The 70,634-nt window shown below is 49.7% G+C and overlaps 3 protein-coding genes, 1 long non-coding RNA gene and 1 pseudogene across 15 annotated transcripts; 1 reads left to right on the top strand and 4 right to left on the bottom strand.

Moving 5' to 3' along the window:
* Positions 1–5,595: 5,595 nt before the first annotated feature.
* Positions 5,596–10,555, bottom strand: LOC119512165 (annotated as a pseudogene).
* A 2,367-nt stretch (positions 10,556–12,922) lies between these two features.
* LOC119512906 (complement C1q tumor necrosis factor-related protein 5-like) lies at positions 12,923–30,502 on the bottom strand. 12 transcript variants are annotated; one of them, XR_005212466.1, is made up of 4 exons: positions 20,319–20,702; positions 19,843–19,939; positions 19,463–19,536; positions 12,923–13,624 (listed from the first exon to the last, which is right to left on the bottom strand). XR_005212466.1 is itself a non-coding variant. In XM_037807736.1 (2 exons), the coding sequence occupies exons 1-2, from the start codon at positions 25,151–25,153 to the stop codon at positions 19,498–19,500; spliced, it is 312 nt and encodes a 103-aa protein (XP_037663664.1). In that variant the 5' UTR covers positions 25,154–25,494; the 3' UTR covers positions 19,026–19,497. The 12 variants fall into 12 exon arrangements, 1 of the variants encoding a protein (XP_037663664.1); XR_005212461.1 differs by lacking the exon at positions 12,923–13,624 and adding an exon at positions 30,342–30,502 and having other exon boundaries at positions 19,026–19,536; positions 20,319–20,490; XR_005212462.1 differs by lacking the exon at positions 12,923–13,624 and adding an exon at positions 24,881–25,494 and having other exon boundaries at positions 19,026–19,536; positions 20,319–20,490.
* A 5,407-nt stretch (positions 30,503–35,909) lies between these two features.
* LOC119512164 (BRCA1-associated ATM activator 1-like) lies at positions 35,910–45,791 on the bottom strand. The gene is given in 15 exon segments (XM_037806651.1): positions 35,910–36,832; positions 37,168–37,226; positions 37,229–37,333; positions 37,465–37,563; positions 37,695–37,773; positions 38,002–38,075; positions 38,254–38,593; positions 38,696–38,766; positions 39,124–39,242; positions 39,543–39,699; positions 39,702–39,984; positions 40,359–40,505; positions 41,914–42,068; positions 44,963–45,108; positions 45,536–45,791. Coding segments are annotated over 14 exon segments (2,415 nt in total). The 5' UTR covers positions 45,018–45,108; positions 45,536–45,791; the 3' UTR covers positions 35,910–36,160.
* Positions 45,592–48,710, bottom strand: LOC119512900 (translation initiation factor IF-2-like). Its single transcript, XM_037807731.1, has 2 exons — positions 48,578–48,710; positions 45,592–46,237 (listed from the first exon to the last, which is right to left on the bottom strand). Exons 1-2 carry the CDS (start codon positions 48,580–48,582, stop codon positions 45,628–45,630), a joined length of 615 nt encoding a protein of 204 aa, XP_037663659.1. The 5' UTR covers positions 48,583–48,710; the 3' UTR covers positions 45,592–45,627.
* Positions 48,711–48,834: 124 nt separating this feature from the next.
* LOC119512912 lies at positions 48,835–60,545 on the top strand. Its single transcript, XR_005212476.1, has 2 exons — positions 48,835–49,007; positions 60,290–60,545. It is a non-coding gene; the product is annotated as an uncharacterized LOC119512912 (long non-coding RNA).
* Positions 60,546–70,634: the final 10,089 nt, after the last annotated feature.

The following is a 70,634-nucleotide window of genomic DNA, read 5'->3' as shown; positions in this document are numbered from 1 at the left end:
TTAAGGTTAGAGACAGAGATACAGATAATGGTACTGTTAGGGAAACAGTTTAGGTTAGTGCTAGGGTTAACCCCAACCCTAATCTTCATCTTATCCCCATCCATAAAACCTAACTCAATCCCTATCCCTAATCCTAACCCTAACCCTAACCCTAACCCTAAACCTATCCCTAACCCTCTCCTTTCCCTATCCCTAACCCTAACCCTATGCATATACCTATCATATCCCTAACCCTAACCCTATCCCTATCCATAAATGTATCTCAATCCCTATCCCCATGCCTAAACCTAACTCCAACCCTAAACCTATCCATATCCGTATAATATTCCTAACCTAAACCCTAACCCTAACAGTGTCCCTATCTCTATCCCCATTCTTAACCATAACCCTAAACCTAAGCTTCACCATATCTGTTAACATATCCCTGGTCCCTAACCCTAACCCCAACCATATCCCTATCCATAACCCTATCCCTATCTCTAACTCTGACCCTTACCATAAACCTATACCTAGCCTAACCACAACCCAATCCCTACCCTTCATCTGAAACCTCACACTAAAGCTCTCCCTATCCATAACCCTATGTCTATCCATAACCCTATGTCTATCTATATCCCTATCCCTAATCCCTAACTCTAACCCTACCATATCCCTATCATATCCCTAACCCTAACACTTACCCTAACCCTGTCCCTATCCACAAACCTATCTCAATCCCTACCCCTATCCCTGTCCCTAAACCTAACCCTATCCATATCCCTATCATACCCCTAACCCTAATCCTAACCCTTAAACAACCCTAGCCCTATCCCTAACCCTAAACCTAATGCTATCACACTTCATAAACCTATCTGTCCCTTTCCCTATCCCTAATCCTAAATCTAACCCTTACTCTAACCCTAAATCTATCCAGATTCCTATCATAACCCTGAAACTAATGCTATCCCTTTCCCAAACCCTTCCCAGATCCATAACCTATCTCTATCCATAAGCCTATACCTCATCCTAGCACTAACACTAACCCTAACCCTAAGCCTATCCCTACCCCGATCCCTATCCCTACCTCTGTCTAGAAACCTATCCCTAAACCTAATCCTATCCCTAAACCTAACCCTATTCAAATCCCTATCTCTATCGCTAACCCTAACCCTAACCTTAACCCAATCCATAATCCCATACATAACCAGAACCCAAACCCAAACCCTATCAATATCCCTGCCATTTCCCTAATCCTAACCCTAACCCTAACAATAAACCTGAAACAAATCCTGACCATAAACCTATTTCTAATCCTACCCCAAACCTGAACCCTAACGCTATCCTTACCCATGAATCTATTCCTATCCCTAACCCTAAACCGATGAGTATCCATGTCCCTCTCATGGCCCTAGACCTAACCCTAACCCTAGCCCTAGCCCTAGCCACAGCCCCACCCCTAGCCCTAGTCCCAGCCCTAGTCCTAGCACTAGCTCTAGACCTAGGACGACACATGAGAAGAGGCACTCAGAGGGTTCAGCCCGGGCAGCCTGTGGGTTGGGGGCAGAGATCTGGTGTGACACCCTGGAGTGGGGTGTGGGTGTTCCCTTTCCCAGGAGGCCCGTTATGGGCATATGAAGCTGGGCTGGGGAAAGGTCCATTTTCCCTAACCCTAAGCCTAAGCCTAACCCGATCCATATATCTATCACAGCCCTAAACCTAACCTTAAGCCTAAACCTATCAGTATCCATAACCATAACCATAATCCATAAAAGGGGAACCTGGGTATGATCTGGCCAAATCACCCGGGCTTGCTAGCCTGCGGGGGTTCACCTACATCCCTTTTTCATGGGCATAGCAACTATTAATGTTTTACAATTTTCTGCTCTTGCACCTCCATCCACACCTGAATAATAATGTATTTCCCACTGAATAACTTATTGGGAGCACAAAGCAACCCTGTTACAGACAGGGAGGATTGGAGGAGGCAGCTCATGTTTACAGAGCTGGTAAGTGCAGAGCTCATATTCTGACACCTCTCATTTGATGGACTTTCTCCCCTTCACCAATGCCCTCTTCTCTTAGGTATTTCCATTTTAACTTAGACATCAATTCCTAAAACAGAATTCTCAAGTCTGCCCTCACTAGGCCAAGATCCCCCATCATAGAGTTTCCTAACAGTGTCTATCCTTGAAGCAGCTATTCCACTCTATACACAATGTTGAAGACATGTGGAGAACATGTCCCCTAAATTTACATCACTGGCAGGTGGCACACAGTCAACACAGAATGCTGTTTAAGGAAATGAAGATGGCCTGGCTTTGGTCTGCAGAAAAGCCTTGCGAAAACAAAAGACAGAATTTATGGGAGTGAAAGCTGCAGAGAAATCTGTACACAGTCTTATCGAGCTTCCCTTGTATGTGATGGATTGCTTTTCTCTTGCTTTCAGAATTCTCTGTCTTTGACATTGGACAATCTGACCAGTAACTGTCTTGGAGTATGTCTATTGGGGTCTGTTCTGTTTGGGGTGAGCTGTACTTCTTGAATCTCTAATTTTCTGTCTTTCATAACAGTTGGGAAATTTTCAATGATTATTTCCTCTATTATTCTTTCTGCCCTCTCCCCCTCTCTTCTCCCTCTGGGACACCCATAACACAGATGTTTGTGCATTTGAACATCTCTAATTAGTGCTTCCTTCAGTTGATTGAATTGATTTAGCAATAGTTGCTTCAATTCCTGTATCTCAGTTGAACTATTAGTTTGTTCCTTTGGCTGCCCCATATTTTCATGATTCCTAGTATGGCTCATTATCTTAGGCTGTCTAGGCAACTGACTGTCTTGATTAGTTTATTCTGGAGCTTGTTTTCACTCTTTTACCTAGGATTTTCTTGTTGGTTGGCTTTTTTTTCTAACCTTTGGTGTTTAGTTCAGCTTATTCTAGACGTTTAATTTAGATTCTGTTTAGTTGATCAGTTCTACAACTCTTGTTCTTCTGTTTCTTGCCCTGCCTCTATGTAGCATTTTTGTGAGGTGATCTCCTCAGATATGGTCAGCCCCAGTCAGGGTTTCCTAATCCAGAGAGGGCCAGGTCTCGGGAGGAGGGTGTGGACTTTTCTTGAAAATGAGACCCTCCTGTGTGGCCTTTAGACTCTGTGCTTCTCCTATGCTGTCCAGCATGTGGCACCTGCCAGCCCGCAGTACCTCCACCAGCGTAAGGATGCGGGAGCCTTACAAGCCAGATCCCTTCCCCATCCCATAGGCTTTCCAGAAGGAAGCCTCTCCAAAATTGTCTTCTCACATGCTATGTCTAGGCCTAGGGCTATGTCTGGGGCTTGGTCTAGGGCTGTGGCTAGGGCAATGTAAGGAGTAGATATAGGTTAAGGATTGGGATAGGGCTAGGGTTAGGGTTAGGGAAAATGGACCTTTCCCTAGCCCAGCTTCATATGCCTCCTGGGAAAGGGAAAACCCACACCCCACTCCAGGGTGTCAAACCGGATCTCTGCCCCCAACCCACACGCTGCCCAGACTGAAGCCTCTAAGAGTGCGTCTTCTCGTGTGTCGTCCCAGGTCTAGAGCTAGTGCTAGGACTAGGGCTAGGACTAGGGCTAGGGGTGGGGCTACGGCTGAGGCTAGGGCTAGGGTCTGGGTAGGTCTAGGGCTACGAGAAGGACATGGATACTCATAGGGTTAGGGATAGGAACAGATTCATGGATAAGGGTTAGGATTAGGGATAGGCCTAGAACAAGAGATAGGGTTATGTATAGGGATGAGGTTTTGCTTAGGGTTAGGGTTAGGGTTAGACTTAGGGTTAGGGATAGAGATAGGGTTACCAATACTGTGCAGCTTAGGTTTAGGTTTAGGGTTATGGTTAGAGGTTAGGGTTAGGGTGTATTTTAGGTATATGATAGGTTACAGATAAGGTTAGGTTTAGGGTTACGGATAGGAATAAAGTTAGGATTGGGGTTTGGTTTAGGGTTAAGGTTAGAGACAGAGATACAGATAATGGTACTGTTAGGGAAACAGTTTAGGTTAGTGCTAGGGTTAACCCCAACCCTAATCTTCATCTTATCCCCATCCATAAAACCTAACTCAATCCCTATCCCTAATCCTAACCCTAACCCTATCCATATCCCTACAATATCCCTAACCCTGATCCTAACCCTCACGCTAACCCTAAACCTATCCCTAACCCTCTCCTTTCCCTTTCCCTATCCCTAACCCTACGCATATACCTATCATATCCCTAACCCTAACCCTATCCCTATCCATAAATGTATCTCAATCCCTATCCCCATGCCTAAACCTAACTCCAACCCTAAACCTATCCATATCCTTATAATATTCCTAACCTAAACCCTAACCCCAACAGTGTCCCTATCTCTATCCCCATTCTTAACCATAACCCTAAACCTAAGTTTCACCCTATCTGTTAACATATCCCTATCCCTAACCCTAACCCCAACCATATCCCTATCCATAACCCTATCCCTATCTCTAACTCTGACCCTTACCATAAACCTATACCTAGCCTAACCACAACCCAATCCCTACCCTTAATTGAAACCTCACACTAAAGCTCTCCCTATCCATAACCCTATGTCTATCCATAACCCTATGTCTATCTATATCCCTATCCCTAATCCCTAACCCTAACCCTACCATATCCCTATCATATCCCTAACCCTAACACTTACCCTAACCCTGTCCCTATCCACAAACCTATCTCAATCCCTACCCCCATCCCTGTCCCTGTCCCTAAACCTAACCCTATCCATATCCCTATCATACCCCTAACCCTAATCCTAACCCTTAAACAACCCTAGCCCTATCCCTAACCCTAAACCTAATGCTATCACACTTCATAAACCTATCTGTCCCTTTCCCTATCCCTAATCCTAAATCTAACCCTTACTCTAACCCTAAATCTATCCAGATCCCTATCATAACCCTGAAACTAATGCTATCCCTATCCCAAACCCTTCCCAGATCCATAACCTATCTCTATCCATAAGCCTATACCTCATCCTAGCACTAACACTAACCCTAACCCTAAGCCTATCCCTACCCCGATCCCTATCCCTAACTCTGTCTAGAAACCTATCCCTAAACCTAATCCTATCCCTAAACCTAACCCTATTCAAATCCCTATCTCTATCGCTAACCCTAACCCTAACCCTAACCTTAACCCAATCCATAATCCCATACATACCCAGAACCCAAACCCAAACCCTATCAATATCCCTGCCATTTCCCTAATCCTAACCCTAACCCTAACAATAAACCTGAAACAAATCCTGACCCTAAACCTATCTCTAACCCTACCCCAAACCTGAACCCTAACGCTATCCTTATCCATGAATCTATTCCTATCCCTAACCCTAAACCGATGAATATCCATGTCCCTCTCATAGCCCTAGACCTAACCCTAACCCTAGCCCTAGCCCTAGCCGTAGCCCCACCCCTAGCCCTAGTCCCAGCCCTAGTCCTAGCACTAGCTCTAGACCTTGGACGACACACGAGAAGAGGCACTCAGAGGGTTCAGCCCGGGCAGCCTGTGGGTTGGGGGCAGAGATCTGGTTTGACACCCTGGAGTGGGGTGTGGGTGTTCCCTTTCCCAGGAGGCCCGTTATGGGCATATGAAGCTGGGCTGGGGAAAGGTCCATTTTCCCTAACCCTAAGCCTAAGCCTAACCCGATCCATATATCTATCACAGCCCTAAACCTAACCTTAAGCCTAAACCTATCAGTATCCATAACCATAACCATAATCCATAAAAGGGGAACCTGGGTAAGATCTGGCCAAATCACCCGGGCTTGCTAGCCTGCGGGGGTTCACCTACATCCCTTTTTCATGGGCATAGCAACTACTAATGTTTTACAATTTTCTGCTCTTGCACCTCCATCCACACCTGAATAATAATGTATTTCCCACTGAATAACTTATTGGGAGCACAAAGCAACCCTGTTACAGACAGGGAGGATTGGAGGAGGCAGCTCATGTTTCCAGAGCTGGTAAGTGCAGAGCTTATATTCTGACACCTCTCATTTGATGGACTTTCTCCCCTTCACCAATGCCCTCTTCTCTTAGGTATTTCCATTTTAACTTAGACATCAATTCCTAAAACAGAATTCTCAAGTCTGCCCTCACTAGGCCAAGATCCCCCATCATAGAGTTTCCTAACAGTGTCTATCCTTGAAGCAGCTATTCCACTCTATACAGAATGTTGAAGACATGTGGAGAACATGTCCCCTAAATTTACATCACTGGCAGGTGGCACACAGTCAACACAGAATGCTGTTTAAGGAAATGAAGATGGCCTGGCCTTGGTCTGCAGAAAAACCTTGCCACTCCTCCTGACCACCTGGTCCAAGAGGCCTTCCAGAAAAGAAACAGAGTCCAAATGTAGCACCTGGAGATGCTGCAGACAGAAGAACTTGGAGGTGAACTGGCCAACATACTGCTCGTCCTTTGCTGGAGAAACATCAGAAGAAACGTGAATGTGGGAGAGGAGGAGCCTGTGCAGGCTGACCATCTGGCCCACGTGAGGAGCAAACCATCCCAGGGTCATCAACTCTAGCTGCACCATCTTCAAGATTTTCCTAATATTTTGGATTGGTATGCCAAAAATCTTGAGTTTCTTACATCACAGTTGTAGTAAATCTTTCCTCTGCTTGACCACCTTAATGAGGTAGATGAGGAATTAATCAGGGATGCCCTCCCTGAGGCAAAGGTCAAGAAGCACCTCCAGCAGAGCTGAGGGCTGCTTCTCCTTCCCCTCCTGGAACCCTCCAGTGTTTACCTCTTACTTGCCCCTGGCTCCATCAATGAGAATGCACAGGTTGCAGATCCAGACCGAACATTCCAGAAGTCCAGAAGTCCTGATGAGCACACTTCCCTAAATCCAGCACATATAGTTTCCATCTCCTGTGAGACAAACAGGGGATTGGCTAAGACACTTCAAGATCAACACAGAAGAAGACTAATAGGGTCAGGACATAGGCTAAGACAGCCAGACAGCAGCTCTTCCTCTTCCTGCTTCTCTCTGGGATTCTTCCACATCCCCACTTTGAAAACCTTTAAGTACCCCTGGGAGAAGGAGAGTGCATGTTCCTTCTGTGACTCCTGCATTTTAATTTGCTTTCATTTCCAGAAGCCCTTTCCCTAAGTGAGCCTGAGATGGCTCCAGGCCTCCCCAAACTTCCTCATGGTACCCTCAGAGTCTCTGGCCCAGCCTTTGGCCCTCCCTGATTCTCCCTGACCCCACCTGTTTTTGCTCTGACTCCCCTGGCCCTACTAGGTGACCTAGATCACTCTCATCTTGGGTGAACCTTCTGGGCATCAATCCCATCAAGCACAGTATGTCAGGTCTCCTGGTGAAGCCACCGTCGCTTCACTGTCCCCTCACTAGGGCCCCCAGTGGCAGGCAGATGAAGGGCCAGGCCTGTACCACGGCCTTCAGTACCTCACAGTGTCTCCCGGTGAAGGCTGCCCTGAACAGTCACAGGAAGAGCTCCGTAGGCAGCTCCTCCAGTGCTGTGATGGCCAAGGCCTTATCCCTCAGCAGGCTCTGACTGGCTGGTTCCAGAAGCCCGGGTGAGGCCTGGCTGCTCATCCTGATGAATCTGCTTTGAAAGGAATTCTAGGGAAACATCCATGGAACAAGGTGTCCTTCACAGGCCAAACACAAACAACCCATCTTCCCCTCCATTCACAGAGGAACCAACTCCGGGCTGAAGTTACGGCTCTGGCAATGGGGGCAGGGAGTGGTGTCCTCAGTTTAACCCGCTGACATTCTGCACTCCAAAAAGTAAAGTGTCTCACTAAGCACCAAGGAGACAGGAAGACTACCACTGGCCCCATCCCACTATCCCAGTCATAAGTGAGTCCAGATTAGTCTCCATCTGGACCCACCCTTTAGAGGAAAAGTTTCTGATAATCACTCAAGGGGCTAAAACAATGGGAATGGGATGGAAGGATCATTTGGATCAGCATAGCCTACACTCTGTATGTTCCAACAAATAACCAGGCTGGGAAGGATTAAGGGAGAGCCAGAAAATGGATGCCATTATTTTTCATTTAAAAAATCGGAAAGAGGAATCAGAAGTGGTGTAACAATTACATAGCACCTGATTATCAGAGATGATGACACTAGGTTTTAGATGTACATTTCAATGCCTATTTAATTAACATATATTAGGATCACCATTTTGGAATGGAGTTAAGGAGAATAAATATTTCACATCCAGAATAAAGGCATCACTCTTGAAAATATCCTGTGGAAAATTTCTTAAGCTTTTTAAAGGAGGCCAAACTAATAAAATCACAAAGTCATAAATGACAAGAAATATAATTTCTGGGCGCAAAACTGAATATTGAAAATGTCAGTAAATAAAATCCCAAACAGTAAGCTGTTATACATTTCATAATCTCTTCTTGGTTAATAAGTAAGTTTTTAAACATTCATAAGGTGACATAAGTCCAAACACAAATCAAAATATTTTGGGATGAAGTAAAAACAAAACTGCATTTATAAGCCAAAGCACAGCCTGAACTCTGTTCACCTGCAAAGAAGAGAAAGGAAAACCGGGCAATCGCGGCCTGCACCCCTGTGGAGACTCCGGCTGAGGGTGGCAAGATGGTGGTGTCCTCAGCCTGAGGTTCTGACTCACCAGCTCGAGGCACCTGGCAGAGCTGTCTGCTCTGACCTCACAGAGGACCACAGCGATGATGACAGCACACAGGACCCAGGTCCCTCCTCTGCTCCTGGAAGCTTTCACAGTCCTCTCTGTTCACACCTCCCTCTTCAGGCTCCTAGCTTCCAACTGAAAAGCAATATTGTTACATTCCTGAATCTCCAACCTGATTGCTGGGGTCTTTGGCTTATCCAGATTAACTAATATGATTCAGTGGCAGACTGAATCACTCATTAAGCTAGGGTGAAAGTCGGGGTCTCATTGATTTACTCAGCAAAAAGGATACCCCCAAATCTGGAAGACTAATTGTTGGGGACTATTTGGGTCTGTCAAAATGGCCAAAACGCACCAGAGTGAAAACAGCTTCAAGGAAACAGTGTGTCACCCTCAAAGAAACCAGAATTAAAACAAACAAACAAACAAACAAAAACCTCCATTTTATATCAAAGCAAAATGTGAAAAATAGGGAAAACCATGTGTGCGTGTGTGTGTGCACACGCGCGTGCGCATGGAGGGGTATATGAAAACTCTACTTACTGAATAATTTTCTGTAAACTTACAACTGCTCGAAAAAGTAAAGTCCATCAAGAACCGTAATGAAAATATCTCTGTGTATCAAATTATCACTTCTACTTTATGTTGCCATCATGTGCTCATTCAGGGAGGAACAGAGTTCATATACAGAAAAATGAAAAAAATCATAAAACTAGCATTTGTTTAGTATACTGCCATTTAAAACACTGAAAATTAAGGTGTTTTATTTCTTTGTCAAAAACGTCATGGAGAGTAATGCTTGCTGCTGTGTATTTGATGTTTAACTTTTGTTATGGAGCACGCATCTTTCCCTTGCTTGGATGAACTGTCATGCTCCTTTCCAAATTTGCATCAGCTTCCAACATTTTAGCCGTTGCCCTTTTAATGTTGTGCAGTATTTCTGAGAGTGCTTTTAATGTGATGCTTTGGCAGCATCACTTCATCTGGGACATCTTCATCCTTTTCTTCACAACCACTTTCCTCATTTGTGCTTCTGTGTGAGATGGGGAATGTGAGCCTGAGACGGAAGGGGCAGGACCCTGTACTATGAAGATGGGGTAAAAAAAGTTCCTCTATGTGGTAGAACCTAAAAACAACCAAAGCATCTCAGCTTCGTCCCCCAAGCTGTGGGAAGCGGGCAGTGGGCTTAGACAGACCTTTCTCTTCCAGCTACAGTAACTGAGGCTCTGCATGAGGAGTCAGTGCACACTGAGACGCTGGGGGAGGGCGTGATGGGAACAGGGCTCCCGGGACTGGTCCGGGGCCCAGGGCTCCCTCCCAGCCTTGCACTCATGCCAGCCTGTTGCAGCTGTGCCTTGTGAAGTGCCAGAAGGGGGACATCCCACTCTCTATCTCTGTACGGCACTGTGGACAAGGTCAACAATGAGAACGGAGCTGGCAAGTGGGTGGTGTTGCCCCACAGTTGGGGGCTCACAGAGGTCTGGCTCAGCAGAGGGGACTGCAGGAGGACAGGGGGAGTAAATACTTAAAGGGGAATCAGGACAGGCTGGTGCTCCCTGATACAAGGCCCCTCAGCTCAGGAGCTGTCCTCCCAGTAAGTGAGGCTCGGAGGAAACACCTCCCCACCTCCACCTCCTTGCTAGAAGTAAGCAAGGATCTTACCCTGAGCAGATCTCATCAGCAGGACCTGGAAGTACTCAGAACAGATGGGGCTGGAAGCTACTCCCACATGTGAGACAGCGAGAGGAGAAGAGAGCCCAGTGTGTCCCTCCTCTTTGTCCTTCACTCTGAGCTCTGGGTCCTCACTGGCTGAAACAGGGGACAATGTGAGTGACACACCCTACGCCCATCACAGGTGACTGGCTACTGTCCTTTGTTCTCTCATCAGGACGCACCTCCGTCCCTCCAGGAACAAGGCCTTTGGTGAATTTGCACCCTGGTCCTCCTCCCCCATTCTGCCCCCCACCTTCCAGCACGGCAAGACAGCCCGACTGCGAGGGCCAGGCAGTGACCCCGTTAGCTAATGCGATCAATCAATCCACACACACGGGGCACTTCAACCACCCGTAACTGCGGCTCGTCTCACCAAGCGGAAGCCCGGGACCCACCCGAGGGGAGCACATGATCCGATTCTGCCCTCACAGGACCCTGCACCGTGATATCCCCATTTTATAAACGGTGAACAGAGGCCCAGGAGAGTCACCCGGGTGCAGCCGAAAGTCACTCCGCGCGAGAATGGAGGAACTGGGGTCTGAACTTACGGAGCTCTCGTCCCATCACCCCTCACCAGGGCGATCCCGTTGCTCAGGAGCTGAAGGGAAAGAATGAGGCGCCAACTCAGCGAGTCCCCGGAGTTCGAGAGGGAAACACCGTTATCACCGTCGGCGTCGGTCCCACCGCAGCTGGTTTCTCCTTTCCGAGGGCGAATCTCACAAGAGCTTGGGGATCTGGGACGGGGTCGCCCCGGGAACCGAGAGGGGGTTTGGTGACGTGGCTGGGGGGGGGGAGGGGAGGGGGAGGGGGGAGGGGAGGGGAGGGGGAGGGGAGGGGAGGGAGCGGCGAGGGCGACGGGGAGGGGCATGGGGAGTGGGGGGAGGGAGAGGGACGGGTGAGGGGAGGGCGAAGGAGGGAGGGGAGGGGACGAGGGAGGGCGGAGGCGGCGGGGAGGTGAGGGGAGTCGGGAGGGAGGGGAGGAGGGGAATGGGGAGACGGGGCGGGGAGGGAGGGGATTCCTTCTTCGGGGGGAGGGAGGGGCCGGAGGAGGAGAGGCGGAGGGGAGGGGAGGGAGCGGCGGGGCGGGGATGGGGGAGGGGAGGGAGGGAAGGGGAGGGGAGGGAGTGGGAGGGTGAGGGTGAGGGGCCGGACGAGGCGAGGGGAGGGGGGGGAGGGGCGTGGGCGGGAGGGTGAGGGGAGGGTGGAGGGGGAGGGGAGGGGGGGGAGGGGGGAGGGGGCGGGGCGGGGAGGGGCGGGGAGGGGAGGGGAGGGGGAGGGGCGGGGCGGGGAGGGGCGGGGCGGGGCGGGGCGGGGCGGGGCGGGGAAGCCAAATGGGATCACCTGGGAGCTTGTCAGAAATTCAGGCTGTCAGGCCCAGCCCAGAATACTGTGCACTTAAACAAAATTCACAGGCAGTTCGTTTAATTTATCGAAGCTGAAGAAGCAGGGCCTCAGTAACTCAAAAGCAGTCACAAGTAAGAAGCACAGACCCAGATCCCTGGCTTTGCTTGCACCTCCCAACCTCCCTCCACATTGCAGGACATCCAGAAGCCCCTGAAAACCCATGCAGGCAGGCCCCTCGTAATCTTGCTCACCCTGGAATCCCTCCCAGGGCCCTTTTCTCTGTAGGTTAGAGTCGGGATGAGTCAGTTCCCTAGTTTCCTCAGCTGCCGTCCCCCGGACCTGTCCTGATTGCTCAAGAACGGGGAGGGTGGCTGCAGCCACATTCTCGACACTGCGGGCTCAGTCTGGGCTCTCAGCCAGCTGACGAAGAGCTGAAACTTGTCCTGAGCCGACTTCTTCGTGTGTGGAGTGGAAGCGAAGGCCCGGCATCTGACTAAGTGAATTTTCTAGGTGTGAATTTCCCAGAGTCTGTATGTTTAACAAATGTCCCAAGTCATTCTAATATTTGAGGAACTTTCAGAAACATGATCTAAACCTGTCATTGTCACATTTTTCTTTCTTTTCCCCTAAAGTATTTTTGCAAAGTTACGTTCATCATCAAACATTTTTCAGTTGATATCCAAAATTTTTCATCGTACGTTTAAACCCTGGAAAGGATGTCATTTCTGGCTTGCTATAAATATTGACAATAAATCTATTAACATAACTTTTTTAAATGTTTCCAAAGACTATAAATAACATAGGATTTTGATACTTAACATCATTTTTTTAACAAAGAAAAAATACACCAATGAGCTGTTATTAAATAGAACTTTTATTCAGTTGCTTTAACTCCCTCAACTCTTGTTTCTAGTCTACTTCCCCCACAGGGTTTTAAGATAATGTGATGGACTTTATGCATGAAAATCTCTTTTTAATTACCTTCTCATATCTGCCTACATAAAAACAATTTATAAATTGAAATTTAAGTTTTAAAACTAATTTCCTGGGAGCATAGGCTTAATTTTTTTTTATTATCACTAAAATTAATAATATAGAATTGATAAAGCAATAAAAATATATTACTAGTATTGATACATAATTTTTAATGTAAAAAAGATAAAACTTCATTGGAAATGGAGATTTCCTTACACTGCAAAAAAAAAAAAAAAAAAAAAAAAACCTCGAGAAGATTCAGGTGTGAGCCCTTATGTTAGTTGTATTACAAACTTGCTGCAAGGAAAAAGGCAAAGCCAATCAAAATCAAGGCAAGCCAAATGGAAGATTTACTCTTGGGAAGGAGATGTTTTAGAAAAATAGAAACCGTTAGTAATCATTTCACTAAATCAAAAAGGAAAATAAAGGGAAAGGTCAGTAACTCCACTGAGAGCCATCTGCAGGAAGAATTTACTAATTATCAGAAATAAATTTTGACCTTTTGTGTTTCCTTCACAATCAATCAAAATAGGACAGAAAAATGCCCGGACCCCCTCCGCCCCCCGCCGTGTCCGCCGCGGCTCCCCGCGCCCTCTCCCGCCGCCCGCACCCGCTCCTGCCCGGCTCCAGGCGCCCTGAGCACAGCGGGGCGCTCCAGAGAGACCCGGAAACGCGGGGAAACGGCTGCCTCGGGCACGGGCGGCGGCGCCCACGGCGAGAATCTGCAGCAGCAGCAGCACGGACACTGCTCGGGGGCAGCGCCCACCCAGGACACTTAGCCGTCACCCCTCGCTCTGCTGCTGATACCTGCAGCAAGATCGGCCGCCATCGCCAGGTGAGGACAGGAGAAGGCCGGGGCTGCAGCCAGCTGGGGATCCAAGGTGGATGGTGTTGACGGGAGCACAGCATTGTGCATATAACTAACACCTCTGTAGATTTCAAAGTGGGAAATTTTATGTTACATGCATGGCATCACAATAAAATAATAAAGCAAAACAAAAAGCACAGACCTGTGCAACACAAAGAGTGAACTCTAATGTAAACCATGGATTTAGCTAATAATTATAACAATATGGTTTATCAATTGTAACAAATATAGTACAATGCAAAATATTAATAACCGGGGAAAACTGCATGTGTGAGGAGGATATAAGGAAACTGTGCTCTGCATGATTTTTCTGTAAACCTCCAAATGCTCTGAAAAAAGAAATGAATTAAAACTGAGCTACAACCGGTAATGAGATGAAGGAGGCACTCTGAGACATTTCTGGCTGTTTCTGGGTGCTAAACATCACTTGACCACTTTCAACAAGCATCGTTTCCACTACCTTCCAAAGCTGACAATTCCTGGAATCTTCTCACCAGGATGCTGCTTTTGGAAGTAAGAAGGAGTGAATAGCAGCTTTGGAGAACGGGCACACCTGTTTACTGCCTGAATCACAACCAAGTAAGGAGTTTCGGGTTGCAGGTCAAGACTGTACAGTTTCTCTCCCAAGAGTTGGACCCCACGATTGCAGAGAGTGACAACATCAGATGGAAGCCATCCCTCTTCTTGGCTCCAAGTTCACCGGCATCGCACAGCACACACCTCAGTGAATCACAAATAACTGAGGGACCTGGCTGATTTCCCAGTCTGAATTCTGTGATCCACTGTCAGGCTTTCTATCCTTTTGCTGAATCTATTTATAAATCTATCCAGATATGTTTTGTTTGTTTAACAAATGTTCTTGACTGCCAGCTATATTCTAGGTACTTGGGATATGTTAGTGAATGAAACAGACAAAAAATTGCTCTCTTCATAGGGCTTAAGTTCTATGAAGAGAGGCAAACAATAAACATAAATCACTAGAAATTAATTAAAAAAATAGATTGGGGTGATGTATGCACAACTATATGATGGTAACGTGAACAGTTGATTGTACACCATGGCTGATTGTGAATATATCTCAATAAAACTGAATTTAAAAAAAAGAATGAATGTGGACCCATACATTGCATCATATACAAAAATTAATTCCAAATACATCAAAGACCCAAATATCTAATACCATAAAATTCTTACAAGAAAATGTAGAGAACTATCTTCAGGACTTTAAAGTAAGCAATGCTCTTTATATTTTACACCAAAGAAACAAATAACTAAAGAAAGAAACATTTTAAAAAAGTATCTCTGATATTACTACAATATGCAGAATATATATAGAATCTCTAAAACTAAATAACAAAAAGACAAACATCCAAATTTTAAAATGGGCACAAGACTTGAATAGATGTTTCTTCAAAAAAAAAAAAAAGACATACAAAGGACCAATTAGCATGTGAAAAAAAGCTCAACATCATTAGCCATTAGAGAAATTCAAATCAAAACTATGAGACACTCACTGGACGGCTGTTATTAACAAATCAGAAAATAACAAGTGTTGGTGAGAATGTTGAGAAATAGGAACCTTCATACATTGTTGGTGAGAATGTAAAATAATGCAGCCAGAAAGTTAAATGTAGAACTGCCATATGAGCTGCCAATTCCTCTCCTACCTGTATACACCAAGGAATTGAAAGCAGGGACTGAAACAGATATTTGTACACCAGTATTCATGACATCATTGTACACAATAGCCAAAAGGTCAAATTAACCCACAGTCCATCAACACATGAATGGATAAGCAAAAATATGGTGTATCTATACAATAGAATATTATTCAGAACTAAGAAAAGGAATAAAGTGCTAGTAGATGCTAAAAGAAGGATGAAACTTGAAGACATGAAATTGAGTAAAATAAGCCAGACACAAAAGGCCAAATATTGTGTGACTGCTATTACATGAAATACATAGAATAAACAAATTTATGGAGACAAGAAGCAGGAAAACAGTTACCAGGGTGCTTGAGGAGAAGGAATTATTGCCAAATGGGCATGAGTTCTGGTTTGGGATGATGAAAATAGTCCAGAAATAGACAGTGGTCAATGTCACACAAAATTGTCAATTTACTTAATGTCACAGTATTGCCCACTCAACATGATTAAAATCATTTTTATGTTATGTATATTTTTCCATAATTGAAAAAAATTTAAAAATCAACCAAGAAAATAACAACATTAATAGAATGAAGGACAAAAACTACATGATCATCTCAATTGACTCAGAAAAAATTTTTTTTAATTCCCACACTCATTTCTGATAAAACCATTCAGAAAGCTAAGAATAGAACACTTCCTCAATGATGAAAGACTGAAATATTTCCCCCTAAGTTAAGGAACAAGACTTCACAAAAAAAAAACAAAAAACAAAAAACAAAAAAACTTTTGTGCATAAAAGGACCTTCTCAAGAAAGTAAAAAAAAAAAAAAAACCTAATATATTGGGAAAAATACTTGTAAATCATACGTATGATAAGTTTAATATCCAGAATAGAGTACTACTAAAACAACAGACAAATATGCCAATTTAAAAACAGGAATGCAATTGAATAGACATTTCTCCAAAACAGATAAACCAATGACAAATAATCACATGAAAATTTGCTAGACATAATTAGATAGTTATTGCATTGGCTAATTACACATTAGAGAAACACAAATAAAAAGGAAGAACTACCACTCTTCAAAAAATAGAAAATAAGTTTCTGTTACTTGAGAGGAGGTCAAGTAACAGAAACCCTCATACACTCCTGGTGGGAATATAAAACAGTGAAGAAACTGGAACCCACTTAGGCAATAACTCAAATAGTTTAACATAGAATGACCATATGATTTAGCAATTCCACTCCTACTTGCATACTGAAAAGAAGTACAAACAAAAACTTGTACACAAATTGTCTTAGCGTCAATCAGCATTATTTTAAATAGCCAAAATGGAGGTTTTAAATAGCCATTTAGCATTATTTTAAATAGCCAAAGGTGGAAGCAATTAAAATGTCCATCAAATGATAAATGAAACAAAATGGTATATACCTACAAAGGAATAGTATTCAGCTGTAAAAAAAAGGAATGGCGTTCTGGTACAAGATGAAACATAGATGAACCTTGAAAACATTATGCTTACTGAAAAAAGCAAGAGAAAAAACTATGGCACAGTTGCACTTATATGAATTATGTAGAATAAGAAACTACACAGAGACAGAAAGTAGATTACCGGCTGTTGGGGACGATTAAGGTAGCATGTATAAAATCCACCCTCAGCGATGCCGGAGATATGCAACATGACCGCTAGGGCTGATGCAATAGCCGCTTAAGTTGCCCTCAGCCTTCTACGGAAGTGATAGCCGTTTGCGCCTAAGATTCACATCTAGAGTGCTAGCTTTACTACCTGCCTTCTACCCCAGCAACAGTAGCCACCAATCCTGTGCTAGCCTTACATCTGCCATCCGCCCTAGCAACAGCAGCAGCCAATCCTAGACTGCCACCCGCCTTTGCAGTCACCAATCCTAGGCCGCCACCCGTTCGTACTAGCCACTCCCTCTACCTTAGAGTATATATACCCTGTCTCTTCAATAAAGTTTTGCAGCTTGATCAGAAACCTGTCTTGCTGTCATTCCTCGCGTCTCTTGTCCCATACCATTCCTCCCTCACAGGATTTGGAGCTTCCGTTGAACGTCCCGCCGGCCGGGACAACCGGCTATCAGGGGCTTGGGGTTGGTGACGGAGAGTCACTGATAATTGAGGAGAGTTTCTGTTTTGTGTGATGAAAAAGCTTTGGTGATGGGAGGAGGTGATAATTGCACAACAGTCTAAATGAAAACAAGATCAATGAACTGTACACCTGCAAACGGTTAAAATGGAGAAAAAGAAGACAAGGCAAATGATTAGAAGGGGTTTTCCTTGGCTCTTAATGAGCCTCCAGGTGCTCAATTGTGACTGTTTATTCAAGGAGTTACCTGAAGTGGAATCTGCTGACATGCGTTACAAGTGATGGTGCTAAAAACATGTGTGGAGCAGGAAAAAGCTTATTTAGATAAATTGTGCAGCTAGTGAAAATGTAAGGCATAAGCCTATGATATTTTATTTTATTATTCATCAAGAAGTATTTATGGGGAATGTTTGACTCTCTCATGTTTTAAAGAACCAGTAAGGTCAATATACACTTTAATTTGCTCTGGTGCACACAACCAGCATTGACAGAGGCACATTTGCAATCAATTTTGAAGACAGGGAACACTTACTTGGATGTTCAATTAAGTGAAATGGTGGTGTCCATTCTTCTCATTATAAGACATGTGTTTCAAAATACAATTAACAGTACTGAATTATATATGAAAATGTGGTTAAAAACTATAGGACTGTAAAACACAGTGAACTCTATTGTAAATGCTGGACTATAAATTAATAATACAACTATAAAAATGTTCTTTCATGAATAAAAAATACCACAATAATGCAAGGTGTTAGTAATAGAGTGGTATATGGTAACTCCATTTTTTATACATTTTATGGATGCTATTTATGTAAACTAAATAAATTAAAAAATAAAATTAAAGTCATAAGTAATTAAAAATTATTTAAAAAATTATATTTAAAAATGTAAAGGTGTTCAAAATGCATTATAAAGGAGAAATTCTGACTTATAAAACTATGCATCATCCATTTACTAAATACCAACTTTATTCTAGATGATTAGATTATAACAGAGGAGATAAAGCAAAGAAAAATTCCTGATTTCCTGGAGCTTATGTTCTAGTATTAATAAACAAATTACCATTGTTTAAAAAAAAAATAAATAAATAAACAAATTACCTAAGTAAATAATAGAGTTTATTGGAAGGTAATGAGTCCTATGGGAAAAAGTAAACAGGGAAGCAGGATGGGGGGGGGCTGGAACTGTAAATACTGTAACGTTTAAATAAAGAGGGACAATGGGTCCTTGGCGTCCAGTGCAAGCGTGAACCCGACGGTCTACCGTGTGCAAAGGCCCAGGAGCTCACTTAGGTCTGAACAGGATCGCTCTGCTCGGGCCATGAAGGCGGAGCTCGCTCAGGAGGTCCCGGCCACAGGTGAGCTTCCCCTGGTGATGGGGCAGAGAGCGTCTGGGTTCTGGGTATTTGAAGGTGGAGAGTGGGGTGTCGGGGAAGGAGCACAAGGAGGCTGCCTCGGGGGTGTTGGGAATGGACCTGCGGGTGCTGATGCGGGAGGCGGCGGGACCCACCTAGAGGCTGGCGCGGGTGCGTCAGGACAGGTGTGGCAGGTGACAGGTGTGGCGGGTGAAGTGGGGGAAGCTCCGTCCTCCTCCTCCGTCCATCCCACAGTCAGGGCAGAGCGCAGCACGGCGGCGGCTTCCCCTCGCCCCCGGCCCCACCTACCTGGCGGCCCCGCAGCCTCACCCCACCCGGAGCTCACTGTTCTTGGCAGCAGCCCCTCCCTCAATAAACACTACTCTAATTACTGGCTTCCAGCAGCCCCCCGGGGCAGGACACCTGGGCTCCTCATTGGCCAGCGCGGCCCGCTCCTGGCGCAAGGGGCTCTCTGCGCTTATGCACAGGTGCAGGCCTGGCCCTGGGAGTGGGGCGTGGATGCTCGATCCTGCAGGAGTCCAGGCCTGGGCAGGTGAAGAGGGGGCGCTGCCTCTGAGGCGGTAGATGGATTCCAGGAGGGTCTCGCCCAGGTGCTGCAGGACCCCCTGCTCTGCATGTACCACCCAGGCGGGTGGGGGATTCTTCCCCGCCAGGGGAGCCTCGGGAGCGCCGACTTCCCCGTCCAGGTGCTGATGGGGCCGCTGGGCCCGGGGCCTGAGGAAGGCGCCTCCAGGCACTATCTCTGCCCTGACAACCCACCTACCTGCTCAGTTTAGGTCCACCCGGCCCCTTCCATGTTCAAAGCAGGTTCATGGAGACCCCAGGAGCTGAAGGAGCCTGTGAAAATATTTTCAGAAGGGCCCTGAGACCACGGGATCCCGGCAGGGCCGTCTGCTGATCAGGAGGCACCGCACCAAGGCCTCCCTGGCAGGCGCCGGGGTGCGGGATCTGAGGGTCCTCCGCAGGTTTCAGAGGCGGGGCCAGGAAAGGCCTCCCCCGGCCTCTCCCGTTAGCAGGGTCTAGTCCAGGCCACGGAGTGGGACTTTTGAAAAACTATCCAGAGGCTCATCCTCTGAGCGGTCCCCGGGATTCCCCCTGAGCAACACAGAGCATCTTCCCTGAGCCTCCCAGGCAGGCTGGTACCTGAAGGGACTTGAGAAATCCTCAGGATGTTCCCACAACCGAGAAGCAACAACCAGGATCCAGATCAGACCTGCGGGCCTGGGGGACCCCAGATCTCCTGCTCCAAGTCGGACACCGGCGGTTTCCATCGACGTGGACATAAGAAGGTTTCCTGATGCATCATCACCATCCTCGCAGTAGCCTTGACTGTCACCCTGTCTCCCTCGCAAATGAACCCTCCACCTCTACCTCGCCCTAACCTTCGCCCTAACTCAAGGCGGGGCCACTGGATTGGGAACAACCAGACCCTGTCCCACACACGGCCAGGGGACGGGGCCTCCCTCGGGTGGGACGTGGGGCGGGTCCTCGGGGCAGATGCACCAGGTGTCACCAGGCGGCGCCGGAACCCGCGGCCGCGGGCGGAGAGGCCCCGGGGGCTGCGCTCCCCTCCCAGGGCGGGCAGGGCCCAGTGGGCGCTCGTGCTGTCCGGCTCTTACCCGCGCAACGCGCAGCTCACAAGCGGCCGCCAGATGCCAGACGCTGGGCCCGGGCTGGGCAGACATCGCGGATGAACCAGACAGCGGGGCCTGGCCTCGAGGAGCTTCAGTTCTCGAGGGGACGGGGGTGCTGGGCTTCTCTGTTCAGGGTTTGCATTATTTTTGCAGCTGTCTTGTAGGTTTGAAATTATTTCAAAATAAAAAGTTAAACAAAAAAAATTCCAGAGAGCTGAGGCAGACAGGGAGAGAGAGAAGGGGCAGAGCGGGGCCTGGGGCAGAGCGGGCCTCCTGGAGAAGGGGTCCCACCCAGCAAAGACCCAGCCAAGGAAGTGAGGGGCGCCCGGCAGAGACCCAAAGCAAGAGCACCCCGAGCCGGGAGAACAGGCGCACTGAGGCCGGGCTGCGGTGAGATGGCTGGGGAGGCGGGAGGGGGCGGGGCCAGAGGGGCGGGGCCTCTGCCGCAGCACCTGGAGCCGCACTGAAGAGTTGTGGCCTCCGAGCAAAATGGAGGACCACAGCCCCGCTTTGAGCAAGGGTGACATGAGCTGGGTGTGCGTGTGTGTGTGTGTGTGCATGTTTGTGCATGTTCTGTGTGTAGTGTACACGTGCACATTGTGTGTGCACGTGCTCACATTTGTGCTTGCACGTGCACATGCATGTGTGCATGTGTTCATGTGTGCATGCGTGTTCACGTGTACACGTGTACAGTGTGCGCATGAACCTGTTGTGTGCATGTGTGCTCATACGTGTCGTGTGTGGGCACATGCATGTTTGTGCTGTGCACATGTGTGCATGTTCATCACGTGTGGTGTGTGCGTGTGCATGCATTTTGTGTGTGAACGTGTGCATGTATATACGTATACATGTGTGCTGTATACATGTGTGCATGTTTGTTCATCACGTGTGGTGTGTGCATGTGCATGCGTTTTGTGTGTGAACATGTGTGCATGTATATACATATACATGTGTGCTGTATACATGTGTGCATATTTGTGCATGTGCATTGCACAAACATGCGCTGCAAGCAGGGCTTCAGGAAGCTCGAGCCTAGGAGTGGTCGGTGGGCTGTGAGCTCCCAACAGTCAGCCCCATCCCGGGGCCGGGCACAGAAGTAGTACACGAGGAACCCAGAGGTGTGAACCCCTGAACGCCAGCCTCGGCTGTGGCATAAATGTGGCCCTCTGACCTCTAACCCCTCTGTTCCTCGGTTTCCTCCCAGGTAAAATGTGCATGGCACTCGGGCCCGGTGGGGCATGCAGAAAGGGGTGGTGTCCGCTTCCTGGCGGCTCTCTGGAGCTGCTGAGCCCTCGTGCCTCCCGCCAGCCTATTTTTGTGTCTAGATGCGGGTCACACAGCCCTGCCCAGGCGCTCTCTTCTCTCCCAGACCCTCCCCTCACACTCGCTGCCACCACACCAAGCTAGAAAGAGATTTTACCACTGAAATGTGCCCTGAGTGGTGCCACCGGCTCTGTATTATTCCTTCTGTAATTGAGCGTAGCCTGTGAATTATTTCCCTGGGGCAGCCTGGGGGCCTCCCAGATGCCCAGGAGGGACCGTGTCACAGGTCTCCAAAGGAAGCAGGAACGGGACAGGCCCTGACATCCGCAGCCTGAGCCAGCCCCCGGTGACAGCCCCTCTCACGGCCCGCCATCCTGTGAAGCCGACGAGCCCACTTTTGGATCCAGCAGCTCGTCTGAACCCCACGACCATCCTGAGACGTAGTCCCAGTGTTTGCCCATCTCATCACTGGGGAAGCTGGGCTCAGAGGGGGCAGAAACCAGCCCAGGGCTGCACAGCTCATCAGGAGTCAGACCTGGGCCCTGCTGCAGGGCTTTCCTGCCTGCACCCAGTCCAGTGACCACCCCAGAGGCCTTGGCCAGGGGCTTCGCTGCCAGCAAGCATCCCGACCCCAGGACGATGACGTCGTCACAGTCAGGCGGCCTCTGGAAATGCCATTATCCTCTCAGGGGATGAGAGCATGAGGGCAAGCAGCATTTGCAGGCTCCTTCACAACGTTAAATATGAAATTCCCAAGTGACCCAGCAGTCCCGACCCTATGTCTGCACCCAACAGAACTGACAGCAGGGACTTGGGCACCTGAAACCCAGCGTTCACTTAGCCTATTCACGAGAGCAAGAGGTGGGGACAGCCCAGGTGTCCATCGACAGGTGAATGGATCAACCAAATGTGGTCTATGTGCACAATGGAATAGTACTCAGCCATGAAAAAGAATAAATAAACTGAAAAAAAAAGAATGAAGTTCTGATACATCCTACAACATGGATGATCCTTGAAAATATTATACTAACTGAAATAAGTCACACTAAAGGACAAATGTTACATGATTCCACTTGTATAGAAATACATAGAATATGCAAGTGCATAAAGACAGGAAGTAGATGAGAAGTTACCAGGGGCTGGGGGTGTGTGGGATGGGGGGAAGCTGGTGCTTAATGGGACAGAGTTTCTGTTTTGGGGATGAAAAGTTTTGGCCATGGATGGTGGTGATGGCTGCACAACATTGTGTATGTGATTAATGCCACTGAAATGTGCACTTAAAAAATGGTTAAAATGGCAAATTTTAATTTACATATGTTACCACAATAAAATTTTTTTCCAGTGTTGGGGGACAAGGAGCAATAGCATCTTAGAATGATTGTGAAAATAGTTCGACCTCATGGGTCCGCTGCAAGATTCTCAGGGTGCCCCTCCAGGGGTCCCTGGACCACACTTTAAGAACCACTGTTTCCTCGGAAGCGTCAGCCCCTGTGACGACTGCTATCGCACCCCCAAGAGCAGTAACAGGCGCCCCTGTGCTCACAGCCGGCATGTATGAAACATCTCGGCTGGCCCGATGCCCAGAGAGCTTGGAAGGCGCGGCCACCTTGGTGGTGGATGGGCACGGGAGCTGGCAGGCGGCCAGGGACATGCGAGGCCAGGTCTGGAAGCAGCCGTTCTTGACGTGTCACCTGGCTCCGCTCTGCTCCCGGCCGTCTGATCGAACACCCCCCAGGTGCAGCCGGGAAGGTGTCAGCCCCTACCTCCAGCTGACGTGAAGTGACAGATCCCCTCCAGCACGGAGGGGGCCTCATCCCAGCAGCCGGAGGCTTCAGAGCAAAAAACCTGAATTCTGGAGATGAACACAACCTGCCCCAACACAGCCACGTCCACCCCTGTCTGAGTTTCCAGCCTGCCGGCCTCCCCTGTGCATTTTGGACTCAAGATTGTAGAGTTAACGCTGGAATTTCCAGCCTGCCCCGTGGATTTTGGACTCACCAGCCCCCACGATTGCCTGAGCTAATTCCTTAAAATAAAATAAATCTCTTTACACACACCCACACACACCCTACTTGCTCTCTCCCTGGAGAACACTGACTGATGCCCCGTGTGTCAGAGGGGAAACCGAGGCCCAGAGATGCTGAATTCTCACAGCTCGGAAGGAGCGGGTTGGGTGTCAAAGCCGTGCCTCGCCCCGGAACCGAACTCCTAACAGGCCAGCGCGCCTCCGGGCCGAGGACATCTCCCTGGGAGCCGCGGCCGAGGCCCCTCCGGAAGCAGCGACGCTTCGGCCCCACTGTCAGTGCTCGGGGTTCCCGCCAAACTTCCGAGCCAGCTTCTGCTTTCTCGGGGCGCGCTCTCTCGGCCCACAAACTGGGGGTGGGCCGGCCCTTACTCAGGCCACTTCCTCCGCCTGGGGTCGCGGGCCGGCGCCACGGTGGCCTGACGGGCCCGCTGGTCCGGGTCGGGCTGCCCCAGACGGCCTCCCCGGGCGCTTGGCCTCCCCGCGGGCGGCTGCGCCAGGCTGCGGACCCAGGGCGAGCTCTGAAGACACCCGCAGCCGCGGCAGGCTGCTCGGGAGCCGGCGCCCGGAGCCTCCAAAGCTTCCCGGGAGCCCCGCGTGTCGTGTGCACGGTCCGGGGGTCCCCACCTGTCGGGAGGTTTCCATTTGCTCGGAGGGGAAACAAGGGGTCAGGCCCCCGGCTTGCTGCCCGCTCCCCGGCACCGGAGGCCGAAAAGCCCCGCCTCTCTGTGGCCCCATCCCGGCCCCTCTGATCTTGAGCCGCGCCCCACTTCCTGGGTGTGCAGCCCCCCACCCGGCCTCCGTCTCCATCCGTTACCTGGGCGCACACTGGGGACGGGCCCCCCGCGGCTCCAGAAGGTTCCTTGGGCGCCCAAAGTCCCCGAGGAGGCAAGTCCACTCCCACCCGTGGGCGCCCGTGTCAGGAAACGCGGAGACAAACCAGCGCGCACGGCGCTGCACCAAAGCCCCGGGCTGCGGCCCCGCGCCCCCAGCCCCGCGCCGCCCCGCGCCCCGCGCCCCCAGCCCCGCGCCTCCGCGGTCCCCGCCCGGGCGTCCCCGTGACTCGCTCGGCCGCGGGTTTCTGCGCAAATGACTCGCGGGCGTCCGGCGTAGGGTCCCCACTCCGGGCGCGGTGCTCACGCGGCCCCGTCCCCGGCGCCCCCCCCGCCCCCCGCGAGTGCCAAACTTCGGCCGGGCCTGCGCCCCCCACCCCCGGGCGCCCCGCTCGCCCTCCCCGCCCCGGGACCCCGCCGGGACCTACCTGGCCGCCCCGCATCCTCGGCGGGCAGGGGCGCAGCGGGGGGACCCGGAGAGCCGCGCGCCGGGGGAGGGCTCGGCGTGACGTCACCCCGCGGGGCGCTGCGGGCCGGCGGGGCCCCGGGGGTCCCAGTGTCGCCCGCGGACGCCAGTGGGCAGGAGGGCCCGGGAGCCCCTTGTCCCCCGACATGGTTTCTTCCTGAGCACCCCCCGGACTCCCAGAAATACCTGGGGGCGAGCAGGGAGGGGCGGGGCCGTCCAGGTGAGGCGCGCGCATGGGGGGCTCGGACAGGTGAGGCGCGGCGGCCGCCGTCACCCGAGAAACGCCCCCTCGGCCGCTGTCGGCCCCGCTCTTTGAGCACCTCCTCCCGCGCCACGGGCTACTGGGTGCTTGGGGTGACCCTCACGCGGCCGCCTGCGGGCCCTGGAGAGCTGCTGGGTTTGTCCCCATTTTATGGATGAAAACCCAAGGCTTTCTCCTGCTTTGTGTGAGCAGCCGGATGCGGAAGGGCTCGGGGATGTGGAGACAGAGCCGCCACCCCCCCACCGGCTGCCTCCCCCTGGCACCGGGGGATCCAAAGAAGTGAGGCGGCTCGGCACCCCCACCGCCCGGGGGGCCTGGGGTGAAGGTGAGGTGGCAAGCGGCCTTGGGACCAGGCACTGAGGAGGCTTCCAGGGTCTCCCTTTTAGCAAAGCTCTCCTGGTTGGCTAGTGGGGGGCAGGGTGAGGGGTGATGTGTGTGGGAAAACCGGGCCCCCCCGCTATCCTTTCAGGGTGTGTGGAGTGAGAGGGAGGAAAAAGGGCGTAGCTCAGGACAGCAGGCAGGGGGAGGGTTCCAGAGGGGAGGGCACCTGCGGGGGAGGGGAGGAGGGGGTGCAGGGGGCGAGGGGCTGGGCTGGGCAGAAACAGGGGTCCTCAAACCCAGGCAGTGCCTCCTTGACCCCTCACTGCTCCCCCCACTACCTGCCCTGCCCACCCAGCGCTGGAGAAATGCCCCCACGCGCTTAGCAGTGCCCCCACAGGTGGCTACAGGATTTGTCACCATCTTCCCAATCCCAGCAAAGGACTTTTTTTTTTTTTGCAAAGCCTTAAAAAATGATTACCCACTTGGTGGTTTGAAGCTCTTATGTGCCCCAGTAAAGACCACGTTCTTTTAACCCATCCCTGTGGGTGCAGACCTACTGTGGGTGGGACCTTCTGATTAGATTGTTTCTATTGAGAGGTGACCCACCCCGTTCCGGATGGGTCTTGGTCCTCTTACTGGAGTCCTTTATGAGAGGACAAAAGACACTCAGAAGAAGCCCGAGAGCTCAGAGAAGCCCCAGAGAAGCTAAGAGATGAAATGAAGAGAAGCTCAAAGAAAAAGGTCCCAGAGAAACTGAGAGAGGAGCCCCTGAAGCCAGAAGCTGGAACAACGAAACCCGGGAGCGAAGGCCCAGCAGACGTCACCATGTGCCTTCCCGTGTGGCAGAGGAGCCCCGGCTGCCGGTGGCCTGTCTTCAGAGAAGGTGTCGTCCTGCTGATGCCTTAACTGGGACATTTTCACCATCTTAGAACTGTAAATCTGTGAACTAATAAATCCCCTTTGTTAAAAGCCAGTCCATTTCTGGTATAGTACATTCTGGCAGCTTTAGCAAACCAGAACACATGGTAATCTATGTCCCTTGTAGAAAATTGGGAAAATTATGAAATGTAAAGGAAGAAAAGGAAGACACACTAATCCAACCACAAAGAGGTGATGTTATGGGTTGAATCGTGTCCCCCCAAAAAGATCTAAGTCCTGACCCCCAGTCCTGGGAATGTGACTTTATTTGGAAAGAGGGTCTTGACGATGTGCTTTAATGAAGATGAGGCCAAACTGGTGTCCTGATAAGAGGAGATCGACATTGACCACCAAGGTGGAGATAGAAGCTCCTGGACAGCCAGGACCCACCAGGAGCTGGAAGGGGGCAGGAACATTCTCCCCTAAGATTTCTGGCTCCAAGAAACACGAGGGAATAAATTTCTGTTGTTTAAGCCACATGGTTTGTGGCACGGCAGCCCTAGGAAACTAAGGTGAACTCGTTTAACTTTTTGTTTGCCGAATACCCTCCCCGATATTTTTCTCCACGTTTAACCCTTTCTCTGCAGGGATTTGCACCACATGGTCCATTCTGCCAGCCGCTTTGTCAGGAGCCCCCCTCCCCTGTCAATAGCCAGAGAACAGCATCCCCACCTGAACACCTGCACTGCATTTTGTCTCATGAATGGATCACCTGAATGGTGGAGACACGGTGGTTTTAGGACAAATGTATCCTGTGGGCAGGAGGTGAGTGGGCAGGGGCCGAGTGGTAGTAATATGTCCCCATTTCGGCTGCCCATTTGGCACATTAAACTGGAAATCCAGGTGCTGCAGTCCTGGGCCCTTCTGCATGTTCCCAGGTTGTCAGGAATGTTCCTCACCCCTAATGGGTGGTGCCGAGGGCCAGGGGCCCCCTGAATACAGAGGCAAGACTGCTGACAACTCAGCATAGAGCCAGCTGGGGCTTCAGGCAGCCAATAGCCATCAAATCACACCCCACCTTGGCCTCTGCCCACCGACTCCCTGCCCACAGGATATATTTGTCCTACCACCATGTCTCCATAACCCTCTGTTGAAGCCACCTTATCATAGCCAGTTCTAGAAATGGGCCATGATATGCGGCACCCATCCTTCCAGCCAGCTGGACAAAAAGGCTGCCACCTCACCTTCATTCTCATCACCATCCTCTGACCAGAAAGAGCCCTGGCTTGGGCAGACCTGGGTTTGAAAGACAGCTAGCTGTGCAACCTTGAGAAATTGTCTCACATCACTGTGCCTTGGTTTCTTCAGGTTGGAAAGGAGGAGAATACTTCCTTGGATTGTCAAAAGGAGTAGAAAAACATGGAACCTACTTGGCAGGCACTAGGTTCTCAGAACATGGCTGCCGTTCCCTGGAGGAGCCTTTCAGAGCCCCTGCCATGAGCCAGCTGCCGGGCGAGGGCAGTGGCTCAACCTCCCTGTTCACACGGCCCAGCTCTACTGCCAGGCAGACGGGGTGAGGGGCCAGAAGAGAGCAGGGGTGCAGAAGAGGGGGGCCCATGGCACAGTGGGGTGCGGAGAGCAGGGTGGGCATCAGAGGCCTTGGAGCAGAGCTGGGAGGCCGCAGCAAGCCAAGCAGGGACTCCCACAGTCTCTCAGTGAGGGCGCTGGGGGGCAGCTGGAGGGGGCGATGAGGGCAGGGGTGCAGGTGAGAAGGACCCAGCGCTGCCCTGGGACTCAGGACCTGCTTGGCGAGGGCAGGGGTGCAGGGTCCAACCCCTGCCGGCCAGTGGCCCCTTGCCCGTGCCTCAGTGTCCCCAGGCCTCCCTGTGCTTCCCGGTGGAGCAGCTGGCCTCACGCTGCTGTGGGGCTGTGGGAAGGCGGAATGAAGCGGTGCCCGCGGCGGCCACTCGGAAAAGCTACCGTTTCCCGAGCACCCCCCTGTGCCAGCCTGGGAGGGGTGCCAGGGACCCCGGACCTCTGGGGCCACACTCCCATGGTCCCACCAGGGGTAGGGGCCTGGCCTGGGCCCGGCCTGTGAGCTGGTGGATTGGGAGTCACTCGGGGTCCCTGGGCGCTGAGAGCCTGTGTTCCCTCCAGAGAGCAGCTAGGGCGGCTCAGCATAGGCCCCCAAAAGACACGCACTGGGGGCCCTCAGGCTGCTTGGCCCTGGCCTTGATCCCGGGGCCGAGACCTTCCCAGTGTCTGCCTGTCTGTCTGTCTTTCCCTCGCTCCTTTTGCTCTTGGCCTCTACTGGGTTTGCCCTCTTCTGCCAGTTCTCAAGCAGGAAGAGAAGGCCAGGGTGGGGCACAGGGAGAATTTGCTACAACCAGCCTGACCCCCCAGCCCCCCATCCTGTGACAACCTCCTGTCGGGGTCTGTCCTGCCCCTGGGCTGCCGTGACATTCCGTGCTTGTCCAGCCCTGCCTCTGGCCCCGCCTGTACACCCCACCACCCCTGCTAGGCCGGAAACAACAGCGATGGCAACAAACGATAATAATAGCTTCGCTACGTTGGAATTGACCAGGCTGCGTCCCGCTCGGCACCACCCAGTGACCCCCGACGGCCGCACACCCTCCCGGACCTCGGCCCCCTGCAGAGACAGCTGCCCCCAGCTCTCGGAGGTCCAGGAGGTGGGGGGCACCGGCAGCCCCTGCTCGGAGCTCCTGGGAGCCCCTGACCCACTGCAGCCCCTCGGCCCCGTCAGCCCCGGGTGGGTGGACCAACCCACAGGGAGGACCCGCCAGCCTCTCCTCCACTGGGGGCCCCAGGTTCCCCAGGCCAGCAGGGAAGTGGACTGGGGAGCCCGGGAGCAGACCCCTGGCTGCACCGGGCCTGCCTGGGGGTCCCCGGCTCAAGGCAACCACAAGCCCCCAACCCCCAGGGTCCCAGAGCTTGATCAAGCGGGAGCCGCACAGGCCAGTGGCTGGGGGGCCCGGGAGGACCCAGGGGCCCGCATGAGGGCCCCTTCCTGAGCATCCTCTGTGGGTGCCAGAGCTGGGGTCGGGGCCCAAGTGGGGGACGGGCAGAGGCCTCTCCTCGCAGGCCCCCCTCACCGGCCTCACAGGCCGCGGCCCAGCGTTTCCAGGGCACGGGGTGCATCCTTGAGGCGCCTCCCAAGCCAGGGCTCAGGCAGGCACCCCGAGAAATCCCGCAGGGGGCTGGGGTCTTCTGGAAGGGTCCGCTGGGGAGAGAACGGGGGCAGGACACCCTGAGCAGCCTGCAGGCCTGGGGGAGCCTCCGGGGACTGGAGATGGGGAGGTCCCGGGCAGGACACCTGCTACAGGAGCTTCGGAACCTTCTGCGGGGGGAGGCAGCCCTTAGGGTGCCCCCTGCTCCCAGCCCTCCCACCCACTCCCTCCAAGCAGCATCCACCCACCTCCGAAATCTTTGGAGCTCCCAGGCTACCCCGTCTCACGGGCCTCTTCCAGTCCACACCCCAGCAGAAGGGGGAACACCCTGGATGTGGATCAGACCCCATGCCCCCAACCGGAAACCTTCCAAAGACTCCCATTGCCCTGGGGACACAGCTCAAATCCTCACCGGAGCCCCCAGCCCAGCCCCCCGGCCCCCATGCCTCACCCTGGTCAGCTGTCAGCCGCAGCCTCCCAGCTCTGTCTGTCCATCCACACGCCCTCCCTCCCCCTATCTGGGGTGCCCCGACCCCCACACTCGGCACACCCCAGCTGTGTTCCCTAAATCAGGGTGAAGCCTGGGCCTCACCGGTCCGAGCGAGCTCTGGCCGCCAGCCCCCCACTGTGCCCCCTCTCCTTCCATCTCTGGCCTCTGGGCCTTTGCACAGCCGTGCCCCCGCCTGGCTCTCCCCCGGGTCTGCACATCTCCCACCCACTTCAGGGTTCCGGCCTCCAGCCGCTTCTTCCCAGGCCTTCTTCACACGCTTCCGTCAACACGTATCGTCGGTTACCTGCTCAGGGTTTGTCCTCAGCCCTGGACTGCACATTGTAGGGGGCAGGGGCCAGGGACCCCATCTTGTTGCCTTCGGCTCCTGGTGCAGAGCCCAGTCCCCTGTAAGTGCTCGATCGAGGGCCGTTAGCTGCCACACACATCACAAGCCACCTCCACTCTCTGCACACACCCCTTCACACGCGTGCACTCACATGCACGCAGACATGCTCACACACATACACTCAGACTCATTCTACGCTACCACCACACACCAGGCCCCACGTGCCCACCTTCACACCCGCCCCGAGCTCCCACGCCCCCCACACCTGTCACTCCACACGGCCAGGCGTGCCCGCTCACGCCATCCCCATGCCAGCACAGCAGGCACCCCGAGCTGGCAGATGGAGCTGCTGTTTGCGCCTCTGTCTGCCAGGGTGTTTGCCAAGCCGTTGCCATGGAGACACATCTTTGATCTGACAGGAACAAATGAGTGTGGGGAAGACAGGCTCCAGCAAGGAAGCCAGACACACAGGACTGGGGACTCCTGGAAGACAGAGACACCCTCCCACCGTGAATGAGGTGTGCACAAGAAGGCGGCTCTGGGACTGTTCCTCCGAGCTCCCCAGTACAGAAGCTGATTCAGGTCACTCAGTCACTCAACAAACCCCTGGGAGAGCCACACTGTGCTGGCAGCTATGGCTGCAAAGCTGCCCGAGACATGGGCCTAGTTCACAAAGGGCTCACGGGCAGGTCCTGAAGCTGGGTTGTTGTCCCCATCACCCTCTGAGTGGCCTCCCCCAGGCAGGCGAGTATCCCCAGGCACCATCTTCTCGTAGTGAGGCCCCTGGGCGAGGATGGTGGGCTCCCCCACTGGGGAAAATCAGTGCAAAGATGACCCAGTTCTCTACCCCATGCTCTTGCTAAGTGGTAGAGTCTGTCTCCCCACTGTTGAATCTGAGCTGGTCTTGTGACCTGCTTTGACCAGTAAAGGGGGACAGAAGTGCCACTGTGCCAACTCAGCCTCGGCCTCAAGGGACACCCATGCTCTGCCTTCTGTCCCCTGGACTCCTCCTGTAGCCATGAGAACAGGTGTAGGGTGGGCTGCTAGAAACCGAGAGAACACATGGAGCCTGTGTCGGCCCAGCTGTGGCCACCCTAGAACAGTGAGCCCCCAGCCAGCCTACCCGCTGACCACAGACGCACACACGGCCGAGCTGGGATAAGTACATCCCAGAGCAGCTGTGCTCTTCAGGAATAATACAATGTTTTATTGTTTGGGGTCACTTGTTACACAGCAATAGCTAACTGATACACCCTCTTTCATGCAGTCGGCTCATGCTGAAGGCCCCAAAGCACCCCAGGGCTGCTGAGAACAGGTCAGAGTGAGGGTGCTGTTTCCCTGGGTTCCACAGGCCGCCAGCGCCATGGCCCCAACCGGAAGGAGCTTGGATGTTAACGTGTGTCAGCTGCCCACAGAGCCTCCACGTGCCTGCCCCGTGCCAGAGCCCGGCACAGAGGGGTGGGTCTCGGGCCCACCTCGGCATCCTCGGAGCCTCACACCAGCGAGAGGGCAGCCTTCTTGCCCCAGCTCACAGGTGGGAAACCTGGGGGGGAGGGGAACGTGGCCCCCAAAAACTGGCTGGCTTGGGGCTGTTCATTCTTTTAAGGTCCCCCTGGCCCCATGGACCCGTTTGGAAATATGTTACTTCCTGAGCTAATGGCACAGGGAGTAAGGAATGATTTTTTAGTATTGATTCCCCATCACTTTGCATTTGAGCAGCAAAGCCCCCTCCCACCCTGAGCAGCCACCCAGCGCTGAGGGCCGGGGCTTGAGCAGCCCTTCTGGGAGTTTCCCCAGGGGAGCCCCCCAGTGTCTAAGCCTGAGGACCCTGTGCCCGCAGTGCCTGTTAGGGGGACTGAGTGTCGTGAACTCTGCATCCCAAGGCCGTGGTGGTCAGGTGGGGATGCGGGAGGAGCCCAGGGTGGCTGCCAGTGAGGAAGCCCGGCCTCTGACACTGCGATTTCGGACATCCGGCTCCTAGCACTGGGCGGGAGTGAAACCCTGTGTCCGTGGTCTTCTGTCACCGCGGCCTGGGGAGCCCAGGCGTGGCCTGAGCCGCCCTCTCTCCGTAATGACGGCTTATTTCTCAAGGTCTGTCCCATGTCAGCATGGCTGTCCTAGGCCTCTTTAGCTGCCATTTGCTGGCTGTGTCTGTCTCCGTCCTTTTACCTTTGACCTTCCCCCCTGCAGGAGGCTCCCCCTAAGCTGGAGCTTTAAGAACCCGCAGTGCTGACCTGTGTCTCTAAACCCTGAGCCCAGGCCGCTTACGGTTCCTGTAGTAATTGATACATAACCAAACGTTTCTGACATTTTACTTTAGGACATCATCTTTGCTCCTTTTTGATGCTTTCTGAACCTTTTTTTTATTTGCTCTCTCTTCCTTCCTCTAACAAGAAATGGCCTGTCGTACCCACATCCTTTACTCTCTCCGGCTGTGGAGGGTTGAACCCTGCACCCAACAAAACATGTTCTTAATCGGCGCCCCTGTGGGTGTGAGCCCATCGCAGGCAGGAGCTTCGGAGACGTTATTTTTAGGCAAGGTGTGGCTCACCTGAACCAGGTGGGCCTAATGCCGTTGCTGGGGCCTTATAAAGAGGAGCCGGAGTGAGCCCCGAGAAGTCCGCAGAAGTGGGGAGAGCAGGCCCGAGGAGAGAGAGTCGCCAGGGGTCGGGGTCGGGGGTGGGGGCAGAGGGACAGGCCAGCGCCACAAAGTGACGGTTCCAGGGAGAGGGCAGGGCCTCGCCGACGCCTCGATTTCAGCTTCCAGCGTCCGAAACCGTGAGGCCACGTGTTCCTGTGGTTGAGACATTTGTCACGGCAGCTGGCAAACCAAGACACCTGTCTTCTTCCCCCAAATGGGGATCTGTCTAGAATGTTGATTCTGAGCTATGAGAGCTGGATTTTCTCTTTTCTTCTCTTTTTTCATCTCAATTCTTTTTCTTCAAGACAAGAAATGTTGCCATGATTTCCCACCACCTCTCTCTCAACTCCTCCTTGCAGCATCTCAATTTGCTTCGCTTTTCAATGAGCACTTCCCCCACAGGTGTTTTTGATAGAGAACTTTGTGTCGCAAACCCCATCTAAGGTCCTGTTTCCCTGTAATTATTTTTTGAAGGCCATTTGGCTGGATGTGAAATTCTGGATCCGAGGATTCTCTCCTTTGGGGGCTCCTGGGGACTCGTGGGAACAGCTGTTGTTGACTTGTGCTGCTGCTTCTCCATTGCTTTATCTTCTCTTTGCATTTTCTTTCTTTTTTCCTTAGTGTTCTCTTCTGGGGAAGTTCTGCAATATAATTAGATTTCACTAATTTGTGCCTTTGCTATTCCATCTCTTATGTCCTTTGTTTCAAATTTTGTTGTTTATACTCTGTTTCCTTACTCATTTTTTTTTTTTACCACTTGTTCTGCTGTAGCTGGGGAGAGGGGCTTATAGTCTCTTGCCACTAACAGAAGTTTTCTTCTTCTCCTTGGAGTTCCCGTGGCATTTGCTTTATGAACTTTGATCCCATGTTAGTTACTCGCTGATAACGATGCATATTCAGGTCTAGCAGATCTTCATTATGGGTCATACCCTTCTTATAACTCCCCACCGACTGCTGTCAGTTAGCATTTGACTGATAAACCTGGGATCATCCCTGTATTTCAAGTCTTTCTGGGTCGTTTTGATTTTGATGTGCTTTTATTTGCCACATAAAACATGGTTTTGCCTTAGGAGTTATGTCCTGTCCCCTTCTGCTGTCCCACCACATCCCTGTCCCCATGGGAAGCGTCCTGACGGAGGGAGAGGGCACTGGCTTTGCGGACGTCCTCGGCTCTCGTGGCCTCACCTGAGCGGGAGTAGCCGATGGGTCTGGGAATGGCCTCCCTTGTCTGTCCTGCACCTGTCACCTGAGCAGCCTCAGCGTGGCACCTGGTAACACCTCCTTCGTGTCTCACGCAGGCATGTCTTCTCTGCACAGAGAATCCAAGTTCGCTGAGGGCAGAGGCCCCGTCGCCAGCTTCTTGGGTGTCCCCCACGTCTCCCTTTGCACCCGGCAGGTGGAGGGGATGGGCCGGGCTGTGTCTCCCTCCCGGGGTGAAGCAGAGTCAAGACCTTACAGTACCTGCCCCGCGAGCACCACCTCACCTGGGCCTCCCCCTCACCCGCCACATGCCCCTTTCGGCATTTGCCGCACCTGGCCCGCTTCACCTGGAAGGTTCCTCTCGTGGCCAGTGGCATCTCATCCTTCCAGCTGCAGGTGAAAAGGCCCCCGGCCTCCCAGGACCTCTGTCCCCTCCTGCCAAGGAGCGTCTCTCCCTGCGATGCCCGCTCTCAGGCTCTCAGTCTCGTGGACCTTCTTGTGTGTAACGGCGTGCGGTGGCGTGTGTGTTCCCTGCCCCCCTCCATCTCCCACCCGCCCTGAGCCCCAGGGGGACAAGTGCTGGCCGCGGGCTCAGTCATCACCCGAGAAACCAGCCAGGGCCCTCGGGGCCTCTCGGCAGTGTTTGCTGACTGACTGAAAGGGGTGTACTGGTCAGGGGCGGCAGCTCCTGGGGAAGGGGTGCTGCCCACATGCGCCTGCACTGGAGCCCTCCCTCCCACGGGGGACCCCGCCCTGCCAGGCTCTGCCCCAGGCGGCCTCTGAACCTGCACATCTCCCGGGGCTCCCAGGTGCAGGTGTTTCCACCTGTGGGCTCAGCCCCTCCGCCCAGGACGAGGTCTGCGCCGGGGATGGGTGGATGGGTGGATAGGTGGGTAGGTGGGTGACACCCTCCCCGTGCTGGCCGCTCCTCCCCCACAGGCCTGGGGTCAGCTGGTCCTGACAAGGCTTTGCTTCCACCAGCTGGGGCTGTGCTTGTCTCAGAGAGCACTGGGCTCCTCCTAGGTCCGGGAGGCTCAGCCACCCGTGGTTTTCCCCTCAGCGGCCTGAGTGGGGCCCTGGCGCCCATGTGGTCCCTTAGCAGACCCGAGGGGCAGGTGTGATGCTGCCAAGCACCGGGCCAGTGCTTTGGAGGAGACGGATGCCTACTTCTGGAGGTGAAGGGTGTTCCCCCACTTCACAGGTGAGGAAACAGTTCCCTGAGGAATAACTTGCAGGCTCAGTCATCACCCTAGAAACCAGCAAGGGCCGCTCAGGGCCTCTCAACAGTGTTTGCTGAATGACTGACTGAGAGGAGCGCACTGGTGAGGGGAATCCCCCAGAGTTCCCAAGCCCTCCCGCCATCCTGCCATCCAGGTCCCCTGGCCCAGCCCTTTGAGAGGCAGGCTCGGAACCACGGGGAGCCAGGCCCACCCAAGAGCCCACAGCAGGACTCGGGTCAGAGCTGGTGATGGGTGAGTCATCACCAAGCGAGGGCAGGAGTGTGGCCAGGCTGCCCCAGAGGCAGGAGAGGGCATAGGGGGGCAGGTCCCTTGGGTGGTGAGGTAGTGATGTGTTCCCAGAACTTCTCTAAACCAACAGCATTGCAGGGAGCACCGCAGAGGGGGTCCCCTGGGCCCTGTGCTAGCCAAACCTGCCGGCCTTGGAACCGAGTGCTGACACGGGGACTCTGTCGGAAGTCATTTATTCTGTGTAGAAAATAAGCCATTTCTTTAATAATAAATCACAATGTGGGTTCCCTCTTGTTGCTCTCCCTGGTCCCAGCTGCCCAGAGGCCCCTGTGGAGCTGGGCTGGGATGGGGGCGCCTTGTAGCCCTGGGATGGCAGGAGCCAAGAGGGGACCCAGGGCAGCCCCGTGGGCCCCTGCTGTCCTGGTGGGAGGTCCGTCCCCTGGTGTGCTGGTGGGGGCCAGGGCCCCTCAGTAGCAGTCAGCCTGGTCCTCCAGGACGCCCCCGGTGGCCAGCATGTCCTGCAGGAGGGACTGGGGGCGTCTCTCCACGTGGTCGCTGCTCTCGGCCAGCGTGGCCCGGAGGCCCTCCAGGTCGAGGGACCGCAGCACGGCCACCACAGCCTCGGGCTCCAGCTGCCCCAGGGGCTGGCCCTGCCCGCCTGCCTGCCAGCTCCGCAGGGCCGCCTCCACGCTGGCAGAGCTGGCGCCGCAGGGGTCCACTGTGGCCCCCAGCAGGAGGAGGAGGTTGCAGGACTTCCGGGCCACAGCCCAGTCACAGTCAAACAAGGTACGAAAAGTGAACTCGAAGAACTGGGCCCAGCACAGCGTCTGCAGCACTGCGGGGGCTGGGGGGCTGGGTGGGGCGGCCCCGGACAGGGCTACGGCACAGGGGCAGCTGGCACCAGGAGGCCCCAGCGTCTGGGCCAGGAACGCCAGGGCCAGCTCCACGCCCTGCACCCTGACCTCCCAGTCCAGGTCGCGGCCCGCCGCCCGGAGCACGCTGGCCACGAACTGCTCCCTGTCCTTGGGCACATTGGTGTGGCCGTCCCGCAGGCACTCCGTGAAGACGTGCATCACAGCCCGGCGGGGGAAACTCTCTGAGTCCGTGGAGAGAATGTGCAGGAGCTCGAGGAGCAGCCTCTTCCGGGGACAGAGAGTGGGGACAGAGGTCAGCAGCCGGGCGGACTCAAGGACACTAGCGGGGGACAGAGCGGGGAGAGCTGGGCCCAGCTACGTGGTTTTGGGTCTGGGGATTGGCCCCGGCCCGTGAACCAACCCCCCCACCCTCGATTTTCCCTCTGCTTGTTTGCTGCACGGGCCGATGGAGAAGGCATGTGGATGCCCACCGGGTCCCTGGCTCGCTGAGTGGCCGCCCCGTGGGAGCAGCCAGGCACCCGCCAGCCCACGGGCCAGCAGGTGGATCAGGCACCCAAACACCCATCAGCCCGTGGCCCCAGAGCTCCCTGCACTCCCACCTGCTGGGCCTCCGGGGCCTCGGGGATGGCGTGTAGCCCCTGCATGGACAGCTGCCCACGGCGGCCACCGCGCCAGCTTGGACGTAGCTCTCGGGGTCGTGGAGCATCTGCTCGGCAAGTTCAGGCACCTCTGAGGCCAGGGGGGCCTGTCGGAAGCCGGCCCGCCCTGCAGACCCAAGCGGCATGAGGTGGCGTGAGGAGGGGCTGGGCCTGGCTGCCCCCCTTGCCCTTGCAGCCCCTCACCCCACAGCCTTGCTCAACCCCCAGGTGCCCCCCAGACCCCCGCCTGGCACGCACCTCCCCAGTGCCTGGTGAGCTGGGCCAGGAACTCCAGGGCTGAGTCGCGCACCTCCCAGCAGGGGCTGCACGGACGCTTCTGCAGCTCGGGCAGCAGCTCTGCGGGGCCGAGGGGCGGATCAGGGCGGCCTCAGGTCACACGTCCCAGACAGCCCAGGAGGACAAGCCTCGGCCCGAGCTGCCCCCGCCAGCCGTGTGCTCAGCTCACCCCTGGGAGGGGCTGGGCTTACCTGTGAGGAAGAGCTGGGTCTGGGGGCCCAGTGAGTGCAGCAGCCACTGGAGCGAGGCGTGGAAGGCCTTCTTCAGGACCTGGGAAGCGGGCAGGGCTGTGGGGCCAGGGCCAGGCCTCTGCCTCCCCCCACCCCGCCTTGGCCCCAGGGACCCCTGACTTCATCTTGGAAGGCAGGACCAGCACCCAGAGGTGAGCCGGGGGCCCCTGCTGGAAAGGCCCCGTCCCCTCTGACTGCAGGAGGCTGCCCCTGTCCCTCCTCCTCCTTCCTGCCCCCTCGTCCCCACCTCTCACCGCCATCTCCCTACCATAGGGCTGGAGTCAGGGCTCCTGAGGTACTCCAGGAGGAGGGCAAACACCAGAGTCACCAGCTCTTGGGGGCCTGGGGCAGAGGTTCATGATGGGACACCCCAACCCCCAAGGCCCTGGGTACCGCGTCAGGGACCCCACCTCAGAGCAGAGGCTCAAGGACATCATCGTCCACTAAATGCTCCTTGGTCAGCTGACCCCTGCCCGCCCCCTGAAGTTCCCGAACCACGAAGGAAAATGTCCTCGCTCACCCGTCCCCCACAAGAGTGCACCCAGGAAATCAAGCGCCGCTCGCTGCACCCGGACACAGCCCGCCAGGGTCTCGCAGAGGAGGCCCCCCATGCTGGAGGCAGGGGCCGCGGAGCCAGTGCAGAACCGCAGTGTCGTCGTCACAGCCCCCAGCAGGGGCGCCTGGGGCCAGGGCAAGGGCTCAGCGGGGGCTGTGGGGCTGGTGGCCTCTGCTCCGGGGAGGCCTGTCCCCATCCGGGCCCCACCCACGGGGGCTGCAGCTCCTCCAGCTGCGCCAGGGTCTGGCACGGGAGGCCCACGCAGGATGACCTGGAGGAGAGGAGGGTGGTGACCGTTGTGGAGCTGTCACCTGCTGCGTCCAGCAGGCCTTGGAGAGACCAGAGATGGCGCCCTTGAGCACGCAGCGCATGGGGGAGCAGCTCCAGGTGTCCCCGGGGCCCTGACCCCATCCCTGCGTGTGGCAGGACTGAGGCTCAGAGGGGGACACGCCAGGACTGCCAAGGCTGGCCCTGCTCCTGTCAGGGACGGGGGCTCGGAGGGTACACCAGGGCACCACCTCTACGTTCTAGAAGATCTCCAGGATGGGGTCACAGCCAGACACAGACACCCCAGGAATGGCCAGGAGAGGTAAGTCCTGGGGTGGCTGCATGCACCCCGGGTCTGCTCCCAGGTTTCGTCTCCCATCGGGCGAGAGCTCTTCCCCACACCCTGTAAATGTGTTGCACTTTCACCAGCTCACTGGGTGGGGGAGGCCGGGTGGCCCAGCAGCTCCCCTCCAAGGGCCAGCCACCCACCCTCCATTCCCTCCTCCCTCCTGAATGCTGGGGACCCCGGACCCCAAAGCTAGAAGCCAGCTGGTGCTGTGCTCCCACCTGATCCAGGGAGACCGTGCTCCCCATCCTCCCACCTCTGCACCCCCGTCCTCTGCCCCCCAGGGGCATCCTCTGCCCCTGTGGGCTCCTGGTGGAGGCTGGGATCCGCCAGCTCAGGGCTGCAGGGGAGAGGGCGGGAGGGGAGCTGCTGGGCCAGGTCCTGTCCCCGACTGCTGTCTCGTTTCAGGGGCACCGTGCCTGGGAGCCCGCTGCCTGGCCCCACCCTCCTGGGAGGCCCCGTCAACGTCTGACTGACCAGGGCCATACCAGCCATGAAGTTTCAGGACCCCCAAAGCCAGGGGCCCTGCATGGATGGGTCCCAGCCGGTTCAGGGCTCACACCAGGAGGTCACAGTCAGAGGAACGAAAGGCAGGGGAGCTGCAGGCAGGGACCTGGAGAAGTCACCCCCCGTTCCCCACCTCTGGCTTCCCCCGACACACACCCAGGTGCCCCTGCTCCAAGGCAACTCGGCACCTCCCACAGCATCGCAAGGACCTCACTGTGCCACACTGAGCAGGAGGCCCACGAGCACGGGCGCGGCCGGGACGGGGTCTTCCTCCAGGAGGTGGGCCACGGGGGGCTCAGCCGCACCCACAGGACCTGGATCCAGGGGCCCTGGCAGCGCCCGAACAGGGAAGTCAGCACATCCAGCGTTCATATGACCTGGGGGGTGGCCGGGGAGCGCAGGCACTCCTCGAGGTGGCCCACAACCCTCTGGGCGCAGGGGGGCCCGTCGAGGGGCTGCTCCCCAGTGCTGCCGTGCAGGGCCAAGGCCAGGACGCGCACCAGGAGCTGGCTGGCGGCTGAGGCGACAAACGGGCTGGGGTCTCCCTGCAGGGAGAGGATGGTGTCAACAGCACCCGGGGGCCAAGTGGGTGGAAGAAAAGAGAAGAGAGTTCAGCCAGCACAGGCCGTGCTGCTGCCACGGTTCCCCGGGAAGCCGCAGGGCCTCCCTCTGCCCAAGCGCAGGGGACCGGCTGGCACAGGGGTTTCCCGGGGACCCCACCACTTCCCACCTGGACTTCCTCTTGGTTCCGACCGGCCTCGCTGGCCGACGTCCGACCGCTGGCCTACAAAGGAGCCAGAAGCAACCCCAGCTCCGAGTTGGGTTACAGGCCCAAGATTACCAGACACCTTGCCTGGGCAGCCACGGCCCCTCGCGTGTCCACCCCAGCGATCCCAACCCCGGGGTGCCGGGATGAGAAGGGAGTGCCTGATGGGGAGTGGGACTCACCGCAGTCGGCCAGGAACTGCAGGGCGCTGGGGTGCTGCTCCAGGGAGCACAGGCCCTGGGCCCAGCCGCTGCGCACGCTGGGGATGCCCCAGGCCGCTTTGCCCAGGGGCCCGGCCTCCCCGAAGAGCCCGAGCAGCAGCTGCCCCTGCTGGGAACAAAGGGAGAGCAGTGGCGTGCGCAGCCCGTCACAGGGCATTCTTCAGGAGAGGCTGGCGGCGCCTGTGGGACCCATTTGCATGGCTGCCCACACAGAGAAGCCAGCCCCGGGCACCTGCGAGGAGGGTGGCCGTCCGCAAGTGCTGGCATGGGGCGGCCATGGCACAGCGGACCCGCTTTCCGGAGCAGAGAGCTTCAGGAGGAGGAACGCTGGATGTTAAAGGTCTGGCGACCCCATTGCTACTCGGTTCAGAAACCCTCCCCCAGAGGCTCCATCGCCAAGCTCATCATCAGAGGCACGACTGTCTGCAGCAACCACCAACATGTCCCCATCGCTGGCTGCCTTCAGGGTCCTCCAGGGCACCGTCCCTCCCCTCCCAGGTGCCCTCCCTGCCCCCACTTCGATTTATACATCCCCGAGGCTCCAGTTACCCGGCATCTAGCTACTGCCTGCCAGGCCCCGCTCCCCCACCCAGGTGTGCAGCCACACCCTCCCCCACCCCCTTCCCGTCTGCCACACAGCTGACTCCTCCTAGGTGGCCGTGATGATGCCCTGTGGTACCATCCCACTCTGTCTTACATTTCCTGCCCAAACACTGAAGACTCACTTTCACCACCAGATCTCAGCACGGCGCACAGGATGGCCTGGGTTTCTCATTAGCTAGAGATCACACTGGCGAGTTGTCCTCTCAGATCCTTGCTCGTCTCCACTATGAACCCAGCCCAGGCCAGGCCAGGCCAGGCCATGGGGGCCACTACCCTCGTGGGACAGGAAACCCTTCCATCATCATATGCTCCAGATAAGGGACCACATGGGGCTTGGGAACTCTGCTTCTGATCACTCAAGGATGCAATTCTAATTCTGGGCAGTGGCCCACAAGGCCCACCTGACTTTCCCTCTTGGTTCCTTTCTCTAAACTCAACTCATGTCCCATCTGGGGTGCTTGAAGCTGTATGACACACAGCCCCGAGCTCAGATCCTGCTGCTGTGTAGAAATCCTCGTTCATCTTCATTCATCAGCAGGACTGAGCTGACGTGGGGTCTCATCTAACACTCACAACCACCCCAGGGTGCAACTCTTATCTGTTTCCCAGGAAGAAGCTGAGGCTCAGAGGGGTAGTGAACTTGAGCAAGATCATATGGCTGGTAAGTGTCAGCTGAGTCAATTCTGGTTCTTTCTTACTCCAAGAAAATTCACTCCTTAGCCCCAGCATCATTTCTGGTGAGTTTTCAAAGTGGGGTTACCCAGGAACAAGAAACTTGCAGGATTTGCCAAGATACCAGGGCAAGCCAGGAATCTAAGACCTAGGGACGGTGACACCTGAAGATGCCTTATGTCTCTGCAGGAGAGAGGCTCCGCCCACCTCTCAGGTCGCCCGGGTGGGAGGCTAAGGCTCACCTGGAGATACTGGAAGCAGTCCTCCTGGGCTGCAAATACCCCTGCAAGGCGGAGCGGGAAGGACAGGACTCGGGGACTCGTGTCCTGGAGCTTCAGCGTGTGGAGCAGCAGCTCCGTCAGGCAGGGGTTCTCCTGCGGCACCAGAAAACTGGGTTCTGGGGACGACACGCCCGGCAGAGGAGAGAGGTCACCAAGGACACGGGCCTGCCTGCCCCCCACCAGTTCCCAGCCCCCTTCACTCAAGGTGTCAGCTTTAGCGGGTCAACTGGGAGAAAATACTTGCAGCACACACAACAGGAGAAGGATTCATAACTTTAACTCAGCAAAGGGGAAAACCAGAAAATCAACACCTCAACAACAGGTAAAGGATGTGGGTGAGAAATACAAGTGGCCAACAAGTCTGAACAAACAGCTGTCTCGCCGATCGTGAGAAAGAAACGTGAGCGAAAACCAAAGGCCTATCACATGATATCACACTGATACTCTTTCCTTAAACTGACAGTACGTAACGCAATGGGGTGCAATGGACTAGGCACTCTGTCCCAGAACCCGCATCCCAAATTTCTGTAATCAACAGCGCTGTTGTTCACAAGCACTGATAAGGAGAAGACGGTCTGAGGTGAGAGTGGACGAGCTGACCACTGAGAGACCCTCGAGGCGGGAACAACTCGAACCTGAACCTGGTTCAGGGGGAAGGAAAGTGAACGGGGGGAGGAGAGGGAGGCAGGGCAAGGAAAGGCACACACGGGAGAAAATCCAAAAACAGCACTTCTGAGGGCTTTTAAGACAAGATAGAACTAAAATACTAGACAATAATAAATGGAAGATCACTGTGGACTGAAGTGAAAGTGCTCTAAGAACCTTACGTTGTCTGGGCAGAGGATAGAGATTCTAATTAACTACAAACTTTTTTTTATCCAGTGTTCATATCAAAAATTTAAGGGTAACCATAGTGATTATCTTTAAAGAACATCAAATGGAATGTATAACTTTAAAACCAGAGGTGGAAAGATTAAAAACAATCACAACAAAGCTTTATCAACCCAGCGGAGAGCAGAAAAGGAGGGGAAGGGAACAAAGATAAGGCAGAGGGATAAAAAAAAAAAAAAATACAAAAAAATATGATAAAAGAGTTCAAATAGAAACAGTAATTTTACATGAAACATTAAATTTATCTGTTAAAAGAGCTACTCAGATTATATTAGAAAACAAATCTGGCAAAATATTGTTTATAAGTAAAAAAAAAAAAAACCCAGGAGAACACAGAAAGGTTGAAAGTAAAGGGATGTAAAAGATAGAGTAGGCAAATTCTAACTTTAAAAAAGCTGATGTGGCAACAGTATCAGTTAAAATCAACTTTAAGGCAAAAAGCATGATTAGTGCAACAGAAAGCCATTGTTCACTGAAAAAAGAAACAAATCACCAGGAAGATGCACAGTCCTAAACCTGTGAGTATCTAACCTAACTTCAAAAATATATAAAGAAAAAAAAAAAAAAAAAAAAAAAAGAATTTCAAAGAAAAATTGTTGAATCCCCAGTCTTAGTTTAAGATTCTTACACCTTTCAGAAACAATCCATTAAGCAGCTATATTAGCAAGAATATAGGGGTCTGAGCAATATAAGCTTGAACTAACAAAAAAGTATGAAAACTACATTCTGGTCATTACACAGAACGCTTAGAAAAATCAAGTATGTGTGGTGGGGGTGGGGGGCCACGAAGGGACCCACGGCTAATGCGCACAAGGTTTCTTTTAGGGGAAATGAAAACTTTCTAAAAGTAGATTGTAGTAGAGGCTGTGAGACCCTGGAAATAAACTAAAATCTATTCACTTGTATACTTTAAATAGGTGAATTGCCTGGTATATAAAATTTATCTCAGTAAAGCTAATGACTTTTTTTTTTTTTTTTTACTACAAAATAAGCCACAATTGATACTACAAATACCAAAAAATCAATACCATATAGCTACATCTAAATCTACAGAACCCTTGCAGAAATTGCCTGTATACTCTGCCTCAATAAATTGGTCTCAGCAGATATAAAAGAATCAATATCATACTGATTATATGTCTTAACCCTAATGCAATAAATTAGAACTCTAAAATAAAAAACATCAGGAAAAAAAACATTGTGAAACTAAAAGATACCTTTTAAATAATTTGTGAGTGAAGAAAAAAAGTATACTGAAAAGCATGGAACAAAATCACTGTAGAGCAAAACAGATAAGGTGACACTTTCAGAGAAACGCAACAGCTTTAAATGCATCTATCAGAAAACAAGAAAGACCGAAAAATGAATTACCTGGACATTCAACTCAAAAGAAAGTAAAAGAAAGGGGTAAACCAAAGGAAGAAGGAAGTGAAAAATGAAAGCAGAAATTAATGACATGGACTCAATCCTAGGGCAATTGTCAAACATCTACATGCAAGCATATTTACAGTCATGAAAACATCACTTATATAACGATAAAAAATGAGAAACATAAATATCCAACAATGGTACCATAATAAATAACTAAATGGTCCATATCTAGAGTAAATAACATGCAGTCAATAAAATTAACATGTTCCAGGGGGAAAATGCTCAGTATAATGGTAAGAGAAAAAAAGCAAGACACCAGATTGTACATGTACAGAATGACTGACCCACTTTTAGAAGAAAAGTAATACTTTAAAAAGGCTGGAAGAAAATTAAAAATGTGGATGGCGGCTCAATTTTCCTCTTCACTCCTAGGTACTGTTAAGTTTTATTTAAAGAATACGGGTTACTTTTGTAACCAGAAAGAAAACAGACCTTATTTCTTAAGCAAAAACAAAAACAAAAAAAGTAACAGGAACAACAAAAAGCTTGTGGTGCCTTCTGCAGCCACCTGGCATAACTGAGTATAACAGGACGCTGATGGCTGGGGAAACAGTAAGAACTGCAAGCTTGAGCTTTCCTAATCACCCAGTCCTGCCTCACTGGAGTGAAGGACTGACGGATGGGGTCCCTGTGCGCCCCGTCCCAGACACTCCTCTGCACACACCCCGTGTGGCACCCACATCTTTACCTGCTTCCGTTGACCGTTTTAAGCCAGTCCAGCAGTTTCTCCAGACAGGTGTCATCCGCCACCGGCTGCCTGGGATCCGCCAGGAGGGCGCAGAGAGCCGGGAGGAGCCGGGAGCACTCGGGGCTCCATGGCCAGGCCGGGGGTTCCTGCGAAGGACATGTGAGGGCAGACCCCAACGCCAGGCTCAGGACCAAGACCCCACCTGCCCCCGCCCCAGGCCGGGACACCTGCGCAGGCCTGGGACAGACCCCAGAGCTGCCGGCGGACCAGGTTCTCAGACCCGGCAAGGCCTCAACTTGGGTCAGGTCGGGGAGGAGGCGGCGGGGGTCGGCCACCCCCCACCAGGGCCCTTGAGGGCCTCGGACTCCGCGGGAAGGGGGGCGGCAGGGGGCCCCGACTGGGGGGGCAGAGGCCGGGGGCGCTGGGGTCGGTCCAGTGGGACAGTGTCTGTCTGTCCCTTCACGATCAGAGCCGGCTGCATTTGTCAGCCCCTCCATCAGCGGCGGGCGTCTGTCTGTCCCTCCCCGGGTCGGGGTGTGCCTCTGCGCCCAGCCGGGGCGGTGACCGGGGTACCTGTCGATCCGCACTGGGGTGTCTGTGTGTCTGTCGGTCCTGGGGTCAGAGGGCTGCGTCTCCGAGCGCACGGGGTGAAGGTGACTGTGGGATCAGGACGGGGGGCTGCGTTCCCGGCAATGCGCCCCGACCCCTGCAGCGTGCGGGCCCGAGCCGCTGGGAAGCGGGACCGCGGGGCTCGGGAGGCCGCCCCGCCGCACACGCGCCTCACACGCCGGAGAGTTTCCGCCGCGCAGGCCCCGCCCCTTCCGGGCTGCGCGGGGCTGGAGGAGCGCACTCGGGGAGCCCCGGGGGTCCTGAGGGCTGCAGGCAGGAGACGGCGAGCGTGGGGGGCAGGCGCGACCCTCCGGGCCGACCCATGGCGACCCTATAAAGTCCTTCTTTTGGGGTAACAAGCCCAGGCTGAGACGGGGGTGCGGCAGGCTGGCGCCGACCGGGCCGCCCCAACCCTCACCCCCCCCCCCAGGACGCCCGGTGGTACGTGCCGGGGGCGGGGCTACCGAAAGGGGCGGGGCGCAAGCGCGAGGGGCGAGGCTTCGCCGGTCAGGTCCGGAAGCACGTGCCGGGAGCTGCTGTCCCCTTACCCGGCGCCGGGCGGCAGCTGCTACTCTGGGCGTTGGGCTGCAGAGTCTCCAAACGGGGTCGACAGGGACCCTCGGCTGTGCGGTTCTCAAAGCCAGTGGGTAAACGAGGCGCATCTCCCTAGAGCATCAGTTTTACAGCAAGATTTTCGGGGAAACACCAGACATGCACTATGAAATACCAGAATTCCCATGGAGAGTAAAGTAAAAACGAGACTTCAAAAGCATTGACTCCGGCAGGAAGAACCGCCGCGGACGCTCCCTTCCCTGACCCTCCCCACTTCGGCCCAGGCTTACAACCACTTGGGTGAAAAGGGCTGAGACGCAGCTGCCCTCCCTGAACCTGAGCTCCTCGTTGTGAAACGGACATGCTCATGCTCAGCTGACTGGGTGGTTGTGGGTGCCAAGAGCTTCACTTCACATAAGCTCCTGTGATCCTCCCAGAAACTCCAGAAGGGTGGGTATCATTATCATCCTCTCAGGTGAGGAAACTGAGGCACAGAGAGGGTAAGGAACTTGCCTGAGGTCCCCAGAGCTACTACGTTGGTGGATCCGGGATTCCAAGCCAGGCAGCCTGGCGCCAGAGTTGAATAGTATAGTTTACAGTATATTGTTATACAGTATAAGTATGCTGTATACTATACTACATTATATATATACTGTATACTACATATATTATAGACATTACATTGTTATATATAAACTGCAATTTCATATCTGAATCTTGTGGGGCCAGGTGGGTTTCAGAATCTAGATTTTCAGATTTTAGAAAAGTTACAGGGTACACACCCACTGTATGTCAGGTGACAATCCCAGCAGGGTCTGTGGCAGCACCCCATAATCAAATGCATCAATAGTCCCGTGTTGAAACCCATCACTACACACTCCAAGTGGAATGAACACCATAAATAGCCTCAGGTCAGATTTTCGCCTCCAAATGAGTTCAGGTCACAACAAGTTTTGCCAAGAAATGAATTGTGTAAGGTTTTCAGAAGTTTTTGGAACTCCAAATCACACATAAAAGGTTGTAGGCATGCCCTGGCAGTATAATAAAATAAGAGAAAGTGAATAAAACAACAGAAGCTGGAAGGGCACAGAGCCCAAGAGGCCCAGGGGCGGGTGGGGACAGGAGGTTGGTAGAAAGCCCTTCCAGACCAAGTGAGCGATACTCTGAGAAGAAATTGAGGGGCTTTAAGCAGGTGAGCAGTGCTTGAGGATGGTGGGAGGGGCAGGGGGTGGAGCTGCTATCCTCCTGGGGTGCACCAGAGAAGGTAGAGATAAGGAACCAGGGCCCGGGGTGCAGGCTGTGCCAGGTACCTCTCAGAAAACAGGGTTAACAGCAGAGGAGAGTCAAGGAGTGACACTGACCATCTCCAAACAAATACAATTCTGTTATTTCAAAAAAGCATCCAGTTACCAAGCTAGCTACAAAGGGTTTGCCTCGTAGCTGCTATTTTTTTGAGGTGCTTTCTATGTGCCAGACACTGCTGAATTTTGGTTTGTTATCTCATTCGATCCCCAAAAGCTCAGAACATCTCCACTGGGCAATGGAGACTGCTATACCTGTGGTTCCTAATCTCCAGCCCACTCGGTCTTCTGGCTCATGGAGACACAGCCTTGAAATCACCGTCTAGCTCACCTCCCTTTCTTGTACATACTAGAAAACTAAGGAAAAGAGGGCCATGCCTCGTGTTAAGTGGTTGTACCAGAACTAGAACATTCTTTCAGCTACACTGCACCAACCCCTTCTGTGAAGCCCATCCATTCATCACATAATACCTTCACATTGCGTTTACTCAGGGCAGGCACCTGTGCAGGTACATGTACACTTACAGGTACCAGCTGATTCATCCTCACAACAGCCCTTTGAGGTGGGTATCATTATTTTCTCCATTTTACATATGAGTAAACTGAGGCACATGAGAAATTAATGTGCTTGCTAGACATCAGGTATTTATTAAGCACCTGCTATGTGCCAGACCCTGTTTTAGACAATGGGGATATAGCAGTGAACAGAAGGCTTCCTGCTGTAGACACACAATGTTCTGATAGCTCATAAATGTCAGGTAGCTAGCAAACGAAGCAGGGTGAAGGTGCTAGAGGTGATGCACCAGCCGCTTTAGGCAGAGTAAGTGGCCTAGAGACCTGCAAACCATACCCGCTAATAATAATTGAGTAAATGAATAGAGCACTTGTTTATTTTACCTTGAGCCAAATGCCCCTAAATATCTTCATTCTATATATTGAGTGCCGTACAAACTCTTAAATGACTATTTTTTCATGTTCTCGTGGGCTAGATCCGAGCCTTGGAGCCTAACATCCGGGATTAAGGAAAGCAATTTTCTACACGTCAGGTATTCAAAAACAGTAGCCTATTGGTTGTACAAGCCACTTCTCTCTTTCAAATTAACAGTAAATATTTCATAATTGCCTCCTGTTTATTATTGCGCCTCCTACTAACCTCATCCTACGGGGCAACTAGCTCCCAGGCTTGTGCAGTTTTTCTAAGATAACGGCGGCGGAAGCCCCTTGCAAACTGTCAGGCGCGGTCCACTGCATCGCTTCGGCCCTTTTTCCGGCTCAGCCCGGCTCCGCGGCCAAGTCACTCCGGGAGCGCAGCCAGTCGGCCCGCGGGCGCCCGCAAACTCAGCGCACGCGCACGGCCGTCCCCGGCCCGCCTGGCGTCCGTCACATCCGGGGCTCGGGGGCCGGCGGCGCGGTTGCTATGGCAGCGGGTTGGCGGCGCGGCGCGCGGGCTGGCTGGGAGGGTGCGGGCGGCCTCGGCGGCTGGCGGAGCCCGGGACCTCGATGGCCGTGCCCGCCGCTCTGAGGGGCTGCGGGGCAGCCTCGCCGCTCTGTCCCTGGGCCCCGGGGAGCCGGCCTCGGAGACGGTAAGGGCGGGCGGGCCTCCCTTCTCTCTTCTCCCTTCTCCCTTCTCCCTCCGTCGCTCGCGCTCGCGCTGGCGGGCGGCGGGCCCGGGCGGGCGGCGAGGGGGCGGCCCCCGGGGTCGAAGGCGTCGGGCGGCCCGCGCGGCCTCGGCACGACCCCCGCCGCCTCCAGGACGGCCCGCCCGAGGCCTTCCCCCGACTCAAGGCCGGGGAGGAAAAGGGAAGCCCAGGCCCTGGGAACATAGAGGATCCCAGAAGCCTTCCTGGAGGATGGTGATGCCCAAGTTTTAGTCCCCAGGGGAAAGCGGAGCGGGGCCTCGGTGCACTCCTTTACCAAGTATTTTTTGGTACATTTGATACATATGAATAAGCTGCATTCCAGTGGGGTGGGGGTACGGCTGACGGAACACAGGTAATTAAAGATAATTCTCTGAAGTGGGGAAACAAAACGGGGCGTGTTGTGATGGAGTTGGGAGTAGGGGAGGGCCGCCCGCTTAGACTGCCGCCACGGGGTCATCCTTTACACCCCAACCCCTGTGATCTCGGCTAGCACAGGCGTGAGCTTAATCAGGTCGTGATTCAATGGGTTTGGGCTCCTCAAAGTAACTTCTCACTCAATTAAAAAGTAGTATAGGGACAGGAGGGACCTAAGTGGCGATAGGTGAGACAAAGAAAAAAAAACCCACTCCGTGGAAAACACTAGATAAAAAACCAGAAAGGACCCAGACCAACCACTTCCAAAGTAGCACCAGCTGGACAAGTTCTGCTAAAGCCACAGGGAACGTGCTTTAGGCGAAACCAGGAGTCTGCATCCTGAAACGAGTGAGTGAGTAGGCTGAATCCCTTGGCCACGCTGCATTGGGGGGAAACAGTGGGCTGGACTTTAAAAAAAAAAATATATATATATATATATATTTAAAAGAAGCCCGGAAACAGCTGCAGACAACATAGGCATGGTCTGGACTAACGCCTCGGTGTCTGGGGTGGAAGATGCCCCTTCCCACACCCACTGCTCATTGTCTCGGGTCCAGGGAAACAAAGGAGGGATGCACAGCTTGCAGCGGTCTCCCCAGTGGGCGGGGCTGCTCCTGCCTGGCTGAACACACAGCACAGAGCCCCGCTGAGAAACTCAGCCTGACAGGGAGTCTTTCTCACAGCATCATTCACATGACACAATATCGGCCGTGGACAGTGGCCTTGAATACACCCACAGCTGATTGTCCCGGAGCTGGGAGAGCAGAGCTGTGCAGAAAGAGGGAAGTTAACGCATCCCAGTCAACCATCTTTGAAGTGGGCTGGGAACACCCCTACACAGCCCGGTGGCCCAGGGCTTCCCTGGAGGCCGGCGCTCACTTGTGACATGGCACACCCCACCCCCCAACAGAGGTCCTGGAAAAACACAGCAGGGAGGGGGGAGCTGCTCAGAAATCCCAGGGAACCTATGCCAATACCAAGGACTTCTGTGTCAGTGGCAGAGAAACAGCCTTAAATCTCCAGGAGCACCTGGGAGATCTGATTGTTAAAACTGCCCTTCCTCCCTAACCACTCAGGAACACACCCCTCATTGGGGGCAGACAGCACTGACAACACACCCAAATTAAGTGCACCAATTGGACCCCAAAAGAATCAGATCCCCACATACCACAAAGTTGGGGAGAACTGACTTGAGGGGAATAAGTGACTCACAGACGCCATCTGCTGGTTAGTTAGAGAAAGTGTATGTCACCAAGCTGCAATTCTAACAAATTAAAGACTCACAGATGCCATCTGCTAGTTAGTAAGAGAAAGTGTACGTCACCAAAATGTGTCTCTGAAAAATTAGATCGATATCCCCCTTTTTTTTTTTTGATACAACTTGAAAGAACCCTGTTCTAGTTTGCTAATGCTGCAGAATGCAAAACACCAGAGATGGATAGGCTTTTATAAAACGGGGGTTTATTTCGCTACACAGTTACAGTCTTAAGGCCACAAAGCATCCAAGGTAACACATCAGCAATCAGGTACCTTCACCAGAGGATGGCCAATGGCGTCCGGAAAACCTTTGCTAGCTAGGAAGGCAGCTGGCGTCTGCTCCAAAGCTCTGGCCTCAAAACGGCTTTCTCCCAGGATGTTCCTCTCTAGCAAGCTTGCTCCTCTTCAAAACATCACTCACAGCTGCACTCAGTTCCCTCTCTTTGAGTCAGCTCATTTATGTGGCTCCACTGATCAAGGCCCACCCTGAATGGGTGGGGCCATGCCTCCATGGGAACATCTCATCAGAATCATCACCCACAGCTGGGTGGGGCACATTCCAAGCAAATCTAACCAGCACCAAAACATCTGCCCCACAAGACTACAAAGATAATGGCATTTGGGGGACACAATACATTCAAACCGGCACAAACCCTATCAAGCAAAACAAATGCCAAGAGGCCAAAAACAACAGAAAATCTTAACGCATACGATAAAACCAGACAATATGGAGAATCCAGCTCCAAACACAAAAAATCAAGATTTCGGAAGAAACGTTATATACCTCGCAAAATTAATTAAAGAACTACAATTAAAGAACGAAAACATGGCAAAGGATTTAAAGGACATCAAGAGGACCATGGCCCAGGATGTAAGTGCCATAAAGAAGACCCTAGAAGAGCATAAAGGAGACATTGCAAGAGTAAATAAAAAAATAGAAGATCTTATGGAAATAAAAGAAACTGTTGGCCAAATTAAAAAGACTCTGGATATTCACAATACAAGACTAGAGGAAGCTAAACAACATCTCAGTGTCCTAGAAATCCACAGAACAGAAAATGAAAGAACAAATAAAGAATGGAGAAAAAAATAGAAAAAATTGCAGTGGATCTCAGGGATACGATAGATAAAATAAAACGTCCAAACTTAAGACTCATTGGTGTCCCAGAAGGGGAAGAGAAGGGTAAAGGTCTAGAAAGAGTATTCAAAGAAATTGTTGGGGAAAACTTCCCCAACCTTCTACACAATATAAACACACAAAGCATAAATGCCCAGCGAACTCCAAATAGAATAAATCCAAATAAACCCACCCCAAGACACATTCTGATCAGACTCTCAAATACTGAAGAGAAGGAGCAAGTTCTGAAAGCAGCAAGAGAAAAGCAATTCACCACATACAAAGGAAACAATGTAAGACTAAGTAGTGACTACTCAGTGGCCACTATGGAGGCGAGAAGGCAGTGGCAGGACATATTTAAAATTCTGAGAGAGAAAAATTTCCAGCCAAGAATACTTCATCCACCAAAACTCTCCTTCAAATTTAAGGGAGAGCTTCAATTTTTCACAGACAAACAAATGCTGAGAGATTTTGCCGATGAAAGACCTGCCCTACTTCAGATTCTGAGGGGAGCCCTGCTGGAGGAGAGACAGGGAAAGGAGAAAGAGATATAGAGAATTTTAACAGACATACATAGTACCTTACATCCCAAATCACAGGACACTCATTTTTTCTCTAGTGATCACAGATCTTTCTCCAGAAGGCACCATAAGCTGGGACATAAAACAAGCCTCAAGAAATTAAAAAAAAAAAAAAAAAAATTGAATATACTCAAAGGACATTCTCCAAACACAGTGGAATATAAATAGAAGTCAATAATTTTTGAACTATAACTCTGCTATTTACTTCCTACATGATAAAAAATACACAAACTCTAAGGACAAATCAGTGGTTTTGAACTCAATGTAAAACATGTAATTTTAGACAACTATATAAAGGTGGGGGAATGAAGGAGTATAGGAACATAGTTTATGTGCCCTATTGAAGTGAAGGTGGTATCAAAGAAAAACAAGATTGATAGGGATTTAAGAGGTTAATTTTAAGCCCCACAGTAAACACAAAGAAATTATCAGAGAATATAACCATAGAGATGAAAAGTAGAGTTTGGGTTAAGAGAAATGGGGGAAGGAGCAATGGGGAATTAAGAAAGGAGTGTAGGGTTGCTGTTTGAGGTGAAGGGAAATTTCTAGTAATGGATGGTGGGAAAGAGCATAACATCATTCTAAATGTGATTAATCCCACTAATGGAAGGCTAGGGAGGGGGTGGAATGGGAAGATTTAGGCTGTATATATGTTGCCACAATTGAAAAAAGAAAAGAAAAAAAAAGACAGTCTAACTAGATGACAATTGAATGCTAAGGATGAACTTGGATGGGATTGGAGGGTGGAGGACAGGTGGCTCGAAGGGACACAGCTGAGACATAAGGATAAGGAAATATAGAATGTAAGCTTTGTATCATTGTTGAATCTCTTATACTTAGCTGTGCTTAATGGAATTACATAAAAGAATGTTCTTGTTCATGGGAAGTACATACATGAATTATAGTGTATGTTCAAGGAAATGTGCAGCTAACTCTCATATGTTCAGAAGACAGAGAAATATATGATGGATGATAGGAAGGGAGGGAGGGAAAGAAATAGTGATGTGACAGCATGTTAAAGTTGGTGGATTGAGCTATCGGGGGAGGGGGGTCAGGTTATGATGGAATTCTGTGTATGGAGCTAGTACTGTTTTCATAACTATTCATGTAACTTTGAATTTATCTTAAAAAAAAAACACATGAAAAAAAAGTATAGGGACAGAATAGTTTAAAGTAAAGAGCACTGGAGACAAGAATTCACCTTTAGCACACTTTTGCTAAAGGAGCACTTAAGGTAAAAGGAACAGGTTTACAATGTAAAAATTAAGTGATACATCACCAAGCCTGGGAGCCCCCACTCCTCCAGACGCAGCTGGACATGAGATCAGAGGGCTCCCTCTTGTCTGAGTTACAGAAAATTTATAGCATCTTGATTTAGAGTGACTTTAGTTAAGTCATATTCTATTTTTACATTAAATGATGCTTCACGAGCACAAATGTTTCATGAAGCAAAGCATCTCAATCCATGAGTGGTTCAAGATCAAAGGAGGGTATCCATGTTATCAGAGACCTAGCCTTGAATGCCTGTAAAACTCTACTGATAATATTTTTACTAGTGAAGCTATGATTTCTGTAAGAGCAATATAACATACTTTTACTTGTATAAAGACTAAAAATTAGAAAAGAGATTACTGTTCCTTGTCTCTAACTTGTTGATATAGTTTTTTCATTTTATTCTATGATTAGTTTAGCCATTACATTATATTGATAAACGTACATTTGGTTAGGAGTGTATTCAACCTTGCTACATTATTTACGACTTCTCTATGGTTAAAGTAACAGCTGCAGCCCATCCTGTTTTCACAGAGGACTAGGAGATTACATGTTATCTATGTCTAAGAAGGTTGAGAGGGCCTTTCTGCTTTCTTGAAAATATTCATGGTTTTTTATAACCACTTAGCTTCTCCTTTAGTATAATCTTCTAATATAGGACTTGAAGGATATGAATCATCTGTCCCAGTTATTATAGTAAGGCCTTTCCACTTTTTATCTTTTGGAAATGGTACTTGAGTGTTTTTAGCTACAAATTCTGTTAAATATGCTTCTATATCAGAAGGAATAACTGGTTCTTCACTATCATAGCAGAAAACATCAGGTGGTCTATGGGAGCAGCATGGAGAGAAGGAGTCAGCTTTCTCATTATCAGATTCCTCCATAGAGATACTATCCTGTGCGAACTGGGTGTCAGGTACAGCCCCTCTGAGGACTGGAGCTTACCTGGGTCTGGAGGGCGAGAAGGAACCGGTCTGGTAAAGGTCTGTGTCCTGAGGTAGGAAGGTGTGGCGTGTTGCAGGCTGGGCCAGTTGGGGGAGAGGAGTGGGTGGAAGATGGGTGCGGGCCTGACAGTGGCGAGCCTCTCAGGCAGTGGTGAGGGGTTTGGGTTTCATTGAGGGTGCAGTTGGGAGCCATCGCGGAGTTCCAGGCAGAGGGAGCTTGGCTTGCTTGGCTTCCCTCTCACCAAGACCTCAGCCAGCATGGGGGCACAGCTCAGGTTTCCTGCTTGTCCCTCGGGGAACCACGTCTACCTTATCCAGAAGGCCTGCCTCTCTACACTGGCCCCACTTACTGCTTTTTCATCTCATAAAAAACTAGCTTTTTTTTAAAATCCAATTTTATTGAGATACATTTACTTATCATACAGTCATCCACAGTGTACAATCAGTTGTTCACAGTACCATTATATAGTTGTGCATTTATCACCACAATCAGTTTTTGAACAGTTTCATTTCCACACACAAAAAAGAAGAATCAAAGTTAAAGTAAAAAAGCAAAGCATCCCATCCCCCCATCCCATTACTCTTGGATGTATTGGAGCTTCACACTAACCTGTACAAACCAACCAGATTTCACTCCCTATTCAACATTCCATGTAATTATGGTGTTTGGATAAAACTGACCATACAAGTTAAATTATGTAGTTGGTTTCAAAAAATATAGGTTTTGCACCTAATAAACATCTCTTCCTTGGTCTCACAGAAGTTGAGGTTTTAGATCGCAGTCAATGTCAGCCTTTTCCCTTCAGTCTGGTTTACCTTTGTCCTAACCAAGTTCGTTTTGTTCATATCTCTAATTAAAGTCCGATCCCTTTTTCAGACTCTATAACAGTTGCTCTATGGGGTAACGCTGACATTCACAGCTGCCAGACTCTGGCTCTGAGTCTCAGGTGTCACACAGATACCCAAAGTTCCAGGGACTGACCAGATTATACACAAAGAGCTCAGCATCTCAGAATTTAGAAATAGCCATTACAAATCATGGATAGATGTGACTGCTGTAAGAGCTCACAGTCTAGGCACCTTTACAGTAACGCTTTCCCTGATAACCCGTACTCTCAGACTCAATTCTCAGAGTGTGCACATTATAGTTAGTCCATATTAGTGAGGCGTTATAATGTTTTGTCTTTTCATTTCTGGTTTATTTCACTCAACATACTGTCCTCAATGTCCATTTACCTCATAGCTTCACTCCTTGTAGCAGCTCAGTATTCCATTGTACACCACAGTTCACCATTCCTTTCATCAGTTAGTGTACCCTTAGGCCACCTCCATCCACTGCAAATCGTGAATACTGCCACCATAAACCCCACTGTGCAAGTGTCCATTCGAAGTCCATCTTTTCAGTTTTTCAGTTCTTCCAAGTATATACCCAGGAACCGAGTTGCAGGACCATATGGTGATCCCATGTTTAGCTTCCTGTGGAGCCATAGCTTCCTTTTTTATTATAAAAAAATAACTCATAACTCATGATAGAAAATTTCAAAAAATTATATGACCATAATTTGACCACTGTGCCTGTTTGAATGTATTATGTCCCCCAGAAAAAGCCATATTCTTTGATGCAATCTTGTGGGGAGACATATTAGTGGGGATTAAGTTGCAATGTTTGGATTAGGTTGTTTGCATGGAAGTGTACCCCACCCAACTGTGAGTGAAGACTCTAATTGGATAATTTCCATGGCAGTGTTACCCCCCCCCCATTCAGGGTGGGTATAAATTAAATTACTGGAGCCATGTAAATGAGCTGACGAACAGAAGGAACTGAGTGCAGCTGAGAGTGACATTTTTGAGGAGCTGAAGCCTAGAGAGGAACATCCTGGGAGAAAGCCATTTTGAAACCAGAACTCTGGAGCAGACGCCAGCCACATGCCTTCCCAGCTAACAGAGGTTTTCTGGACGACATTGGCCATCCTCCAGTGAAGATTGTTGATACCACAGCTTGGACACTTTATGGCCTTAAGACTGTAACTTTGTAACCAGATAAACCCCCTTTATAAAAGCCAATCCATTTCTGGTGTTTTGCATTTCGGCAGCATTAGCAAACCAGAACCACCACCAACAGACAGACTACATTTAACTTCTTGATGTATTTCCTTACAATCTTTTTTCAGTGTATCTTTTTTCCATTTAAAAAATTGAGATCATGTTTAAATTGTTTTGTAACCTTTGCCACTTGATTTGTTGTTAGCATTTTTGCATATCCACACGTTTTCAAGAACATATTAAAATTCCAACCGGTGGCTATTCCTATTTTATTTAGCCATTTCCCTGCTTTTACACTTTTAGGTTTTCACTTTTTGCTGTTGGAAACAATGCTACTATGTAGAATTCGTTGTGCACTTATTAAGCACCTTGTACAGGTCAAGCCCAGTGCTGGGCTCTGGGGAGACGAAAACAAGGCCTGGTGCCCAGGTCTGAAGGAATGCAGTCTCCTGGACGAGACTTTTTGTCCTTAACCCAGGCGGCCTCCCTGTGGCCTCCTGCTGGAGCCTGGCTGTCCTCAGCCAGATGAGAACTTCTTGAGGGTGGGGACCTGCACAGTCCACCCACTTTTCCTGGTGCCTGGGAGTTGAGCTCCCCTGGGCTTGCTCATGAGCCTTCACAGGGTGGTGCCAGCTGTGCTCAGATGCCAGTTTGCTGTGCCATGCACTTGAACAGGCCAAAACGACCACAGCCCAGGGCCCCGGGAGGCAAGCGGAGCTGGACTTCAGTCACCAGTCGTCTCCGCCAGCATCTGTAAAGTGTCCACAGTATGTAGAATGAAATCCTGGGATAGTGTTCCTTGAGCACTTTCTACTTGTACAGTCCTGCATCGAGTGCTCTGTGGCCCAGGTCTGCCCCTCTAGGCCTGCTGCTAACTGCTCGCCTGTCTCATCGCACACCAGCACTGCGAGGGAGGCTGTCCCTAAATGCGCCAAGGCTCGGACATGGGTGACTAGGCCAAGGTCAGATCTTCAGATTCCAAATTCCATGCCTGCCTGCCCCCACCCCACTTCTTTTTTTGCTTTTTAAAAAATATCATCAAATGTCCATATTGAAAGTCCAGCAGATGGACTGAGGGAGGACACGCAGGGCCCTGACCTCCCGGGAGAATGTACCATCCCCCCACTCATGGTCCCCTGTGCCCAGGGCCTCTGTGGGTGCAGAGAGTAGTTAGCTGAGAGGCTGGGCCAGGTCTTAGAAAGGGGGTGAGCGGTAATGTGACAGCTGCCGGGGGTGGGGCTCCCTCTGCAAAGGAGACGGCATATGAGGCAGTTTCCCCTCTTCCCTCTCAACCAGGCCATGCCAGTTTGAGACCATTGTGTACCCCAGGAAAGACTGTGTTCTTTTGATCCACTCTGGTGGGTATAGACTTACTGTGGGTGGGATCTTTTGATTGGGTTGTTTCCATGGAGATCTGACCCACCCAATTGTCAGTGGGACTTTTGGATTAGATTATTTCCATGGAGGTGTGACCCCACCCATTGGAGGTGGGTCTTGATTCATTTATTGGAGTCCTTAAGAGAGCTCACAGAGACTCTTAGAGAGAAACACTCAGAGGCATTTTGGAGATAGCCATTGAAATCAGTCAGGAGAGAAGCTTAAGAAATGTATGCAATCACCAGTTTGCCCTGGACAAGAAGCTAAGAGAGGACCCCCAGACACTTAGAGAGAAACCACTGGGAGAAACAAGCAAGAATGCACAGGAGCTGAGAGAGAGAAGCTAAAACAAGCCCGGGGACATTTTGGAGAAAGCCACAGAAACCAGGAGCTAACCCCGGGAGAGGCCCAGCAGACTCCGGCCATGCGCCTTCCCAGGTGACAGAGGAACCCCAGGTGCCATCGGCCTTTCTTCAGAGAAGATTTTGTCCTGTTGATGCCTTAACTGGAACATTTTCATGGCCTTAGAACTGTAAATTTGTGAACTAATAAAACCCCATTCCAATACATTTCTGGTATTTTGCATTCCTGTAGCTGAGCAAACTACAACATAAGCCAAGATTTTCAACTTCACCCACATTTTTGTCAGTCTTCTGATTTCCTTCACGTATTTGCCTGATTGGAACAGGCTCCTAGGAATGTTTAAGCAGTCAGCAGAAGAAAATGAACAGGATACGCCAGTATTTGGCATGTTGTATATAACTGGACCCATCATTTAACTTCTCAGATTTTTCTTTCTTTCTTTCTTTTTTTTCCTTTTTACATATAAACCTTAAATCTATTTGGAATTATACTTGTGTAAGGTGAAGGGTAATCTTCCAACTTTTTTTTCCCAAATGACCAGTTGGTTGTTCCAATTCCAATTATGAAGTAATTCATTCTTTAAAAAACCCATCATAAAATCCATCCATTTAGAGTATACGGTTCCATAGTTTTAGTATATGCACATTGTGCAGCCATAAGTTTATAACATTTTTATCAACCTAAAACGAAACTCCATACCCCATGGCAGTCACCCCCCCACAGCTCCTCACTCCCCCCTCTGCCAACCCTCTAGCCCCAGGCGACTACCAAGCTACTTTCTCTATGGATTTGTCTATTCTGGACATTTCCTACAAATCGAACCATACAATATAAGGTCTTTTGTGACTTTTCTTTCACTCAGTATCATGTTTTCAAGACTCATCCATGTTGTGGTGTATATCAGTACTTCATTCCTTTTTATGGCTAAATAGTCCATCACAGGGCTATACCATATTTTGTTATCCATTCATCAGTTGATGAGCATTTGGGTTGTTTCCATCAACAACCCTTTTTTGCTATTAAATACTATGAATAATGCCATTATAAACATTCATGTACAAGCTTTTGTATGGACATTTTCATTCTTTTGGGGTGGAATTCCTGGTTCAAATGGTGACTGGATTTAACCTTTTGATGAAAGCCATTCTGTTCTCCAAAGCAGTTGCTCCATTTCACATTCCTCCCCTCAGTATGACGGTCATTTGTATATCTTTGGAGAAGTATCTATTCAAATCTTTTGTCCATTTTTAAAAATTGGATTGTCTTATTATTATTGAGTAGTAAGAGTTCTTTATATATTCTGGATACCAGTCTCTTACCAGATGTATGATTTGTAATTTTTTTCCCCTACCTTGTGGATTGATTTTCAATTTCTTGATGAACTCATTTATTAGTTCTTTTTAAAATTTTACATTTTTAGTGAGTTGGTATCATATGCAGGACAAATGTTTTTAGTTGTGATGCAGTGCAGTTTATTTACCTTTTTTCTTTTGTTGAATATGCTTTTGGTGTCATATCTAAGATACCATTGCCTAATCCAAGGTCACAGAAATTTTTTCTGGTTTTCTTCCAAGAGTTTTGTAGTTTTAGCTCTGAAATTCAGGTCTGTGATTCACTTTGAATTAATTTTGTTCTGATGTAAGGAAGGGCCCAACTTCATTTGCATTCCTTTCTTCACTCTTTGCACACAGTGGGTTGGTTTAACAACAGGAATTTATTGGCTCACAGTTTCAGGGGCTGGAAGGCTGGCTTCTTCCCAGGGTTGGTCTCTGCTCGCTGGCTGGCCATCTTTGGGGTTCCTTGGCTTTTTTGTCACCTGGTGATGCACATGACAGCATCTTCTCCTTTTTCTTCCAGGTTCCATCGACTTCCAGCTCCTGGCTGCGGCCTGTGGCTTCTCTTCCTGTGTCTAGTTCCTTTTGCTTCTGAGGACTTCAGCCATGTGGGATGAAGGCCCCTCTTTCACTCTGGGCACACCTTACCTGAAAACATCTTCAAAGATCCTGTTTACAAGTGGGTTCACACCACAGAAACTGCCTTCTGTGGAGGACATGATTCAATCCCCAGTAACATCTTGTCAAAAATGAATTGGCTATAAATGGTTAGGGTTTCAGTTCTGGACTCCTAATTTTATTCCATTGATTTTTGTCCATGTTTCTGCCAGGAGCAACCTGTCTTGATTACAACAACATTGGTAAATTTTGAAATCGGAAACGTGAGTCTTCCAACACTGTTCTTTTTCAAAATTCTTTTGGCTACTTTGGCTCCTTTACGTTTCCATATGAATTTTAGAATTAACTTACCAATTTCTGGGAGGAAAAAACACAGCTGGGATTTGATAGGCATTGTGTTGAATTTAGACCACTTTGGGGAGTGTTGCTATCTTAACAGGATTGTCTTCCAGTCCTTGAACATGAGGTGTCTTCCCATTCATTTACATCTTCAATTTCCTTCAGCAGCGTTTTGTAATATTCAGCATACAGAGCTTGCACTTATTTTGTTAATTTTATTCCTAAGTATTTTACTCTTTTTGATGCTATTGTAAGTGGAGTTATTTTCTTAATTTCATTTCAGAATGTTTATTGCTGGTGTATAGAAATACTGGTGTTTTTTGTATATGGATCTTGTTTCCTGAAAGTTTGTTGAACTCATTTATTAGTTTTTGTTTGTTTGTTTTTAGTGGATTCCTTAGGGTTTTCTGTGTAGAAGATCATGTCATCTGAGAATAGAGACAGTTTGACTCCATCCTTTCAAATCTTGAAGACTTTTATCTTTTTTCTTGCCTAATGGTCCTGGCTGGAAACCCCAGTGCATCTCCAATAGAAGTGACAAGAGAGGATACCCTTGTCTCGTTCCTGATCTTAGGGGGAAACGTTCAGGCTTTCACTGTTAAGTATAAATAAAGCTCTGGGTTTTTCCTAAATAACACTTAGAAGGCTGAGGAAATGTTCTTCTGTTCTTAGTTTGTTCGGTGTTTTCCTCATAAAGGTTTGTTGGATTTTGTCAAATACGTTTTCTGTGTTTATTAAGATATCCATGTGATTTTGTCCTTTATTCTATTAGTATGGTATGGTGCATTGATTGATTTCTGTATGTTAAACCAACCTTGCATTCTTGGGTTAAGTCCCACTTGGTTACGGTGCATACTTATTTTTCTATGTTGCTGATTTAGCTTGCTATTATTTTGTTGAGGATATTTGCATTTGTATTCGTAAGGAATTTTGGTCTATAGATTTCTTGTGATGTCTTTGCCTGGTTTTGGTATCAGGATAACACTGGTTTCATAGAATGTTGGAAAGTACCCCCTTCTCTTCTATTTTTTTCAGAGTTTTTGTGGTATTGGTATGAATTCTTCTTTAAATGCTTGGAAGAATTTGCCAGTGAAGCCATTTAGTCCTGGGCTTTTTTTCTTGGTGGAAAATTTTTAAATCATTAATTCAATCTCTTAATAGATGTCTATTCATTTTTTTTTTAATTTTTTCTGAATCAATATTGTTAGTTTGTGTCTTTCTAGGAGTTTGTCCATTTATTATAAGTTTGGCATATTGTTGTCCCTAGTACTCCCTTAAATCATTTTTATTTCTGTATGGTCAGTGGTCATGTCCCCATTTTTCCTGGTTTTGGTAATCTGATTTTTTTTTTTTTTTTTTTTTTCTTAGTCAGTTTAGGTAAAGGTTTGTGTTTTCTCTTAGTCTGGCAAAGGTTTGTCAATTTTGTTGCTCTCTCCAAAGAACAAACTCTTTGTTTCGTTGATTTTTCTCTATTGTTTTTCTTTCCTTTATTTTCCTTATTTTTGCTTTAGTCTTTATTATTGCCTTCCTTGTGCTTGCTTTGGGTTTCGTTTGCTCTTTTTCTAGTTTCTTATGGTGTAAGATGATGGGATTGATTTGAGATCTTCTTTTATAATATAGGCACTTACAGCTATAAATTTCCCCTGAGAATTGCTCATCTGTATCCCAAAGGTTTTGGTATACTTTGTTCTCGTTTTCATTAATCTCAGAGGATTTTCTAATTCCCCTTATGAGTTCTTTGACCAATAGGTTATTTAGGAGTGTGTTGTTTAATTTCCACACATTTGTAAATTTCTAATTTTTCAGTCTGTTGTTGGTTTCTAATTACATTCCATTGTGGTTATAGAACATACTTGTGTGATTTCAATCCCTTTTAATTTATTGAGGCTTGTTTCATGATCTAGCCTATGGTCTATCCTGAAGAATGTTCCATGTACATCTGCGAAGAATGTGTATTTTCCTGTTTGATGAAGTGTTCTATAAATGTCTGCTGGCTTGTAATATTGCTCAAGTCTTCTGGCTGGATGTTCTATGCGTGATTGAAAGTTGAGCATTGAAGTCTCCAGCATTTATTGATGAATTGTCTATTTGTTTGTTTTGTTTTCCTGTTTCAGAGATTGCTGCTTGTATTATGGGGTTCTGTTTTTAGATGCAATTTATAATTGTTATATCTTCCTGATGGATTTACCTTTCTATCACCAGGCAATGTCCCTCATTATCTCTGGGAATAATTCTGTCTTAAAGTCTGTTTCATCGGGTATGAGTATAGGTGCACAAGCTTTCTCATACTTGCTGTGTGCACCGTGTATCCTTTTCCATCCCTTTACTTTCACCCTATGTGTCCTTGGATCTAAAGTGTGTCTTCTGTCAATACCATGAGGTTGGATCTTGTTTTGTTTTGTTACCTAATCTGTTAATCTCTGCCATTGGATTGTTTAATCCTTTCACATTTGATGTTAGTATTGATATGGTTGGATTTGCATTTGCCATTTTGCTATTTGTTTTCTATATCTCTCATGACTTGTTCATTTCTCCATTCCTCCTTTGTTGTCTTCTTGTGCATGAACTGGAGATTTTCTGGTGTAATATTATAATTCCCGTAATAATTTTGTAATTATATTTTCAGGCTCATAGGATACATTTTGACTCATCTCTGCCTCATATTTATACTAACTGAATTCCAGTGAAACAAGCTGTACACTCCCACATAGCGCCATCCTTTCCCCTCCTTTTTTTTTGTGCTATTATTGTTATACATATTATCTCTATGCTGTAAACCCAGCAATTCAGTGTCATAATCGTTACCTTATATAATAACATGCTTTTAAAGAAGGTGGGAGAATAAAGGAGAGCAAGTATATATTACTAGAGCTTGTTATATTAACTTGCTTATTTTCCATTTCTGATTCTCCTTGTTTCTTTCTCGGGGTTCAGTTTACCCTCTGGTGTCACATCCTTACTCCAGTAGAGCTTTGCTCCCATCTGCTCCTTTGTGGTCGTATTGCCAAATATACTACATTTCTGTATGCTATTAACCCAGCAATGCAATTATATACATAATATTTTATGCAGTAACTTTTTTAATCGACTAAGTAAAGAAGGGAAGAAATACGCAATGATATTGTCTTCGATAATTATGTACACAGTTACCTTTAAGGTATGTGTGGATTGAATTATTCTCTGATACCATTTGTTTTTTGTTTTTTTTTTTTTTACATTTTTATTGGGATTGTCCAGATACCATACAATTATCCAAAGATCCAAAGTGTACAATTACTTGCCCCTGGGTACCCTCATACAGCTGTGCATCTGTCACCACACTTAATTTTTGTTCAATTTTTAGAAACTTTTCATTACTTCAGACAAGAAATAAAGTGAAAGATGAAAAAAGAAAAAAAGAAAAGGAAACTCTAATCCTCCCCTATGCCTAACCAACCCCCCTCAATTGTTGACTCCTAGTATAGATATAGTACATTTGTTACTGTTTATGAAAATATGTTGAAATACTACTAACTGTAGTATATAGTTTGTAATAGGTATATAGTTCTTCCCTATATGCCCCTCTATTATTAACTTCTAATTGTATTGTCATACATTTGTTCTGGTTCATGGAAGTGATTTCTAGTATTTGTACAGTTGATCATGGACATTGCCCACCATAGGATTCAGTTTTATGCATTCCCATCTTTTGACCTCCAGCTTTCCTTCTGGTGACACATATGACTCTGAGCTTCCCCTTTCCACCTCATCCACACACCATTCGGCACTGTTAGTTATTCTCACATCTTGCTACCAACACCCCTGTTCATTTCCAAACATTTAAGTTCATCCTAGTTGAACATTCTGCTCATACTAAGCAACCGCTCCCCATTCTTAAGCCTCACCCTATATCTTGGTACCTTATATTTCATCTCTATGAGTTTACATATTATAATCAGTTCCTATCAGTGAGACCCTGCAATAATTGTCCTTATGTGTCTGGCTTCTTTCACTCAGTATATTGCCCTCGAGGTTTTGTCATCAACTCATTTTTTTTTTTAATACAGTTTTGTTCACTCACCATACATTCCATCCTAAGTAAATAATCGATGGTTCTCTGTATGGTCATATATTTATGTGTTCACCACCTTCACCACTATCTATATAAGAGCATCTGCATTTCTTCCACAAGGCAGGAGGGAGAGTCAAAGAAGGTAGAGAGGCAAAAGAAAGAGGAAAAAAAAATGACAGCTAGGAAGCAGCAAAAGGAAAAATAACCCCAAATCAAAGTAGAGCAAAGAATCAGACACCACCACCAATGTCAAGTGTCCAACATGCCTCCCCTATCCCCCCGCTCTTATCTGCATTTACCTTGGTATATCACCTTTGTTACATTAAAGGAAGCATAATGCAATGATTCTATTATAGTCTCTAGTTTTCACTGATTGCATCCCTTCCCCAATGCCCTGGTGGATGGGAAGTTTTGAGAAGGCTTTTATGATTAGGATTTGTGGTTTAAAGAAGCCGGATGCAACACCCAAGTATTGCTGGCCGTTACACTCTGGGACTATCCTGGCCTCTTCATTTTAAGACTCACCATGAGTAATTCTCTCAACTCTCCATTTTGCTATTAGTCAGATGTCACTAACTCATTTTTTCATGCCGGGGCCATACTTTAATGCCATTTAGAAATGTTCTTCCTCAGAATCCCATAATGCATTGAAGCACATTCATCACCCACCACTGAGCAAGCAATTGGGTCACAGGAAGTAGCACTGGACCTTGAGGACAACTTATTCCCCCACTTCTCATGTTAGTGACTTTCTTTTTAGAGCATTCACAGGCCAGTTCGTGGACTGACTCAGTTTTCTGCTGTGTGAAGGCCCCAGGATTCTTGCAACTGTAATTATCCAGCTATATTTGACACCACCATATTCATCAGAGGGCAGAAATCCAAATTCCAAGTCCATGTCACACCATTAGGCATCTGTATGAAAAGACCCTGGGCTTTCTTATGAATCTTTAAGAAGTGTTACGTGTCATCAAAGGGAAAATAAGTTTTTCTTTCACTTCATCTCTGTAACATTTGGACTGCTGTTTCCTTGGGACGTCTGGAATCCACAAACCAAAATTCTGATGGCCAAAGTTTGAAGTTGTCTATTTCACATAGATGATTGTATTAGGTGTTGTTTTCGTAGGTGAACACTAGACTTTAGGGGTCGTTGATACAGATGTTACCAAACATTGGGAAAAAGTGGACTAGCCAATAAATGGATCTGGGACAGTTATTTTGACAACTCACACTGAAACCCCAACTAAGCCCAATTAGACAATGAGAAACCAAATGGGGAGGTACGTGTTGTACCAACATCTCTGTGAGATCACAAGGTCATCATCCCGCAGTGCTGAGGTGATTCCTTTCCCCCAACTTCCAAAATGATATAAAAGGCAGCCTGTCTTGATTCTGCAGATCTTGGGAGATTTCTCTCCCCACAAGAACTGCTGAGACCACCAAGTATTTGGGTGTGCCTCCGTGATAACAAAGGAAAGTGCTGAGAGCTATTTCCCCGCACATGTGCCCTTAACTTCCGGTGATCCTTTGCGCTGGTATCCGATGGCTCACTCGTAAATGACCGTGAAAGTCATCCAAGCCAAGTACAAGTCGCCATTCTCACCATCCTCTACCTGTACCAGCACTTGTGGTCTGGCCCAGCCTAGCTTCCCGTGTGAACAAACATTAAATTAGATTTATACTCCCTCACACCATATAGGAGATAAACTCCAGATAAACATCTAACTGTGAAATTCAAAATTTAAAAATAATTGGAAGAAAATACACAAGAATACTTAATTACTTTAGGGAAAGAAACGATTTCTTTAAAAAGACAGAAGAAATCATTAAATATTGATATATTTTATTATAAAAATTTTTAAACTTGTTTATGATAAAATTTGCCATAAACTAAGTTTAAACGCATGTGCAGACTGTAAGAACATATATATAGCAGAACAAATTAGGAATTTATATCCAGAATATAAATTCACATATAGGCTATGAATTATTAATTAATGCTATGCATTGGGCACAATTTTAAACATATATAAAGGCACTTAATCATAAAAATCACTCTACAGTTATAAAGTAAGTCCTATTATATATTTGCATTCTGTAGATGAGGAAACTTAGGCACAAAGAAGTTATGTAACCTGTTCGATATCACACAGCTGGAAAGTGCCTGAGCCAGGATTTGTCAAAGGATATGAACAAGCAATTCATAGAAGAGGAGATCTAATGACCAGTAAACTAGCATTATAGAAATGATTATTAAAATGAATATTATTTCACATACATATTATTGTTAAGAATTTAAAAGTCTGACAACACCCAAGTGTAGCAAAGAAGTTGTGTGTAAATAAATCAGTACCATCTCCTTGGAAGCAGTTTTGGAAAATCTAGTGAAATTGAAAATGGACATATCCTATACCTCAGCAATAACGTGTAGGTATGTACGATAGAGAAATTCTTTCACATGAGTGCAAGGAGACGTGTGAAAGGATATTCAATAAGCTCCATTACAGCAAAAATATCAGAAACAACATAAATGTCCATCATTATGGGAATAGATAATTAAAGCGAGAGTTCATCATGTAGTAAAATGCTACACAGGAGTTCATTCTAAGTATATCCTTATAAGCGCATCTTAAAAGCACAATTTTGAGTGAAAAAAGTAAGTTATACTTTCCACTTCCAGGAAGATATAACTCAGGTACTTTCCTCTATTCTTCCCAGGAACTACAACTAAAACACTGGACAAATATAGGGAAAAAAAGAAGACTATGAAAGGTGGACAGAAGACAGATTAGGGACCTTGGAGCCTAAAGAATGACATGGTGCTGAGTTCCCTGGATTTTGTTTTTGCCTCATACGTCCCAGGCTGGGTGCTGGGGAAGCCAGAAACACCAGTGGGGGCAAATGGAAGTACCCCAATGAAAGCCTCCTGTCTCTATCCAAAGAACCAAGAAAGGAGAAGCTTAGCAAGACAGAAACTTCTAGAAAATAACCATTTTGCCACAGCAAAACATCACTGAAAACACTGTGGCCCCCACCTCACTCCATCCCCACAAAGGCCAAGTTACTCTGCAGGCTGTTACAGAGTCCCGTCACCCTCACCGGGGTGACGTCAGAGAAGGCCAAACAGGGAGTTGGGATTTTCCTGTCCACCAGGAGACACCAACCCCACTGTGACAGTCTGAAGCTGTCTGTACCCCAGAAAAGATCATGTTCTTAAAGCTAATGCACTCCTGTGGGTGAGACCTATTGCTGATTAGGTTATTTCAGTTGAGGTCTGCCCCAGGTGGGTCTTAATCCTCTTACGGGAGTCCTATGTACGAGATGAAATTCAGAGAAGGACACAGAGAAGCTGAGAGACAAGGACACACAGAAACAGAGAGGAAGCCCCTGGAGCCAGAAGCCAGAAGCAATGAAACCCGGGAGAGAAGGGCGAGACGAGCAGATGCCGCCCTGTGCCTGGCGAGTGACAGAGGAGCTGAGGGTCGCCAGTAGCCAGACTTTAGGGAGAAAGCGTCACCTGTTGATGCCTTGATTTGGACATTTGCACGGCCTAGGAACTGCAAACTTGTAAGTTAATAAATCCCAATTGTAAAAGCCAACCCATTTCTGGTATATTGCATTTTGGCAACTTTTTGCAAACTTAAACACCTACCCACGTGGTGTCCATGGAGACCACAGGAAGACTTGGGATTTCCAACTCACTGTCTCCACCCAGAAGTAAGGAGAACACCTCCCTGTCCCCGTTGGGATGTGTCAGAGGCGTTCTAGTGCAGGGTCGGGGCTTTCACCAGGCCCCGCAGTAAGGAAGCCGTTCCCACACCACCCTCCCCATAGTACCAGCAGAGGCGACATGGTGGGTAGTAACAAAGCGCCCCTGCTTCTCCCAGCCCGGGACGTGGCAGAGGAGACCCCGAGGGGAGCCAGACTCCAAACCCCCCAGCGGAAATGAGGAGCTGTCCCCACTCAGATGTCAACAGGGACCAAGGAGGGAACCCAGACCCCACCCCCAGCAGTAACGGGGTGCTCCTGCTTCCCCTGCCAGAGCAAGGCCAGAGGGAGCTGGCTAAAATAAAAGGTTCACCAAGATCCAGAATCTCAGAACATAATACCCAATATGCCCAGGTTTACACTGAATAGAAAGAGCAGAACAGTCTCCGAACACTTGGAAACTCAACAACATACTTCTGAAAAATCCATGGAACAAAGAAAATGTCAAAGGAAATTTAAAAATACATTGGATACAATAAAAACAAAAATACAGCATGCAAAGTTTGTGAGAGACAACGAAAGCAGTGATGAGAAGAAAATGTCTAGACCAAAGGCATTCATTAGAAAAGAGGAAAAGCCTCACATCAATAATCTGTGTTTGCACCTCAGTGACCTAGAAGAGAAGAGTAAATAACAAGAGAAGGAAATACAAGCAGAAATCCATGAAGTTGAAGACAAGGGGAAAAAAAGAAAATCGATGAAAGAGCTTTTCTTTGAAAAGATCACTAATATTGACAAACCTCTAGTAAGACTGAATAAGGAGAAAAGATAGAATACAGAAAGTACCAATTTCAGGAATGAAACAGAATATCTACAGATACTGCAGCAATTAAAAGGATAATAACGGAATACTGGAAACAACTCTACACATACAAATTGGACAACTTGGATGAAATGAACAAATTTCTCAAAAACCACAAACTCCCAAAACTCACTCAATATGAAATAGATAATTTGGACAGTTCTGTAACTATTAAGGGTATTGAATTCATCATTTTAAATTCCCCAAAATTGATATCTCCTGGCCCAGATGGCTTCACTGGAAAATTCTACCAAACGTTTAAGGAATTAACACCAATTCGACATAATCTCTTCAGATAATCGAAAAGGAGAGAACACATCCCAATTTGTTTTATGAAGCAAGTATTACCCTGATATGAAAACCAGAGAGAGAGAGATTACAAAAAAGGAAGCTACAGATCAACATCTCCCATGAACTTGGTTGAAAAAGTCCTGAACAACATATCCAACAACGTCTAAAAAGAATTATTAGACTAAGTGTGATTTATTCTAGGTATACAAGGCTGGTTCAACATTTGAAAATCAATCAGTGTAATCCATCTCATTAACATGCTAAAGAAAAGTCACATGATGATATCAATCAATGCAAAAAAAAAGCATTTGACCAAATTCAACCCCCATTCATGAAATATAAACTGTCAGTAAAATAGGTATAGTGGGGAACTTCCTCCAGAGATAAAAGAGCTTCTACAAAAACCCTATAGCTAACATCTTTCTTAATGATGAAAGACTAAATGCTTTCTCTGTAATTACTAATTGAGGAAAGCTAAGGACACAAGGAAGATACATTCACTTCCTGAAAAAAAATACCTGCTCCATCAGATAATCTATGTATTCTAGAGTCATTTGGATTTCCAAGCTCCTCTTGTAAAATGCAAACACACTCAGAAGGGTGGGATTGGAAGGAGGGTGAGTTCAATAATTTTTGGAGTCATGCTTTATGTTCTTTGACCAAATGTATAGTAGCCTGTTACATTTGCAAATATTTAGATAATTTATCAGATTAAAAGGTAACGTAAAGATCAGAAACATCTCTTTCTAAAGGGAGGTGCAATCACTGTGTGGTTTCCATGTCCACTAGCACTATTAGTCATGTAACTTCAACATAAATTTGTGTAATAGGTATGCACGCAGGGAAGTAGATCTTGTTCTGGAAGCTTAAATATCAAAAGTCAACTAAGTCACCTTCCCATCAAGTCTAGCAATAATTGTATTCTCTGCTCTCCCACCCCATTTTGTGGATGGCGTGGTACTGAGTACACGACAGTGCTTCTCACACTTCAGTGCGCAC

Source organism: Choloepus didactylus, chromosome 17 (assembly GCF_015220235.1).
Source record: "Choloepus didactylus isolate mChoDid1 chromosome 17, mChoDid1.pri, whole genome shotgun sequence".
Taxonomy (NCBI): domain Eukaryota; kingdom Metazoa; phylum Chordata; class Mammalia; order Pilosa; family Megalonychidae; genus Choloepus; species Choloepus didactylus.
The sequence above is the reverse complement of the archived record's forward strand: the minus strand, read 5'-3'. Positions and strand labels throughout refer to the sequence as shown.

What these genes read in the sequence shown, in the direction of transcription:
- LOC119512906 (XM_037807736.1), bottom strand. Translation starts at nt 25,153, where the DNA reads ATGCGCGCGCCTCACCTGGACGGCCCCGCCCCTCCCTGCTCGCCCCCA. An exon ending in CGAGGATGCGGGGCGGCCAG is followed by an intron (nt 19,537 to 24,880) that starts GTAGGTCCCGGC and finishes ATATTTTCACAG; the next exon opens with GCTCCTTCAGCTCCTGGGGT.